The 69,295-nt window shown below is 48.2% G+C and overlaps 5 protein-coding genes, 1 long non-coding RNA gene and 1 other non-coding gene across 8 annotated transcripts; 4 read left to right on the forward strand and 3 right to left on the reverse strand.

Annotated features, from left to right (window-relative positions):
• Positions 1-11,279: 11,279 nt before the first annotated feature.
• LOC100192351 (asparagine synthetase 4) lies at positions 11,280-14,869 on the forward strand. Its single transcript, XM_008659820.3, has 11 exons — positions 11,280-11,448; positions 11,724-11,862; positions 11,997-12,095; positions 12,232-12,373; positions 12,511-12,701; positions 12,807-12,968; positions 13,068-13,148; positions 13,246-13,602; positions 13,723-13,803; positions 13,898-14,149; positions 14,278-14,869. Exons 1-10 carry the CDS (start codon positions 11,369-11,371, stop codon positions 14,006-14,008), a joined length of 1,443 nt encoding a protein of 480 aa, XP_008658042.1. The 5' UTR covers positions 11,280-11,368; the 3' UTR covers positions 14,009-14,149; positions 14,278-14,869.
• Positions 14,692-17,686, reverse strand: LOC100276738 (uncharacterized). The gene is made up of 6 exons (NM_001371576.1): positions 17,513-17,686; positions 17,082-17,379; positions 15,908-16,079; positions 15,618-15,817; positions 15,366-15,518; positions 14,692-15,276 (listed from the first exon to the last, which is right to left on the reverse strand). Exons 1-6 carry the CDS (start codon positions 17,640-17,642, stop codon positions 14,943-14,945), a joined length of 1,287 nt encoding a protein of 428 aa, NP_001358505.1. The 5' UTR covers positions 17,643-17,686; the 3' UTR covers positions 14,692-14,942.
• A 4,755-nt stretch (positions 17,687-22,441) lies between these two features.
• On the reverse strand, positions 22,442-22,580 carry LOC111590199 (small nucleolar RNA Z247). Its single transcript, XR_004852910.1, has one exon. It is a non-coding gene; the product is annotated as a small nucleolar RNA Z247 (small nucleolar RNA).
• Positions 22,581-26,101: 3,521 nt separating this feature from the next.
• On the reverse strand, positions 26,102-28,131 carry LOC100274457 (putative DUF231 domain containing family protein). The gene is made up of 5 exons (NM_001148816.1): positions 27,607-28,131; positions 27,325-27,496; positions 27,050-27,228; positions 26,810-26,968; positions 26,102-26,634 (listed from the first exon to the last, which is right to left on the reverse strand). Exons 1-5 carry the CDS (start codon positions 27,942-27,944, stop codon positions 26,307-26,309), a joined length of 1,176 nt encoding a protein of 391 aa, NP_001142288.1. The 5' UTR covers positions 27,945-28,131; the 3' UTR covers positions 26,102-26,306.
• Positions 26,898-28,314, forward strand: LOC111590132 (uncharacterized). Its single transcript, XR_002749214.2, has 2 exons — positions 26,898-27,189; positions 27,328-28,314. It is a non-coding gene; the product is annotated as an uncharacterized lncRNA (long non-coding RNA).
• A 5,468-nt stretch (positions 28,315-33,782) lies between these two features.
• On the forward strand, positions 33,783-53,623 carry LOC100217037 (uncharacterized). 2 transcript variants are annotated; one of them, XM_035962095.1, is made up of 21 exons: positions 33,783-34,054; positions 34,217-34,291; positions 38,929-39,041; positions 40,114-40,241; positions 40,364-40,455; positions 41,032-41,089; positions 47,474-47,530; positions 47,618-47,651; positions 47,855-47,935; positions 48,038-48,144; positions 48,634-48,720; positions 48,794-48,871; positions 50,496-50,560; positions 50,699-50,797; positions 50,932-51,031; positions 51,875-51,983; positions 52,071-52,143; positions 52,242-52,335; positions 52,772-52,855; positions 53,019-53,085; positions 53,224-53,623. In XM_035962095.1, exons 3-21 carry the CDS (start codon positions 39,023-39,025, stop codon positions 53,349-53,351), a joined length of 1,560 nt encoding a protein of 519 aa, XP_035817988.1. In that variant the 5' UTR covers positions 33,783-34,054; positions 34,217-34,291; positions 38,929-39,022; the 3' UTR covers positions 53,352-53,623. The 2 variants fall into 2 exon arrangements, with proteins under 2 accessions (XP_035817988.1, NP_001354687.1); NM_001367758.1 differs by lacking the exon at positions 38,929-39,041 and having other exon boundaries at positions 33,817-34,054; positions 53,224-53,596.
• A 1,209-nt stretch (positions 53,624-54,832) lies between these two features.
• On the forward strand, positions 54,833-56,195 carry LOC103639270 (uncharacterized). Its single transcript, XM_008662029.3, has 5 exons — positions 54,833-55,113; positions 55,213-55,269; positions 55,367-55,473; positions 55,596-55,658; positions 55,778-56,195. Exons 1-5 carry the CDS (start codon positions 55,071-55,073, stop codon positions 55,880-55,882), a joined length of 375 nt encoding a protein of 124 aa, XP_008660251.1. The 5' UTR covers positions 54,833-55,070; the 3' UTR covers positions 55,883-56,195.
• The last annotated feature ends 13,100 nt before the right edge of the window (positions 56,196-69,295 follow it).

Consider the following 69,295-nt stretch of genomic DNA (forward strand, 5'->3'; position numbering starts at 1 on the left):
AGGTCATCCTTTTCATGAATAGCACTAATCAATTCATTTAATTTTTCTTTTTGTTCCATGTTAAGATTGGCAAAAAGGGTAAGCAAGTTATCCTCCTCATCACTAGAATTGTCATCACTAGAGGATTCATATTTTGTGGAGGATTTAGATTTAACCTTCTTCTTTTTGCCGTCCTTTGCCATGAGGCACTTGTGGCCGACGTTGGGGAAGAGGAGTCCCTTGGTGACAGCGATGTTGGCGGCGTCCTCGTCGTCGGAGGAGGAGTCGGTGGAGCTCTCGTCGGAGTTCCATTCGCGGCACACGTGGGCATCGCCGCCTTTCTTCTTGTGGTACCACTTCTTGTCTCTCCTCTTGCCCTTCTTGTCGTTGTCCCTGTCACTGTCACTTGATAATGGACATTTAGCAATAAAGTGACCGGGCTTACCACACTTGTAGCAAACCTTCTTGGAGCGGGGTTTATAGTCCTTCCCCCTCCGTTGCTTGAGGATTTGGCGAAAGCTTTTGATGATTAAAGCCATCTCCTCATTGTCGAGCTTGGAGGCGTCAATTGGTTGTCTACTCGGTGTAGACTCCTCCTTCTTCTCTTCCGTTGCCTTGAAGGCCACCGGTTGTGCCTCGGACGTGGAGGGTTCGTCAAGCTCGTTGATCTTCTTTGATCCTTTAATCATACATTCAAAGCTTACAAAATTCCCGATAACTTCCTCGGGGGTCATTTGAGTATATCTTGGGTTGCCACGAATTAATTGAACTTGAGTGGGGTTAAGAAAAATAAGAGATCTTAGGATAACCTTAACCACCTCGTGGTCGTCCCACTTCTTGCTCCCGAGGTTGCACACTTGGTTCACCAAAGTTTTGAGCCGGTTGTACATATCTTGAGGCTCCTCCCCTTGGCGAAGACGGAAGCGACCGAGCTCCCCCTCGATCGTTTCCCGTTTGGTGATTTTGGTGAGTTCATCACCCTCGTGCGCGGTCTTGAGAAGGTCCCAAATCTCCTTTGCGCTCTTCAACCCTTGCACCTTGTTATATTCCTCCTTACTTAGAGAAGCAAGGAGTATGGTTGTAGCTTGAGAGTTGAAGTGCTCGATTTGGGCCACCTCGTCCTCATCATAGTCTTCATCCCCTACGGATGGTACCTGTACACCATACTCAACAACATCCCATATACTTTTGTGGAGTGAGGTTAGATGAAATCGCATTAAATCACTCCACATAGCATAGTCTTCACCATCAAACATTGGTGGTTTGCCTAATGGGACGGAAAGTAAAGGTGTATGTTTAGGAATGCGAGGGTAGCGTAGGGGGATCTTACTATACTTCTTACGCTCTTGGCGCTTAGAAGTGACGGATGCCGCGTCGGAGCCGGAGGTGGATGTTGATGAAGAATCGGTCTCGTAGTAGACCACCTTCCTCATCCTTTTCTTCTTATCCCCACTTTGATGCGGCTTGTGGGAAGAGGATTTTTCCTTCTTCTCTTTGTGATGTGAAGAAGACATTTTCTCCTTCCCTTTGGAGGAGTCCTTCTTCTTCTCTTCGTGGTGTGAAGAAGATCTTTTCTCCTTCCGTTTGGAGGAGTCCTTCTTCTTTTCCTTCCTCTTGGTGCGGGACTCTTCCGATGAAGTGCTCCCTTGGCTCGTAGTGGGCTTGTCGCCGGTCTCCATCTCCCTCTTGGTGTGATCTCCCGACATCACTTCGAGCGGTTAGGCTCTAATGAAGCACCGGGCTCTGATACCAATTGAAAGTCGCCTAGAGGGGGGGTGAATAGGGCGAAACTGAAATTCTCAAAAATAATCACAACTACAAGCCGGGTTAGCGTTAGAAATATAATCAAGTCCGCGAGAGAGGGCGCAAAACAAATCGCAAGCGAATAATGAAGTGAGACACGCGGATTTGTTTTACCGAGGTTCGGTTCTCTCAAACCTACTCCCCGTTGAGGAGGCCACAAAGGCCGGGTCTCTTTCAACCCTTCCCTCTCTCAAACGGTCCCTCGGACCGAGTGAGCTTCTCTTTCTCAAATCACTTGGGAAACAAACTTCCCGCAAGGACCACCACACGATTGGTGTCTCTTGCCTCAATTACAAGTGAGTGTTTGACCACAAGAAAGAATCCCAAAGAAAAAGAAGTGATCCAAGCGCAAGAGCTCAAATGAACACTACAAATCACTCTCTCTAGTCACTAGGGCTTTGTGAGGAGTTGGGAGAGGATTTGATCTCTTTTTGGTGTGCTTTGCAATGAATGCTAGCTCTTGTATAGTGGTTGGAAGCTGGAAAACTTGGATGCAATGAATGGTGGGGTGGTTGGGGTATTTATAGCCCCAACCACCAAACTAGCCGTTTGGTGGAGCTGTCTGTTCGATGGCGCACCGGACAGTCCGGTGCACACCGGACATGTCCGGTGCGACAGCCACGTCACCAAAAAGCCGTTGGATCGACCGTTGGAGTTCTGACCCTGGGCCCGCCTTGATGTCCGGTGGCGCACCGGACATGCACTGTAGAGTGTCCGGTGCGCCTGCTCCCGCGTGCCTGACGACTGCGCGCTTCTGACGCGCATTAAATGCACCCGCAGGTGACCGTTGGCGCGAAGTAGCCGTTGCCCCGAGGTTGCACCGGACAGTCCGGTGCACACCGGACATGTCCGGTGAATTATAGCGGAGCAGCCTTCGCGAATTCCCGAGACTGGCGAGTTCCTGAGCCGCGTCTCAAATGAGCACCGGACACTGTCCGGTGTACACCGGACAGTCCGGTGAATTCTAGAGCGCGGGCTCTGGAAATTTCCCGATGGCGACGAGTTTGAGCTGAAGTCCTCTGGTGCACCGGACACTGTCCGGTGGCACACCGGACAGTCCGGTGCGCCAGACCAGAGGAGCCTTTGGTTGCCCCTTTGCCCTTTTGTTGAACCCAACACATGGTCATTTTATTGGCTAATTGTGAACCTTTTGCACCTGTATAACTTATACACTAGAGCAAACTAGTTAGTCCAAAGATTTGTGTTGGGCAATTCAACCACCAAAATTATTAGGAACTAGGTGTAAGCCTAATTCCCTTCCAGACACAATTGGCAAAAAAAGGCCCAAAAAGTTGGGAAACGGAAAAAGGTTCACAGTGACCAAGTAGACAAGTAAGATGTTCAAGTATCATATGCAAACGAAACTACATAACCTCACACATCTAAATTCCTTTTAGGGCCAAAAATAAATAAATGAATACCAAATATTGTCAAAAAGTGAACCATTAGTTCATCTAATCATTAATGACTTATTTAATGTAAATAATCCACTTTTTTATTATTTATTGGTTTATATGGTTTAAATGCCTTTTAGGGCCAAAAATAAATAAATAAATACCAAATATTGTCAAAAAATAGTGAAACTTGGCAGGGAGTCATAATTTGGACCTAGTTGCTTGAGATAAAAAGACCATGAGGTTTTGCAAAAGTGTAATAATAGGTGCTTCACAAATGGACACGTCTCTCCCTAAGTTTCATAACATTCAATTACAACGTCACTCTTTGAGCTATATTTCTTACTTTTTTCTTTGTTTTTGCTTCAAAAGTGAACCATTAGTTCATCTAATCATTAATGACTTACTTCATGTAAAGAATCCACTTTTTTTATTATTTATTGGTTTATATGGTTTAAATGCCTTTTAGGGCCAAAAATAAATAAATAAATACCAAATATTGTCAAAAAATAGTGAAACTTGGCAGAGAGTCATAATTTGAACCTAGTTGATTGAGATAAAAAGACCATGAGATTTTGCAAAAGTGTAATAATAGGTGCTTCACAAATGGACACGTCTCTCCCTAAGTTTCATAACATTCAATTACAACGTCACTCTTTGAGCTATATTTCTTACTCTCCACATCTTTTACATTTCCGCCTCCTAGGGCCAAATCCAGTGCCCTCTGCACTTGATCTTATTCTAGTCTTCCTTGGCCTCCCTGGTGCTCTACTCTGTACTGGAGCGTGGAGCACAAATCCTGGATCGACTATGTCCCACTGATATTGTGACTCAATACAAGGCACATTATCAGCGTATGTTGCATTAAACTTGGTGACAGAGAAGTAATCATCCACATATTGGTCGATTTCAGCAGCTGGACCACGAAGAGAGGTAATGAAGAAGAGGGCATGGATACATGGCAACCCAGTAATCTCCCATTGCCTACAACTACATGTCCTCTTCTCTAAGTTCACTGGGTACCTCCATTCCCTCTTTTCTCTGTCGTATGCTGTCACCTCTGCCTCAAATGGCGTACGCTTTATCATTTTCATCTTCAAACCCCTAGTTTTCGTAAGCAATTTCTTCATCACAGAAGGGATTATTTTGTGGCCAACAAACTTTGCAGCTGAAATTCTCTGACGTAACTCAAACTTTCCCATAAGCATCTGCCTAATCTTGTCCAACATTTCCACCAAATGAAGCCCTTTGATTTTTCTAACTTTTGCATTGAAAGACTTTGCAAGGTTGTTATTCACATATTCTACCTTACATACTTCATTGAATTTGCTTCGCATCCATAACTTTGAATGACTCTTTTTGAACCAATCCTTCACCTTTGGGTTCACTGCGTGCAATTGGCTCAAGTGATAATTATGCTTCTTGAGGCTGTAGGTTAGTGATGCAGGCCACAGGTTGTCATCGTACACCTTTCCTTTAAAGATCTTGCCAAAATTAGCTGCAAGGTGACGCATGCATTCCCTATGCTCCACTCCAGGGAACACCTCCTCAACTGCAGTTTCTAGACCCTTACATGCATCTGTGTGTATCACCAATCCATGTGGAATACCTATAACCAGTCGCAAATTCTGTAGAAACCATTTCCAGCTCTCTTCTAATTCAGCCTCTAGCACCCCATATGCAACTGGAAAGAGACAATTGTGTGCATCAATGGCACAAGCAGCTACTAATTGTCCTCTAAATCTTCCATTCAAAGCAGTTGCATCCACTGCTAAATATGGTCTACAACCATCTAAAAAGCCCTTCCAACAAGCCTTAAATGAAACAAAAGCCCTTCTAAATCATTCCTTCTCCATAATCATCTTCCTCACTTTGTACTGCACAGTGTGCTTGTCAATCTCTACAACACTTCCTGGACATGCTTTCTCCACTTCGGCTTTGAAAGTGTACATCAACTTAAAACTATCCTTCCATGGACCATAAATCTTGTCTAGAGCCATTTCCTTACCATAAAACACTCTCATGTAAGGCACCTTCATTCTATACTTATGTATCTTCTTTATCAATGCAGTTGGACCAATACATGGGTCGTCTCTCACCCAATCCAACATTACATCAGCGCACCACCTGCTCTTAGCTATCTTCAAAGTCTCTTTTCTTTCAACACTTGGACATGTGTGAGGAAAAGGGTTCACTTTGACCTGAATGAGTGTGCTATCTCGCATCTTAGAGGCATGCATCCTCCATCTACACCTCTCATATGTGCAGTGCACTCTCAACCTACTTGGCTCACTTTTGTCAATTTCAAAGTCATATTCACCCTTAATGCAATAAGTAGCGAGTGCATTTCGACAATCAACCATCGATGGAAATATGGTGCCTTCTGCTAGGGAAGGATTGTCCTTGTCATAATCGATCACTGGTCTGTCCTCATCATCTTCATGCCCAGACATCCCCATGTCAATGTTCTCCTCTTCCTCTTCTTGGTCAGTGTCCACAAATTGTGCAGGTCTGTTATCTAGTAATAATGTTGGATGGATTTTAACCAAATCTGGATACAACCTCTCATCCTCATTATCATAAACAACCTCATCAGGTACATCATAGTCCAGTGTCAACACTGGATGGCTTTGGCTAAAAGATGGTTCATAGTGTATTGACTGATTAGCCCTTCCTCCAATAACCACATCATTTTGGACAACAACATACCTTTCTCCAAGATGCATAGCAAACATCAGAGATAAATCCAAATCACTCTTAATTTTCATAGATTTATTCTCAAACTTGTCAAAGTAACTGAATTGTACCTCATCATCAACATTCCAAGCATACCGATCACATATAGCCTTGCTAAACTGTTCCAAAGTCCAGGTAACATCCGCACCCACGTGAAATTCATAACCACCAACATATGCTTTTTTACCACTGTCATCCAACCTTCTGCTTGTTTTTCTTCTCACATTCAACACAAAAGATGTATTTAAATCCATCCTAGTTGACAACAAAATTATTCTAGTCGTTAAACTAGCACCAACATCAAGTAACAGGGGGTCTGAAAAGGGGGTCTGAAAATTGCTACATACCTCTAGATTGGGATGGTGGTCGAGTGAAAATTGCTACTAGTGGAAGGAGAACTGATATTGAGGGAGCGGTGCTGATTGGAGAACCTCACCCCACACTAAGTGTCGGCCGACGTTGAAAATTGCTGATTGGAGACCTGCAAACGCGCGCCCAAGGAAGATGCAGGTGCTCGCGAAGTCGTCAGAAGGTGCTCGAGGAGGTGGAGGGGTGCTGCTTGGGGAAGATTACTAGCGAGCGACGGCTTCTCCGGGCCACAACGATGACGGGTGGTCGGGGACGAGCTGTGCCCGACGGTCGGTGTTCGAGGGGGGTGTCGTTGCTGCTCGGGGAAGAAGGTCGATCGTCGAGTGACAGTGCGCAGTAGCTCCGGGCCATCAGCGTGGTGGGGGTGGAGGATCAACGGCGAGCGCGCACGCCGGAGATCTAGTCGTGTGCGCCCAGGGAAGATGCAGCAGCCGCGTGCGCCATCGCAGATACAGCTTGCTGCGCGCGCCAAGGGAGATGCAGCGAGCAGGGCGCCAACGAGGATGGCCACGACCGAGCGTCGTCTTCTCACGGCCGGGCGTCGTCCTTGGCAGTGGGAGTGTCGATTTGGGATGGAGTTTGGAGAGTGGGGAATAGCTCACGAAGGGGAAAGGTACCGGTCCCACTTGTAAGCTGCCACTGTCAGGAACGAGCGGTCCCACTTGTAAGGTGAGCTGTCCCACTTGTAAGGACGGTAATGGACGGAATAGGTCCGTAAGGTCAATGCTAAGCACTGTGTATAGGTGGGAGGGTAAAACTAAGTAGAGAAATGAGGGAGGGGTAGATCTGAGCAAAGTGTACAGACTAATGGGAGAAGTGTAAAAATCCCATAATCTAACGCTTTTCTGGCTAACCTTTCCTTTTTTTACAAGTGGGAGATCGAACGAAAAGTTTCCGTTTTTATCTTGTTAGATTCTTACTTCTTCTGATACTACGGCTTGTTGAAAGATTTGCATAATCCCTATACAAACGCGTAACCCCTTAGTTCACAATTGGACACATCTATCTACTCCGCGCGCCGGGAAGGAATGATAATGCAATGCAATTGGTTCGCAACGTACGAAAGTACGAACAACGACGGGAGGCTAAAAAAAAAGATGGATGCATTGCATACTCGATATATAGCAGAGCAAAATCAATAGCGGTCTCTAAATTTGGTAGCCGATGTCATTCACATTCAGTTCCCCGGACTTTGCTTGGCCAGCCCCTCCCTCCCCTCCAGCGCAACCGCCCATGCACGCCCTTGTCCCTGGCCAGATCAGGACAACGTATATGCATGGCTGGCGCGCGGCACGAGCGAGAAGTCGCCGTCGATGCTGACCGAGAGTGCACATGACCGGCCGGCATCGACCGCACCACCGTGAAACTGAACAAGTACAGACACCAGCAGTTCACGCCTAATGCCATCGAGATCGTCGATCGTTTCATCGTTTGGACCATCTCCTCCTCCCGACGAGAGTTCATCGTCTATCGATCGCAGGCATGCGTGTGGGGCGGCCAAAGAGTTAGCTGTTCATGCGGTGCAAGCAATCGGCGACGGCGATGGCCGGGCCTAAAATAATGCGGTACAGTAGCTACATGTTTTAAAATTTTGGTGAGGACCAGGCTACGCGGGAGCAGACGTTACCATTGGCGTTGGCCCGGCTGTATGTTATCGCCGCGTACGGGCGTTTTTGGATGCTGGATGGTTGTCGAAGTCCTAAGCTTCGCATTGCCCCCCTGCTGCAACTGCAATGATTGGACTTGCAAGAACGTCAGCGGATGGGTTGGTTAATGTCAAATTGGATGAGGTAAATTGGACGGTATACTGTATAGTTTAATTCATTGCTGACGATCGGTGTATAGGTTTGTATAAACAACCAATGATGATACGACGGGACAACTTCATATATATTTCTTCAATACCCACTATCAATATCGGGCTTCTTTTTGGCATCGATGACTTGTATGGGAAAAGTATCACTAAACAAATTAGGGATTTTGAAAAAAAAGGTAATTAATATAATGAAAATATATTATTGCTATTTTTCAATTGTTTGTGTCGGTTATCGTAATTAGAGGTATCTGGATTACGTTCCTAAACACGATTAACCCCGAGTTTGCCGTCACACACATTCCCCGAGGACAATAAGGTATAAACCACGATTCGCCCGAGACCCCTCTCGGCGGTCACTCATAACTCTGCCTCGCTCGAGCCTGCCCTTGGATAAGGTACGAACTCGAGAAATTCCTCGTCCCGACCGAGGTCCCCTCTCCACATAACCACCGTTCCCGTCTCGCCCGAGCCCGTCTCGGGCAAAGAAGACAACCCCGAGCCGGACCTCAGCCGAAGGCCGTAGGGGACATGAGCGTTCAATGTGCGTACCTACCCCACGCAACGTCGCAGGCGAACAAGAGCGAGATGACCGCGGTCCCATTGGTTTTCACCAACTACGATGACGTATGACTAGGTACAACGACTACTGTCCCCCATGTCGTTTGCCAACTCCTGATGGGACACACATACGACAAAGCGCGAGTTGGACCTCGGGAGGAAACTACGCCTCGCCTGAAGCCGACCTCAGCCTCGGAACAAAGTCCGCCTCGCCCGAGCCCGGCCTCCGCTAGCTGCTCCCCGCGAATCCCGAGGCCACTCCTTCAACTGTATCATGCACGTCTACGAATCCCGAAGCAGGCTCGGTCATGCCCTCGGGCAGACTTCCACCTCGCCCGATCACAGCTTCGACCTCGTTATTATCAACGAAGGGCACCCAACGTCACCAGAAACAGCGAAGCTCACGTATTACCTAGGGGCTTTTACCATACTCGGTACTGCTCCAACCACCACGGCATTGGTAGCTTCCCCATCAGGTAGGCTCGGGTACGTGACCGAGCCCTCAGGCGTGACCTTGGCTCTTTGCGTAGTCAAAGATGCAAATACAGGAACCGAACGTCTTCATCGAGCACAAGTCAACAATAGGTACAAAGGCCATACCATTTAAAGGGGCTCGGTTACGCCCAAGCACAAGTCAAAAATAAGGTAACAAAATGAAAAGTACAATATTGCTATTTTCAATTGTTTGAAACCAATTTATGGGGACATGATTAAACATATTAACCTGAACATATAAAGGTTCTACTTTCTATGATCCATAAGCACAAGGATATTGTGGCTAGTTTGTTTTGTAGGGTTGACGAAAACATGTTAGTCACAATGAACCATTTATTATATTGGGCCTTGGAGATTGGATTCGGAGTATGGGTCAAGGATATTTATGAAGACTAAAGACATGGCAATGTCTAAGCGCCAACTTATGTTGGGACATGGGAGCACTTAGACATAGCGTTAGGTTTATTACCTTTGGTTGTACTATTAAGGGGCCAAAAGACTAGTACCTTGATCAAAGTTGGAGTTGACACTTCAATGTACACATGAGAGAAACCCCAAGCAACTCAAATAGATAGAGAATTAGTTATGATCCCATTGGACAAGATCAAACATCAAGTGAAATCAGAATTGAAGTTTAAGTGTCACTAGGTCAGTTGATCTTCAAGGGCAACATATCATCAAATAACATTGTGCTATATTCTGTGTTACAAAGTTATCCACCGGATGATATGTTGAAGTGCCTATTTGGACCGATAGATTATGGCCCCAAGGACTTCTTAGGTGAAGTAGTTTTAGTTAAGGTATGAATATCATTTTCTATTTTTAATCCTCAATCCATCTCCCTCTTGAGGCCATTCGATCCTTATAGCGTAGACACCATCTAGTTAATTAGCATGTGATATAGATAGAAGATGATAAAGTTACTTGTATGCCATCAAAGGCTATATATATCCCTTAATACACATATGTCATCCAAAATTATACATCACTATATTGATATTAGTTTCAGAACACACTGAGATATAAATGACGCCACACATAACACAATACACTGGATCTTTTTTCTAAGTGAAAGAGCTCACTATCAACCATACATTTCTTGCCATAATCTTCACATATTTTTATTGGGGGGGGGGTGTTTTGTGCATATGCATGAGACCACATGTATCATCATGGTCATTCATTCTGATCCCTTCTGGTACACAAATATTGATATATGATTTTGTCTGCTCTTGTGATTCTTTCGATCTACTGCCTCTTGCCACATGAATCTTACTGTGTATTGTTTGTTCAAGAAATAACTTAACAATTGATGGTTGGAGTAGATCAGCAGATTGGGGGTAGGCTCCTGGCGTGTCCGCCTTTGTTTTTGGTTTACGGTGTGTGGGGTCTCTAACGGGTGTCCATTAGGGCTTGTTCGTTTCACGGTTAATCCGTATGGATTGTGAGGTATTAAGTCGGTTGAAGTCCATCGTAAATCAAAATCCATCACAATCTATTTAAATACACTCCAATCCACATAGAATTAGAATAAACGAACAAAGACTTGCGTTGCTTAGCCGGAATCCAATTGCCGTCGTTGAAATTCCCCCCACGATATTATTTTTAAGATTATTGGAGATTTAAAAATTGCAAGGCGGATTCATCCAATCTTTCCTACCATCTGAACTGACGTTTTTGAATACATTAGTCGTATAATGCAAGGCGCAGCTCAGAATAATGGGCGTCGTTTGCATCACCATCGCCCGCGACAGAAACACACTCCGCCGAACGGTTGTGTGCATCGTCGCATCTCGCGGCAAAGCGCACGGGCCGGCCATTGGTGGATCCGGTGGGGGGGCCGCCAGCAGCCTTGCTCCACCAGCCGCGATCATGGCGGGCCTACTCCCAGAACCTCGCCCAGCCGTGGAAGGTAGATCCGATGGCCAGGACCCCGGCTGACGCGGGCTCGGGGCCCCACGCTGACTCGGCCCCGCTGCATCCCGAACGGATAAGCTCCTGCCGCGCACGGAGCTCGCCGAACCGACACCCGCCGCGTGTCCAGGGAGCGCTCCCGGCGGGGGTCGCTCGCAGACGCGAGGTCCCGGAGCCGCGCGCGCCCCCGCCTATAAAACTGCAGCCATTCTCCCCTGGTTCCCGCATCCCACTCGCAGCACGAGCGCTCAGCGTCTCGTCTCCTCCTCCCCACAAAAAGCCGCTGAATTGCTCCGTCGGCGTCATGTGTGGCATCTTAGCCGTGCTCGGATGCTCCGACTGCTCCCAGGCCAGGAGGGCTCGCATCCTCGCCTGCTCCAGAAGGCAAGCATCCGTCCATTGCACTGGGACCGAGCTCTTCTCATATAGGAACCATAAAGAATCGAACGGTAGAGAGACTAGGATGGGCCGATCTGAAAAGGAGCATGGGAATCTTACTCGCTCGTTCAAGCAACCCTGTGTGTGTGTGCGCGCGCGCGCTCGCTTCTGTGTCACTGGTTACAGTATTGTCGGGTGGGCGCGATTAGTTGTTGGTTAGTGTTTAAATTTTGACGACTGGCGGACCTGATGATGGTCGGTCACTCCCACGTGGTGTGCAGGCTGAAGCACAGGGGCCCCGACTGGTCGGGCCTCTACCAGCACGAGGGCAACTTCCTGGCGCAGCAGCGGCTCGCCATCGTCTCCCCGCTGTCCGGCGACCAGCCGCTGTTCAACGAGGACCGCACCGTCGTGGTGGTGGTAAGCTAATAAGATCCAAATATGCACGCGCGCAGCATGCATGCTCAAGCGTCGTCTAGCTAGTTTTGACGGGCCCTATCTATGCTGTAGTTCCTCAGCATGCATGCGCTTTGTTTGCTTTTTTTACTTCACAGGCCAATGGAGAGATCTACAACCACAAGAACGTCCGGAAGCAGTTCACCGGCGCGCACAGCTTCAGCACCGGCAGTGACTGCGAGGTCATCATCCCCCTGGTGAGCCTTACACTGATCGTTTCAGTTCTGAAAACCAAACTTGTTCTTCGCTTACACACTAAAGAACAAAAACTTCTCCTCTACTGATGCTGCCTTTGTTATTGCTGCTGCCGTCGTCGGCGTCATCGATCTCCAGTACGAGAAGTACGGCGAGAACTTCGTGGACATGCTGGACGGAGTCTTCGCGTTCGTGCTCTACGACACGCGAGACAGGACCTACGTGGCGGCACGCGACGCCATCGGCGTCAACCCGCTCTACATCGGCTGGGGCAGCGACGGTCAGACTCAGACACAGCGTGGCGTGGCATTTTCGCAGTGCGGTCGCGCCAAGCAGAGCACCCCAGCTAGGTGGGTCAAGCTGAAGCTGAAGCTGACCGATCGATTTTCTCGCCTCGCCTTCCCTCCACTACTGCAGGTTCCGTCTGGATGTCGTCCGAGATGAAGGCGCTGAACGAGGACTGCGTGCGCTTCGAGATCTTCCCGCCGGGGCACCTCTACTCCAGCGCCGCCGGCGGGTTCCGCCGGTGGTACACCCCGCACTGGTTCCAGGAGCAGGTGCCCCGGACGCCGTACCAGCCGCTCGTCCTTAGAGAGGCCTTCGAGAAGGTGAGTGACCTTGCACTTGTTGGGTCGTCGGTGGTATTTAAGCAATAAAGATGGCCGTTACTGACACTGACCTCTGGCCATGGGCCATGGGCCCGTGCGCTGCAGGCGGTTATCAAGAGGCTCATGACCGACGTCCCGTTCGGGGTCCTCCTCTCCGGCGGCCTCGACTCCTCCCTCGTCGCCTCCGTCACCAAGCGCCACCTCGTCAAGACCGACGCCGCCGGAAAGTTCGGCACAGAGCTCCACTCCTTCGTCGTCGGCCTCGAGGTTTTGTTTCGTTTTTTTTGGCACTGGTGGTGCGCGTGTCTTATTTGTCTCGGATAGAATCGCGCGCGGGACGGGACGCTGACGGCACGTACGTTTCAGGGCTCCCCTGACCTGAAGGCCGCACGAGAGGTCGCTGACTACCTCGGAACCACCCATCACGAGTTCCATTTCACCGTACAGGCAAGTAAATCATTCGCGCGCGCGCTCGCTTTTGGCGAGATCGTGACGTAGGCTGACGAGTGGCAAACAAATTACAAAAATGGGCCATCATCCATAGGACGGCATCGACGCGATCGAGGAGGTGATCTACCACGACGAGACGTACGACGTGACGACGATCCGGGCCAGCACGCCCATGTTCCTGATGGCTCGCAAGATCAAGTCGCTGGGCGTGAAGATGGTGCTGTCCGGGGAGGGCTCCGACGAGCTCCTGGGCGGCTACCTCTACTTCCACTTCGCCCCCAACAGGGAGGAGCTCCACAGGGAGACCTGCCGCAAGGTGAAGGCCCTGCACCAGTACGACTGCCTGCGCGCCAACAAGGCGACGTCGGCGTGGGGCCTGGAGGTCCGCGTGCCGTTCCTCGACAAGGAGTTCGTCGACGTCGCGATGGGCATGGACCCCGAATGGAAAATGGTACTGAAGCGGGCCTTTTTCGACCCGGCCCGGCCCGGTGTGTTCTGTTGTTTTTGGCCGGTTCTATGTATGATGATGAGTTGATGACGCCTTCTTCTCTTCTACTTGGTGAATGCGCAGTACGACAAGAACCTGGGTCGCATCGAGAAGTGGGTCCTGAGGAAGGCGTTCGACGACGAGGAGCACCCTTACCTGCCCGAGGTAAGGACATCTTCAGAGAAGGCTGGTCGTTTACCTCTGTGTCTGTGTGTTTTCAAGCCTGAACTGACGCCTCTGTGCCATGCATCCTCCGCAGCATATTCTGTACAGGCAGAAAGAACAGTTCAGTGACGGAGTGGGCTACAACTGGATCGATGGACTCAAAGCCTTCACCGAACAGCAGGTTGATGGTCGTCGTCGAAGTTAGCTAACCAGCGCTGACGTTCCCCCCCATGTCCAGGTGACGGATGAGATGATGAACAGCGCCGCCCAGATGTTCCCGTACAACACGCCCGTCAACAAGGAGGCCTACTACTACCGGATGATATTCGAGAGGCTCTTCCCTCAGGTGATTGATTCAGCTTCCAGCCAGCCTACAACGATGCGTGTGTTGTTGCACTGCACCCGTGGTAGCCAATTATTCAGTACGCGCGGCGTGCTGCTGAGTCCGTGAACACGGTGGTACCCTGCATGCAGGACTCGGCGAGGGAGACGGTGCCGTGGGGCCCGAGCATCGCCTGCAGCACGCCCGCGGCCATCGAGTGGGTGGAGCAGTGGAAGGCCTCCAACGACCCCTCCGGCCGCTTCATCTCCTCCCACGACTCCGCCGCCACCGACCGCACCGGAGACAAGCTGGCGGTGGTCAACGGCGACGGGCACGGCGCGGCGAACGGCACGGTCAACGGCAACGACGTCGCTGTCGCCATCGCGGTGTAACAGTAATGAACTGGAGGATAGGGACGAACGAACGACTGGTAGGTGTGGCGTACCTGCCGCGTGCCCACCGGCCGGCCATATATATCGAATCCCGGCCCGGCGCGGCAGCACGTGCTATTGTTACGTGTCACCAGCGTACGTGTCTGTGTAGTGCCTCGATCGTATCTGTACGTCTTTAGGAAAAGGTGTGTCCGTGTGTATTGTATGTGTGTGAGCAAGCGTGCGTGACGCGCTCTGCCTGTGTGACAAAGCAGAGCAGTACAAGCTCAGGCATTTTCTGTCCGAGCGATGATTTGAACTGGATCTATCATCTCTGAATTGAACTCGGCCGGACGACGACCTACCGCTAAAATTATTCCCAGCTGGATTTCGGTACGTGTCCCCGTTGTTCGTTCTCGCGGCTGTGACTGTGACCGAACCTGCTGCTACAAGTGCGCGTAGAGGATCTGGTTCCACGTGTCCGGCACGCCGGGCACGCACCAGTGGATGCAGTCCGTGTACGTCTGCGGGTCGGCCCTCTGCGCGTCGGTGAGCAGCTCGCCGCCGGTCTCGGTGTACACGGAGACGTGGGCGTCGACGCGGTGCTCCGTCAGCTGCGTGACGTTGAGCAGCGTCACGGGCACCCGCATCCGGCCCACCACGTCGGACATCACCTCCATCATCCGCCGGTCCGCGCCGCTGCCCCAGTACCCCTTCCGCGTGACGGGCAACGTCTCGTTGTAGCACCGGATGCCGCCCTCCCGGCCCCAGTCCTCGCTCCTGAAAGTGTGGGCATGATGGCGGCTAGTTGTATCGGTTGCTGCTGGAGAGCTAGCTAGCTGCTGCGTGCATTGCTAGACTGCTGCTACCTCATGTGCGTGGTGGAGATCGACATGAAGAAGACCCTTGTGGCGTTGGGATCGATGTTGGCGTCCACCCAGTTGGCCCATGTCTTGAGTCCAAGCCGGAACGCGACCCAGGCGTCCAGCTCCTCGTACCCGTCGTCCCCGAACGACCCCCACCTGAAAGGCGCGCATCGCATTGCATCGGACATCAGAGGGCGGAGGCAAACGGTGAGTGATGACATTGACCAGGCCTGCTGCGCCTCATCTATCACTCACACTGATTTGATCCTGCTGCCGGTCATCCACCACACGTAGCTGTCGAAGACGAGGATGTCCACGCCCTTCCAGTGCCTAGCGTGCAGCTCGACGGCGTCGACGTGGAGCACGCGGCCGTCGGCCCCCAGCCGGATGTTGCGGTCGGAGTTGGCCTCCACCAGGTACGGCGCCCAGTAGAACTCGATCGTCGCGTTGTACTCCTGCACCAGCAAACGCCAAGCGGCCGGGTCGTCCCGCGTTAAGCTTAATTACTGCGCGCAACCGCCGGTGTCCGCTGCGTGCGTGCTTACCGTGGCGGTGAAGACGGACAGGGTGGTGCTGCGCTCCATGGACCGCGCGGTGTAGGGCACGGCGGAGTTGACGAGGCAGACCATGGAGAGCCACTGCCCCATCTGCAGCGAGTCGCCAACGAACATCATCCGCTTCCCCCGCAGCGTCTCCAGCAACGCCACCGGGTCGAACCTGCGGATACGACGAACGCATACTTTCGGCCCATGGACTAGCGGTCGCAGAGAAGTGCAAAACAGGCCGCTAGATTCGGCCCGGTAAAGTGCTGGCTCACGTATATGTTCCTTTGTATGGAGAAAGATGAATTCGGACTAGGGATGAAAACGGATGGAAACGGACGGAAAAACCACTCTTCCATTTCCGTATCCGCATTTTATCATCGGAAACGGGATCGGGTCCGGAATAGTCGGGAACGGAAACGGGAGCGGGATAAACGGAATTACGAAAACGAACGGAAACAGAAATACTAACGGAAACTCATAATTTAATACAAATAGAAATGTTATTGATGTTTGACTAGTGATTGATTGACAGAACAATAGCATAAAACAAATAAATATAGAGAGGCAACATTCTATTGTTGTTTGGTTGCTAAATATGTACATTTATCTACATTCGATGTTGTTTAATATTTTAGATCACTTGTCATTTGAAAAGAGTCGGTGGTTACAATGACAAATTGTGCTATAATTTGTCACCTAAATACACTAGGATTTAGTTTATATACTAATGCATATTATGATCGTCTCATGTTTGTCAAATACGGAATAAATACGGGTTCTATCCGGAAAAAAAACGGGATCCCGCAAAAAACGGACGGAATAAGTCATCTCTCGTTTCCGTCCCGTTTCCATATTTTTCCGTAAATACGGAAACGGTCGGGTCAAATGTAGAAAACGGTACGGGTCGGGACGAGAATTTTTCCGTCCGTTTTCAACCCTAATTCGGACCACTTTTCAGTCAGCAATAGAGAGGTGAGGTGATACACTGATATAGTATCGCTTTCATTTTTCTTTTCTGACTCGAGCATACTACCACCGTTTTAAAATAAATAAGATTTAAAATTTACTCGAGAAAATAAAATTCCACAAAAACAGAGGAAGAATAATATGGGGATGGATGAGCCACCTCATTCCTTCAAATGACGGAAAGCTGAGTACACGAGCGGTAGCTGACCTTGGGAGACTGCAGTCGTCTAGGTGCCAATCCCAGCGCAGGTAGTCGCTGTCCGGCCTGCCGTTCCTCTGGCAAGAGACCTGCCTGTCGATGAACGGGCATGTTTGGTCCGTGTAAAGCAGCTCCTTGGACCTGTTGTACGCCCAGTACCCCTCCGTCACGCTGCACCGGCTCGGGTCGAACGCTGCCTTCGCCGGCTGCGGCGGCGGCGTTAGCGGCATCTTCCTCGTCGTCGTCCCGGCATGTAGAGACGTCGTCCTCTTGTGCTCCTTCGCTTTCCCCTTCTTCTCCATGATCTCTGAAGATGGGCACATGCGGCACACCGCACACGGAGATCGGTTACCCTAAAGCTAGCATGCGCATTGTGCATGCGTTCTGTGCAGTGGAATGGAGCTCGATCGGTAGGTGCAGCGCTAGAAGCATGCATGTACCAGTGAGTGAGCGGAGGTCGTCGGTGAAGATGACGCCCGCTAGAGCCAGCCCGCCGATGATTGCCACCACCACTGACAGCGGGGCCCGCCCCTTCATCCGCTTCACCGCTGCTATCTGAATCTGAACCATGAAGCTCAGATGCTACGTGGATGCTGGCATGCAGCAATGCTAGCTTGTTGCAGGCTCAAGGTGTGAGACGGCTTATCGATTTATTTGCAGCTGCTCTTTGTTTTCAGTATCGGTGGTGGTAGTGGTTGCGGCGAGCATATAATTAAGGCGGGAATCATAGGACTGCGTTGCGGGGCCATGGTTAGATGCATTTGGCACTTGAAATTAACTGTTTGCTGTACTAGGTCGAGTAGGAGTGAAGCAAGGGCAACGTGTAGGCGTTGCTTTGCGCTGCCTGAGACGACCAACCTGGGCATCTTCCTTCACTTTGCATTGTCAAAAGGTATATGTAGGCTTATATATAGGCCATGGTCCAGGTTCCATGTCATCGAGAAGAAATTGGTGCTAGCTGCTCGCTAAAGGTAGACACTGTTCCAACTGATTGTGTGTTCCACTCTTCCATCAGAAACAGCCCTTTTGGCGGTCTTCTGGTTCTAGGTGTGTGTCTGTCCTTTTACTGTGTGCAGCAGCATCATTATTCAGTGGGGAATGCTGCGAAAGCTGCGGCTCAGCTCACCAAATCATGCACTCTGGTCTGGAGCAGAGTTGGGCCGATCCTTCTTATCATTGTTCGACTTGATACAGAACGGCAAATGGTACTGCCCGTATTTTGGTAGCATCTGCCTGTCTAGGTCTAGTCAGGCAGGAACAAGACACTGATGCAGTGTTTGGTTCTATACATAAGGTGTTAAATATTGCCATACTTGACTAAGGTCAGGTGTGTAAATATTCAGAGGGCAGGTGAAGCGTCTTACCCTGTTAGGGGCCGCGTGCGTGTTTATATAGGCGCCCGGTGTGCAAGGCTATACAACAGATATACTTGAATAACAACCTTCATCTATTCCTAAGCAAGCATATCTAGCCAATAAAGTAGCGGTAGGTTGTTACTCGAGTACAGGATATACATGGATATAGAATACATTGCATATCTATTCTAATAGCCTCCCTCAATCATAACCGTTTTAGGTTGAGATTGACTTTGAAGTTTTCCAGTAGTCTGACCGATAATGCTTTGGTGAAGCCATCTGCGACTTGATCTTGGGAGGAGACAAAATCTATTTCTAATAACTTTTGTAAAACTCTCTCTCTTACAAAATGATAATCCACCTCAATATGCTTGGTTCTAGCATGAAAGACAGGATTAGCTGATAAATATTTTGCTCCCAGGTTATCACACCAAAGTTTAGCTATTCTCGGACTGTTAATATTTAGCTCTTTAAGTAAGATTTGTACCCACATAATTTCAGCTGTTGCATTGGCAATAGCCTTATATTCTGACTCAGTGCTGGATCTAGACACTGTGGGTTGTTTGCAAGCACTCCAAGAAATGAGATTTGAACCTAGAAACACTGCAAAGCCTCCCGTTGATTTTCTGTCATCAATACTACCAGCCCAGTCTGCATCCGAAAAGGCACTTACCAAGGTTGAGGGTGACTTATGTATATGCAGCCCTAACTTTGTGCATTGTTTGATATATCTGAGAATTCTTTTTACTGCAGCCCAGTGAACAGTTGTAGGAGCATGTAGAAACTGACATACCTTATTAACTGAGAAGGCAATGTCAGGCCTAGTGAGAGTTAAATATTGTAGGGCCCCAACTATGCTCCTATACTGAGTTGCATCATTGTTGCCTAGTAAAGATCCATCATGCAAGGATAGCTTCTCACTGGTGGATAGTGGCGAGCTGACTGGTTTGCAATCTGACATCCCTACCTTTTTCAATAAATCTGAAGCATACTTGTCTTGGGTGAGAATAACTCCATCACGTACCTTGTTTACCTCTATTCCCAAGAAATAGTGAAGGTCACCAAGATCTTTAAGTGCAAATTCTTCCTCTAGGTCTTTCAACAATGTTGCAGTGGCTGCTTCTGTAGAACTTGCAACAATTATATCATCAACATAAACAAGCACAAAAATTATAGTGTTACCCTTGTTATAGAAGAATAAGGATGAATCAGCCTTTGATGGTGAGAAGCCAAGACTTATTAATTTTGAGCTAAGACGAGAGTACCATGCTCTTGGTGCTTGTTTAAGCCCATAAAGAGCCTTGTCAAGCTTACACACATAATCTTTCTTGGATGGATCCTCAAAACCTGGTGGCTGCTGCATATAAACTTCTTCTTCGAGAAAGCCATGAAGGAAGGCATTCTGAACATCAAGTTGTCTAAGACTCCATCCTCGAGAAATGGCAACAGACAAAATAATGCGTATTGTAGTAGGTTTAATGACTGGACTGAATGTGTCTTCATAATCTATACCATAGCGTTGTTTAAAACCTTTTGCAACTAGTCGGGCTTTATATCTATCTAAGCTTCCATCCGCTTTTCTTTTAATTTTATACACCCATTTACATCCTATTACATTCGTGCCTTTTGTTGGTGGAACTAGCCGCCATGTCTTATTATTTATGAGAGCAGTGTATTCCAGATCCATAGCATTTTTCCAGTTGGAATTACTAAGTGCTTCCTCAAGACACTGGGGTTCACCAGAGGACGTAAAGCAGCCATACCTGATCGTGCCATCAGTGTATACTTTTTCCTTCCGAATGCCACTCCTCAGTCTTGTACAGGGACGCGGAGCAGCCACTTGAACAGGTTCAGCAGCTGCTTCCCCGGACACCTCTTGTATGGTCAAATCAGGTGCACGCGCCTCAGTAGATGTTGTAGGCTGCTCAGGAGATGGTGCATGGAATCCGTCAGGTAACTGTTCATCTGTCATAGTAGCATGAATAGTGGTGGCAGGCTCCCTATGCTGATCGGCTACTGTAGCAGGTACTATAGCTACTTGGCGCCCATGCCCATGCGAGTGGTCATCATGAGATTCTCCATGCGATTCTCCCTCTGTAGCTACTTGGCACCCATGCCCATGCGAGTGGTTATCACGTGATTCTCCCTCCCCTGGTGGCAGGCTTGCAACAGTTGGTAGAGAGTTGTCATTTCGGTGAATAGTACCTCCTGCATAATGATGTTGTACTGCAATATTCTTATTAGGCATGTTAGTATCAACATGGAGAAAATCAGGGACATCAGGATCACATCTATCAGCACCTTTTTTAGTCGTAAAAGATGGCAACAAAAGAACTTCAGATCGTAATCTAGCCCCAGCATTAGAATAGAGTGTAGAGAAGGGAAAAACAGTCTCATCAAATATGACATCTCTAGAGATGTAAACACGTCCAGTAGAGATATCGAGACATTTAAAACCCTTGTGAAGAGGACTATAGCCAAGAAAAGCACACTGCTTTGATCTGAATTGGAGTTTGTGAGTATTATAGGGGCGCAGATTAGGCCAACAAGCACAGCCAAAAATTCGTAAGGAAGAATAATCTGGCTTTTGGTGAAAAAGACGTTCTATAGGAGTTTGATTATTAATAACCGGGCTAGGTAGTCTATTAATAAGATATGTGGCCGATAGAAAAGCTTCATCCCAAAATTTTAGCGGCATAGAAGCATGAGATAGTAAGGAGAGGCCAACTTCGACAATGTGTCGATGCTTTCGTTCAGCGGCCCCATTTTGCTGGTGCGTATGAGGGCAGGAGACCAAATGAGATATGCCAATTTTAGTAAAAAATGGATTTAACTTTTGATATTCTCCTCCCCAGTCTGTTTGAATGGCGCGGATTTTTCTATCAAACTGCCTTTCAATAAGTTGTTGAAATTCAATAAATTTTTGGAACACCTCAGATTTCAGTTTGATAAGGTAAATCCAGGTAAATTTGCTGTAATCATCAATGAAGCTAACATAATATTGTTTTCTGCCTACAGACTCAATTGCAGGACCCCAGACATCAGAAAATATGAGCTCTAAAGGAGAGCTGGACTTACTAGATGAAACAGGATATGGCAGCTGGTGTGCTTTTGCTTGCTGACAAGCATTGCATACAGACTCATTATTAGACTCATCTAAACAAGGGAGTTTATTACTTCTAACAATACGTTGAACTGTAGTGGATGAAGGATGTCCAAGACGATCATGCCACCGAGAGATCGATGGACGACTGACTCCATAGGCATGACGCTTTATTGATGGTGATGGAGGAAGAGGGTACAGTCCATGGCGACATGGCCCTCTAAGGAGAGTGCGTCTAGTTGCCTGATCCTTAATCAAAAAAAAATCTGGGTGAAATTCTATGAAGGCAGAATTATCTGTGGTTAATCGATGGACAGAAACAAGATTTTTCTTGGCTTCAGGAACATATAAAATATTTTTCAAATGAAGATTACGACTAGAGGTGCTAACAGAGGAATCACCAATGTGGCTGATTTTCATACCTTTGCCGTTGGCGGTGTGGATCTGATCTTCCCCGTTGTATTTATCTCGGATGGATAGTTTCTCTAGCTCACTGGTAATATGATCAGTAGCTCCGCTGTCAGTATACCAGTTTGTGTCTATTGTGTAAGAGCTTGTCGCAGCAGCAGCAGCGTGGCGTTCTTCAGGGACGTAATTTTCATCATATCGATGCCAACAGTTGACAGCTGTGTGTCCTTTCTTGAAGCAGACTTGACATGGTTCACTGCTTGGGTTGGAGCGCCGGTTACTGTAGCCACGTTGTCTCCCTGTTCCTGTGTTGTTGTCATGTCCGCCTGGTACACCATTGTGGCTACGGTCAGAGGAGCTGCTCCCACCTGCAGCGTTGCTGTGGCCGCGAGCAGGTGGCCGAGCACGCCCACGACCACGGCTTGGTCCTCGAGAACGCCCCCAACGTCCTGCAATGTTAGCAGATCCAAACTGCTTTCCTTCTTGGATTAAATCCATTCTTGTTTCATAGCTTAGCATCTGAGAATATAATTCTTCAACAGATATTGGCTCCACCCTTGCAACAAGGGCAGAAACAAGCGAAGTAAACTCACGGTCCAACCCAGTAATGATGTATTCGACGAGTTCGTCGTCTTCGAGAGGACGTCCTGCTGCTGCCATATCATCAGCATACCCCTTCATTTTTGCAAAATATTCAGCAACATTCATGTTACCCTTCTTGGTCGTCGAGAGAGCGATGCGGAGATTCACAGCCCGGGCTCGGGTCTGCGAGGCAAACACTGCCTGAATTTTTCTCCACGCATCGGCTGCTATCTCAGATCTTGAGACGTGGACTAGAATTTCCTTGGAGATAGACGAAAGCAGGTAGCTGAGGACCTGTTGGTCCTGAGCATCCCACTCCTCGAACGCCGGATTTGGTGTCGTCTTGCCTCCAGCGTCCGCGATCTCTTTCTCCGGTACTGGTGTGGTACCAGTAAGATGGCCTATGAGGCGACATCCACGCATGGCTGCACGAACATGAGCTTCCCATGTAGCATGATTTGCTCGGGTAAGCTTCTCAGATACTGGATGGGCAATGAGAGGATTGGAGGAGGAATTCGACATGATTGCTGTAGGGGGTTTATGTGGCTCTGATACCATGTAAATATTCAGAGGGCAGGTGAAGCGTCTTACCCTGTTAGGGGCCGCGTGTGTGTTTATATAGGCGCCCGGTGTGCAAGGCTATACAACAGATATACTTGAATAACAACCTTCATCTATTCCTAAGCAAGCATATCTAGCCAATAAAGTAGCGGTAGGTTGTTACTCGAGTACAGGATATACATGGATATAGAATACATTGCATATCTATTCTAATAAGGTGTTCAAATCATGCGCTACAGTTTAGCACGTCTAAAAGAATCTTGTCACTTTTTTACTAGTCAATGATGAGGGAGACCTACATAGTAGAAGAAAAATTTTATCACAATTGTTTTTAGACTGTCACCGGGGGGAGAGGATCCCCACCTGATTTTCATTCCGGTCTTTTTGCCCAAAGCGGCTAGAGTTTACAGCAAGCTAGCAGCATTGTAGCTAGCATAGTTACAGGGGGGGGCGAAGCAATGATGAGATTACATAATAGGATTAGAAAACACCAACAACCAAGCACCTAATACTTGTGCCTCTTTCCTGTTGTGCCTGTACGCCCAAGCTTTTGCTTCAGAAGCGCATTTTATCACAATTGTGGCTACAAATCAAACACATGCTAACTTAGTCAAATTTGTCCAATTTTAGGCGTGACAAACTATGATAAGCGAGACAACATATACACTCGCGACATGATACTCAGGGTACGAAGTTTTGAGTCATAGCAGTGAACGCAGGGGCGAAGCCAGAATTTGAGTTTGAGGGGGGTAAATCAGATTGAGGAGGCTGTTAAAAGGTATTTTATATTATTTACATGGTGATTAGCTAAAAAAGTAGTAGTTCCTATGAAATTTGGGGAGGATTAGGGGGGACGTTGCCCCCCTCTGCCCCTCCCTGGAATCGCCCCTGAGTGAACGAGTTTTCATGTATGCTTTTCACACGAAATCGAAGAATTTTTGGTGGTAATAAAGAGACCACCGAAAGTTAACTGTTACAGATCCGTTAAAATGTTAAGTTATTTGATAATGTCATAATAGTGAGTAAACATCTATGTTAAAATGGTTTCATGACAAATTATAAAATGTGGTTGTTTCGCTGTGAGAAATACACCAGCATAGATTAGGGGTTGCGTCTTCGATAATCCACGCCATGGGATACATTATTCATCTTAGGATTTTGCACCTGCTTAGTTGAGCTTATTACTTGCTGTAATTACATTTTTGCTTGTGCTTTATTAGTGTGGCTGTACTATTCCTAAAGTAGCTTAGATTAGTTGATAAGGTTTGTCTCCAGGTCGCAAAAAGCTCTATGGATTTGGATAGTAATTAGAGAACAACTTAAATGGACACATGCTATTAGTTGTTTTAATTTATCTAGTGTAGTTTTTAAGTAAAATCATTTATTAAGCTTTTAGCGCACGATCCATTTTACCTCTCTAATAGCTTGTTCGGTTAAAATAAATTAAAGGAGATTAAATATCTTGCCAGTCAAAATTAAATAAAAACATATTTGATCCCTCTTAATACTCTTCGATCACTATGCAACCGAAGAGAATCTAATATATAGGGTTCAAGACCCCATTTTCCACGATTCAAGAATAGGTGATGATGGGAATGATAAAATTCGTGCTAGGTCGTTGTATTGGGCATTCATTCTTAGATTAGATGTGCTTTGAGTAAGAACTAAAGCAAATGTTGGTTGTTGTACGAGTTCAGCCAGACTCCATGTGTTCTGCATCTGGCCAACCTATATGACGGGAGATGCTCCCTAGCTGCGTTCTAACAGAGCCTGGTTGAGGTGTGCCTTTTGCATGCCGTGAAATGATATACTAACTAAACATAGGATGCTTTAAGACTCCACGGATGCAGCTGCATGAGAATAGCATGGAATCAAACACACGGTTAGTAAATAGATTGTTGCAGCCCCACTTTTGGGTTAAACAAAGTAACACTCTTTTCAATTCAGTTGCAAAGCTAATACTACATCACAAAACATAGTATCAAATATGCATTCTGTATATTTGCAAAAAAAAACACTATTTATGTAGAAGCTCTACTTTGGCGCCCTGAAACAAAGAGAAGTTAAAATGCACGGCGTGAGCAAGTATGAGACTTGTTTTTCTTTAAAAGCACGACAAGAGAATTATCGTGGCTGAAATATATTATATAGGGAAAAAACCACCTACAAAAAAGGACAAGAAAAAAAAGGGGAGGAGGAGGACAACCAAAGCCACCCACCCCAAAAACAAAACGACACACAGACAAAAAAAAAATACACACACTAGCACTCAAACACTGCAGCAGACCGTTGATAGAAAATGATCTATTTGATGAGGTGTGGAACTGCCGGAACTTACTTCTCCAAATTCTGGAAAGTTTTTCTATTTCTGTCTTTCCAAATCTTCCACCAGACATAGATCATGGGGCCGTCAGAACCTACACTCATGCTTCACAACTTTTAGCCGAATATTTCCCCACCATTTATACAATCCTTGTCGGTCCACGCTATGGAGAGCATTAAGATCGAACCAAGGGAGTAAAAGGTTCAAAACATCCTTGGTGAACACAAAGTCTTTGAACAGATGGTCAATATTTTCGGGCTTTTGCCCACATAGCTTGCAAATTGGGGCATGCAACCAACCCCGGCGCAACAAATTGTTTGGCACGAGAATTTTCTAATGCAGCAAAGTCCATAAGAAACGATATTTAAGTTCTGTTTTTGCCCTCCAAATTGGCAGGAGCCTAAGCCTAGACAGATTGCTCTGGGCAAGGTAAGCGCTTTTAATAGTATACACGTCGTCATCCGGACTCCGGAGTCCACCTCCAACTTATATGGGAAGTATGACGTATGGAAGGTTACGAAACTTGCCCCAACTTATATGTCAGTGCGTGCATTCCTTTAATCCTTTTGTGTATAACCCTTAGATTCGTAAGTAGCCAAGGGTACGTAGCTTGTTGCATGCAAAGCAGAAGATCTACTATCTATTGCGAAAAATGGGGCGTCCAGTACAATTGTGCAAATGCCATGTACGTTCAATTGATGCCGAGATTGTACGTTCTTCACTTTTATTTAAACGTTATCGACGCATTTCTCCCGCCAACTAATTGTGTATACTCCTGTGATGCAACGACGTCACAATAGTTTTACACACAAACACAACGAAAAAAAACGAATGGCTGGCGAGCTGCTAGGTGTACAGTTGGATTTGGATGACTTTCTTCTGTGTCGATCGCGGTGTCACTGCTATTTGTAGAAGAGGAGTGTGTAGAAGAGCTGGTTCCAGGTGTCCGGGAGGCCGGGAAGGCACCAGTGGCTGCAGTCAACGGAGCCGGCGCCGGGGTTGGCGCGCTGCGCCGGCGAGAAGTCGCCGCTGTATGCCGACGGGTGCGCGTCCTTCCGCATCGCCGACAGCGCCGTGATGTCGAGGAGACGGACGGGGCTCTTCATGCCCCGCAGCACGGCCTGGATCACCTGGTCCTGGCCCGAGGCCTGGCCGGTCGAGTTGAGCCCGGTCGCCGGTGCCGTCTCGCCGTAGCAGTTCTTCGACACCGGGTTGGGCCATTCCTTCGAGCTGGTACAGCGCACAGTCGCACACACAGCACAAAATGGCCGAAATAAAAGGCGATGAACGAACTGATCGAATAAAAAAAAAAGACACGACAGGACACGTGCCTGAACATGCGTATGCGCGTCCGGACAAGGACGCCGCTGGGCTCGTGGAGTCACGGGTGAGATGAGAATAGTACCTGTAGTGCGTGGGCGACATGGACTGGAAGAAGACACGGGTCTTGGCTTGATCGAGGTTGAGGTCCACCCAGCTGGCCCAGGTGGTGAGGCCGCGCTGGAACGCCACCGTGCGGTCCATGTCCTCGTAGTATCGCCCAGACTCGCCCATGTAGTCCCACCTGCATCCACCGACCACCAAGCACACTCTCACTACAGACCGGAGGGGATTGCCATGTGCAGTTCTACTCTACCGTCCGTACCCCTGCATCGAGCCGGTGTGCGTCCACCAGTGGCCGGAGTTGAAGGAGAGCACGTCGGCGTCGCGCCACGACTCGGCGTTCTCGGAGATGTCGTCCAGCATCAGCACCCGCTTCCCCTGGACCACGTCGATGTCCACCAGGTACGGCGCGCGGTAGAAGGATACCGTCACCTGGTACTCCTGCTCGATCGAGCAACGTGTTTAGATTAGATTAGATTAGGCCCCATCTCTTCGGCCAAGCAGCCTAGCTGGTACATGTGTTTACACATGACATACCAGGAACTTGTAGGTGTACAAAGGGTCCGCGGAGACGAGCTGCGCCGGCGACTGCGGCGCGGCGGCGTGCAGCAGGCAGACGAGCGACTCCCACTGGTTGCGCCCCAGCGAGTCGCCCACGAACATCACCGTCTTCCCCTTCATCCGCGTCAGGAAGTCCGCGCCATCGAACCTGCAGGTGCACGCAGACACAGTACAAGCTAAGTAATCAGGGCGGCGCTCACTGCCACTGGTTGCCGTGGGTTCATGAGGCATGGCTGGCGCTCACGGCCACGTACGTACCTCGGTAGCTCGCAGCCGGCCGGCTTCCAGAGGTACCGGAGGTAGTCGGAGTCCGGGCGGCCGTAGAGCTGGCAGTTGAACTCCGCGTCGATGAGCGGGCAGTTGTACCCGGTGTACGCCGCCGAGGCCGAGCTACCGCCGTCGAGGACCCAGCTGCCGCTGAAGACGTCGCAGCCGCCGGCGGCCAGCCCGGGCGTGGCATCGTGCCTGTGGCGCCGCGCCAGGCCGACGGAGAGCGCAGAGGCTGCCGGGAGAGAGAAGGCGTGGAGCAGGATGAGGACGGAGGAGGACAACGCGACGACGCCGAGGACGGCACTCTTCCTGCGGGACGGCAGCATCGTGGCAAACAAAAGAGAAGAGAACGGAAGCAAAGCCGTCTTTCTGATGGCCCCTTTATGCTGCTGCTCGGTTCATCGTGTAACCACGAGTCCAGAATCCAGATAGCCGCGAGTAATCTATCTAGCTGCGCTAATTCTCAGGAGTTCGATTGAAGAGGAGGTGTGCATGTGAGGGTAAGAATTGCCGCTAGACCCCGACTGGAGTTCACGTGAGCGTGTTCGAGATCTCGTAAGTAGTTTGCACCCGTATGGAATCCGTGGATTCGTTGCCTTGCCCGGTTTGCCCTTCGGCGTACGTCGGTGTAGGAACATCCAAAGATTCGCAGCCATGGAATTCGTGCTTTCTTGGAAATGGAACATACTTTGCATATCTCGTTTTCAAAGGGCCAACTAGATAGATGGCCATATGTTATTACGGTTTCCATTTATATCTGAGTATATAGAGTATATACCACGAAAACACATGTGTTTTGTTGGTTTATTCTTATCCCATGTTCAGTTATTCCTATCTCATTTGGATTGCATGATATTAGAAAAAATTTTATAAAAGTTTTTGACTTGTTCGGAACTGAAACTCATTCAATCTCATCCAATTCATATGAATTGAGACCAAAACAATTAAGCCCTTAGGTGGGTGTGAATGCTGATTTGAAGCCAATAACCACGGTTCGAATTCTTATTTGTGCATAGTTTTAGCTTTTTAAATGTGGAGGTGTTGAATTTATGATCCAAATTCTGAAGAAGGCTGCAGGAGATCGTCACCTCATTGTAAATCTCTTGTGATATGTAATCACCCAAAAAATAGTGATATTGTTACTGGCCGGCGACCGTGGTTTTTTTTTCTTCGCTTTGGAGGAGTTTTCCACGTTAAATCTGTGTCTTCTCTGTTTTTGATCTACTTTGCGTCGTATTGATTCATAACAGGAGGAGCACGAAAAAGTTAACATAATAGAAGAGGATGTTACTACGGTTTCCATTTATATTTAACTATATAGTATAAAACATAAAGACATATGTGTTTTATTGGCTAGATGGGTTTAGAGTAAACAATCATGGTTCAAATCACAATTGATGCATCATCTATAACATATGGTCCAACCGAATCAGCCAGCTGACCATCCAGTTTAACCAGCTCACTATACCGTAAAAGGGGACGTATCTGGTGCAAACCAACCCCTCCGTGCAACCGTGCAAACTTTCAATCTAAACCACATGATGTTGATCCAAGGGCACGTGCGGGGGAGTGGGAGGGGGGATTTGAAAAAGTGTGATTAGCAGCGGGTGGTTAAGTGTAAAATTATCCACGCCCCTGTGTTCCTTGGATCAATAGCCCAGATTAGAAGTTTGACAGTTGCACGAATGAGTTGGTTTGCACCAGATACGTTCCCACCGTAAAAACGGGTCCACAATTAGTTTATACGCCGATTCAGTTGAACGACAATTTCCTTTTACATCTCTTATTAGGTGGGTTCCACATTTTCGACCGCAATACTTGTTTGTAATCATTCTCCAATATCACGCTCTCATCTCTCTAAGACTTTCTCGGCTGCTTCCATTCGACATAAGAGAAACACCAAATATAACATCGATTGGAACATTCGGTTATTTCATTTTCCAAAAGATATCTAGAAAAAAGATGAAACATGTTATCTAGAATTATAATAGGCTTAAGTCATTTACTCTTCTGTTTAGATATTCTACACACAACCATTAAGTAATTTAACAGATTCCAAACACTAGAATCATTACAATGTTGACATAAAACTTCACAAAGGTGCAATACTAAATCGTCATACTATTGTTTTGGAAACATAATTTCAACATTAAATCATCATTTGATAGCATGCACACATCACCAATACATTTAAAAAACACATATAAGTCACTCAAACAGTTCAAAAATACACCATTAAGTTATTCCACTATTATCAAGTTAGAAATTCTATATTAAACCTTTCCAATTGTTCCAATCAAAACACTTTATTTATTTACAACCCAACATTAAGTAATTAGACAAACATTTCAATATTAAATCATTTCAACATACATCCAACATTAAGACATTGTAGTATCATGAAAATATAACATATTATCAACATTAATTTATTCCATATTGCTCTGCCCTGAGAAAACAAAAAATGAACATTAAGTAATTTAGGATTTCCTACCAACAATATTAAGGGTGTGTTTGGTTCCTTTAGTCTAGGGACTAAAGTACCATGTTTGGTTCTAAGGACTAAAAGTATTCAGAACGCATTAAATTAATCATAAGAAGACCAAATACCCCTTAGCATTCTTCCGTCATCAGTGCAACTACGAGGGGCAAAAAGTAAAATTAATATATTTTAGTCATTTTTAGTCACCTCTCAAGGGACTAGAGACTAAAATAATTTAGTTCTTTTTTTAGTTCCACCGTTTGATAATTTAAGGATTAAATGAGATTAAAATTGAGGTACTAATCTTTAGTCCTCAAACCAAACGGGGTCTAAGATATTTCAATAATATTACAAAAACATCCAAGTCATTTATTCACCTAACCTAGAAACGAATTTAAGTTATTTCTTCAATTTTTAGAAGTTAAACGATCAAATTTAAATATTTAATCATTATATTATTAAATCATTCAGAAACTGACATGAATACATGAGTTATACGATGATTTAAGATATTTTATATGTTGTCTTGAACTGAAATCGAGAGTCTGGAGCAGATGGTTCATCAATCAAGTCCCACCTCATAAAAAAATAAAAAAATCACCGGAGCGTGTGCTCGCATCGTATCCTTTAGCTCTTCTCCAAGAAAAAGTATATATAACTCTCACCTTTGAAGTGTAGTCTACTTTATCTCCTTACAATCATTTGTTTGACCTCCCTAATCCTTACAAAACCAGACAAAAAGTTTCCTTGGACAATTTTAGCGAGCCGTTTTGATGACGTGGCATTGCCACTCGATTTTATCTATTCTAGTCTTGAGAGTAAAATATTTAGTCTCAAAATATAAAAAAATCTAGGACAAAAAGATTAAGTTGTTTTCATGCAGTTTTTTATTTTTAGTAGTTAAATTGTTACTCCTAAAATTCTAGAAAAATCAAGATAGATATAATATCTGATTGACAACATGTATATAAGATTATATAAATTTTGGGTACGGCTAGACCACATAACTGAAACAGATAAAATTGGTGCCATAGTAGCACAGGCACGTCAATCACCAATGCAGCCACGTTGGCAATGCCACATCAGCAAAACCACTCACTAGAACTGTCCAAGGGATTATTTGCCCATTTTTGTAAAGTTGAGGAGTTAAACAACCGTTGTAGAGGTTATGAATAAAGTAGATTAACTTCTAAGGTCTTGTTTGGATACTCTTATATTCACTTATTCCACATATATTGAGGTGTATTGGGGTGAAATTTAGGCCTTCTTTGGTATAGAGCTCTTGTATCAACAATTCCAACTCTGGTTTTGGCTCATCTGATAAAATAACTCCCTCAATTTTAGGAAGAGACCATGGTGAAGCATCCCATTTGGTTGGGAAAATAGCTCATATTTTCACGGTAGAGAGACATAGAAGCCTTTTGAAAGTCGCCTAGAGGGGGGTGAATAGGGCGAAACTGAAATTTACAAAATTAATCACAACTACAAGCCGGGTTAGCGTTAGAAAAATAATAATGAGTCCGAGAGAGAGAGGGCGCAAAACAAATCGCAAGCAAATGAAGAGTGTGACACGTGGATTTGTTTTACCGAGGTTCGGTTCTCGAAAACCTACTCCCCGTTGAGGAGGCCACAAAGGTCGGGTCTTTTTCAACCCTTTCCCTCTCTCAAACGGTCCCTCGGACCGAGTGAGCTTCTCTTCTCAAATCAAAACCGGGAACAAAACTTCCCCGCAAGGACCACCACACAATTGGTGTCTCTTGCCTCGGTTACAATGGAGTTTTGATCACAAGAACAAGTGAGAAAGAAAAGAAGCAATCCAAGCGCAAGAGCTCAAAAGAACATGACAAATCTCTCTCGCTAATCACTAAAGCCTTGTGTGGAATTGGAGAGGATTTGATCACTTGAGTGTGTCTAGAATTGAATGTCTAGCTCTTGTAAGTGGTTGAGAAGTGAAAAACTTGGATGACTTGAATGTGGGGGTGGTTGGGGGTATTTATAGCCCCAACCACCAAACTAGCCGTTTGGGTGGAGACTGTCTGTCGTATGGTGCACCGGACAGTCCGGTGCACACCGGACATGTCCGGTGCGACAGCCACGTCACCAGGTCGTTAGGGTTCCGACCGTTGGAGCTCTGACGCTGGGCCCGCCTTGATGTCCTGTGGCGCACCGGACATGTTCTGTAGAGTGTCTGGTGCGCCTGTTCGCGCGTGCCTGACTTCTGCGTGCTCTGGCGCGCATTAAATGCCGCAGCAGGTAGCCGTTGGCGCCTGAAGTAGCCGTTGCCCCGCAGTTACACCGGAAAGTCCGGTGTATACCGGACATGTCCGGTGAATTATAGCGGAGCAGCCGATGCGAATTCCTGAGGCTGGCGAGTTCAGAGCCGCGTCTTCTTGGAGCACCGGACACTGTCCGGTGTACACCGGACAGTCCGGTGAATTATAGCGTGACGACTCTGAGAATTCCCGAAGGTAGCGAGTTCAGCGTCGAGTTCCCTGGTGCACCGGACACTGTCCGGTGGCACACCGGACAGTCCGGTGCGCCAGACCAGGGTGCCTTCGGTTATCCCTTTGCTCCTTTATTTGAACCCTTTTTCTTGGTCTTTTTATTGGCTTACTGTAAACCTTTGGTACCTATAGATCTTATAGACTTGGGCAAACTAGTTAGTCCAATTATTTGTGTCGGACAATTCAACCACCAAAATTAGTTTAGGAAATAGGTGTAAGCCTAATTCCCTTTCACCTTTTTTTGGATTCCCAACTTCACTTGGTTTTGGAGACAACTCCTCCACATTTTTACGGCTAGCGAAAGAACCCCCTTTGGTAGATTTTTTAAAGATATTAGAGGAGCCTTTGAAAGATCCCAAAGAGAGCCTTAAACCCTGTTTAGGGTGTGTTTGGTTTGACTTTTGGCTTTGACTTTTACCCCCTAAAAGCTAAAAGCCAAACCAAAGGGCTGGATCTAGGAAGCAGTTTTTTCTAAAAGCCGACTTTCTTGCGTGCAAAACTGAAAGCACCTCTGGACCTGCTTTTAGCGGCTTTTGGATAAAACCGTGAAAATATATGTGGAATAACTTTTAGCGACTTTTAGTGGTTTCCACAAAACACTTTTTAGCTTTTTAACAGCTCACAGCCGACAACAGCTTTTCTCACAGCTCACAGACCACAGCAGCTTTTTTCATCGCCACAGTCTAACTAAACAGACCCTTAGTAGGGCTCTTGTATCAGCAGCTCTAGTTATGGCTCTCACTCATATGGTAAAATAGCTTTTCCCTTATTTTTAGGAGGAGCACCTGAAGCAGCACCCCATTTGGTTAAAACAAAACTCCTATTTTTACGTGAGATGGAATTTGAGAGAGCTAGACAAACCTATTTTTGAGCTCTTGGTTTCGCTCGATTTTTGAGCTTACACACCCATTGCTGGATAGATTTTTTGAAAGAACTGTTGAAAGAGTTTGTGAAAGGAGTCTTTTAAATGGGCTTACTAAAGGGTAAAGTAATTTATACTATAATCTTTCTTAATCCACATAGATTGAAGTGATTTTAAGAATATTCAAACAAGGCCCGTGGGAGTATATATATTTTCCCTTACTCTAACTACACACGGGCCCACGGGATAAATAAAGAGCTGGCCCACATGTGATACCATACCAGCAACACGTTACACACAGTTCCTTTCAGGCTTCACCCGTTTTGCTCTCGAGTCTCTCCCGGTTCGGATCCAAATTCAGCAATCCGACCTGAGACCAAGACCGCGCACCACGCGGCTCGCCGCCGATGGCGAACGCCGACGCCGACGAAGCGCCGCTGCTCTCTGTGGAACACCTCCGTCCAGGATCCTGCAGCCGCGAGCTCGAGCTGCGGGAGTTCCGCGACCGCTACGTGATCCGTTCGCTCGACGGCGCCGCCGCTTTCGCCGTCCTTCGCTCCGGCGGCTCCATCCGCCCTCTCTCCCCAGGTGAAGCCGTGTAGTGACGCGAAGGGTTGTGGCGTGCTTCCGGATTTGTGTTGTATTGATTGATTGGTGTTCTCCCGGATTTGTGCTGTTTTGATTGATGTTATGGCTCGTCAATCGGCGTGGTGTTCTGGACGTGGTTTACCATCGTCTTTTCGTGGGCAGAGGAAGCCGTAGCTGAGAGCGACTGCAAGGTTTCCAGAATATACGGCGTGGTCGGCACCATAAGATTGCTCGCTGGTGAGTCACCTAATTTCACGAATTGCGAACTACTTCGTACCTTTTTTTTGTATTTTGCTTTTTTTTGCCTGCATTAGTGTTCTGCTCTGATGTAAGATAATTAAATGTCTCTTTTGCGACGCATTAAGTGCCATGTGATCCTACTTACTAACCATGACCATGTTTAGAGTATTTACACTGGCTAGACGAGTAATCAGTATAATAACTAATAAGGTAAGGTTACAAGAGGACATATCCTGTGCAATCACTCATTTTGGTGCAAGCGTGCAATCAAACTATCCAGAGCATACAATCTAGATCCAACGGTTTCATATGAAAGGGGTTAAAAGTAAAATAGGTACTATGTTTTAGGTGGAAGGGGTTAAATATAAAATAACAGTCATCATTAGATCTAAATTAGATGCACCAAACCGCTTGATTGCACGCTTGCACCAATATAAGTGATTGCATAAGATATTTTCCCAGGTTACAAAGTAAAACTGTAAAAAAATTGACCCCCCCCAAAAAAAAGAAAAAAACAAGAGAAATTTGGATCCATACCATTAAAAGATCACCACTTTGGATCCATACCATTACTATCTCACTTACATGTGGGTCCACATGAGTCAATGACATGTGGGGTCCATGGTATATATCTAAAGTTTGGATCTTTTAATGGTATAGATCCAATTGTTCCAAAAAACAAAGAGTAACATAAAAAAAACTCTATGCTTCCAAATCCACCAAGTTACCAAAACTGGCAGAGAATTGAGAGAATTGTAGCCCTTGCAATGGTGTCTATCAACTCGGCAGTCAGTAAATAGCTTAGCATGACCGCTCCATGAATTTGGAGTCATCTGGCTGTGGAGTTTGCTTCTCAGACTAACCAAAGACAGGGCCCAGTGCCAAACTTCTCTTGGGATCACACATGTAATGAGCAAATGTTGCACACTGTCCTCTTCCTGGTCACCACTGATAAAATTTGGAGGGTGTTCCTGATTCCTGTGGAGGGGCAGGGAACACGTCAATGGTGGACATTGCTTGAATACTTGCCGGAAGGTCACTAGACCACCTGAACTCAGAGGACTAGTTTTAACTAACTGCAGCTCTTGGGTTGGGAACTTCTGACCATTGGTTCTGGTTGCAAAAAACGGAGCCGAGCCGTCCATGGGCACCGTTTTCATTCAGGCACATCCTTTGGTTCAATATTTCTTCTCTATGTCTGTCAATACAGTAGGTGATGGCAAGATACCTTATTTTGGAGGTACAAATGCCCATGGTCAAAGCATAACTCAGGTTGCTCCTTGACTGTTCAAATTGGTGTGCTAAATGCCTGTGTCTTTGATGGTGCCTCTCCAACAACAACAACAACAACAACAACAACAAAGCCTTTTGTCCCAAGCACGTTGGGGTAGGCTAGAGATGAAACCCCGTATGAAAACCTCAGAGCTCAACCCCCAAAGAAAACAGGGGAAACAAAGGCAAAGGAGAACCGAAAACGACGAAACGGGGGAACACATAAAAGAGATAAAACCCACAAGAACCAGCAAGGTCTAAATGGGCACAAGAAAAGGTCAAACGATTAAGGAGGAAAAGCGGAACTATAAATCAAGGTTCTGGCACGTGAATTGCACACTTCCACCCCTTCCTATCCACGGCGAGCTCTTTATCAATATTCCACTCCTTCAGGTCCCTCTTCACTGCCTCTGTCCACGTCAAGGTTGGTCGACCTCTACCTCTCTTCACATTCTCGGGACGCCTAATTATTCCGATATGCACTGGTGCCTCTTCAAGTCTTCGTTGGATATGTCCAAACCATCTCAAACGATGTTGCATAAGCTTCTCCTCAATTGGCGCCACTCCTACTCTCTCTCGTATGTCATCATTCCGGACTCGGTCTCTCCTTGTGTGGCCACATATCCAGCGCAACATACGCATCTCTGCCACACACAGTTGTTGGACATGTCGTCTTTTAGTGGGCCAACATTCTGCTCCATACAACATAGCCGGCCGGATTGCTGTCCTGTAGAATTTGCCTTTTAGTTTGTGTGGCACCCGGGGGTCGCATAAGACACCCGCCGCTTGCCGCCACTTCAACCATCCAGCTTTAATTCTATGACTGACATCCTCATCGATGTCTCCATCCTTCTGAAGCATTGATCCTAAGTAACGAAAAGTGTCTTTCTTGGGTACCACTTGCCCATCAAGACTAACATCGCCATCTTCATACCCCATGGCACTGAAATCACACTTCATATACTCCGTTTTAGACCTACTAAGCCTAAAACCTTTTGCTTCCAGCGTCTGCCTCCACAATTCCAACTTTTGCGAAACACCACTCCTACTCTCCTCAATAAGTACCACATCATCGGCAAAAAGCATACACCACGGTATATCTCCTTGTATGTCCCTTGTGACCTCATCTATCACCAAAGCGAAAAGATAAGGGCCTCTCCAAGTGTCTCTCATATACTCCAAAACATAAAGGAAGACATTGCTGTTTGGCGCCAGGCCGGTGCTGCGGATTTAAGTTTGTTTTGGCCACCTTGGTTCATAGTTGTGGTGGTCGTATTTATCCTGCCCCTACTAGGGTGTTTTTTTGTACTCCGTCTATTCTGGACTTTTTCCTTCTTAATATAATGACGCGCAGCTCTCCTGCGCGTTCGAGAAAAAAAATTGGTGTGCAAAAGAGTTGCAAATAGAAGGACGATTGCTGATGTCTTAGGTTTCTGATATTCATGGTGCCTTGTCTTTTGGTGCATTGGATGGGTATCTACAGCTCTAGGTCCTCCTTTCATGTGGTCCTACAGGCTACAGCCCCTTATTGCCGATTCTCACTCCTTCCGGAAATTACTCAACCAAATGAACTTATGAAGGCTTGTTTCAAGGGGCTGTGAGTTCAGGCCTTAGGTAAGAATTTGGAAGATCTGAGCACCTGGGAAGCATTGGTTTTTTATGTGGCTGGTTGCCCACAAGAGATGTTAGACTTCAGATCACCTTGCTCGCCCTGGTCTGCCCGATCCCGAGAATTGTCCCTTGTTGTGATCAAGCTGATGAAACTCTGTAGCATTTACTTGTCTCATGCGTCTTTGATCGACAAGTATGGTTCATAGTCACAAGAAATGGGTACAGTGGTAGCCACCCTCGATCCAAAAACGTCGTCCCCAATCCGGGTACGTAGAGTCATTTTTGTTTCCACCATGTAAAAATCTCTCATAGGCAGCGTACCACATTCCTCGACCTCGTTCCTTGACCCTATCGATCTGGGAACTTTGTGACTATGGTATGGTTCTTTCTCCTCCAGAGTGTTGGTCTGGAAGCCTTGTCCCTTCAGCTTGGTGCCGCTTACTTTGATGACTGATGGGCTCAAACCAATCAAAGATTTGATGGGCAGGTTCTGAGAGGTTTGAATTTGGTCATCATCTTGGGGGCTTGGGCTATCTGGACTCACCACAGTCTTCTCGCCGTTGTGCTCTTAAGTTGTCTTCTTCTTAATATAATGATACTCAGCTCTCCTACGTGTTCGAGAAAAAAATAATGAGGCAAATGATCAGCAGTCCATTGATTTAGTGAAGCCAACCAAACAAAAAAACCGATAGATGGTGTGAGCTCAGATAAATTTTTTCCGTGTAACCATTTCTCACACCAAAGTAATGTCTTGCTGCCGTCACCTAAATAGTAGTGACCGGGATGGAGAACATTGTCTGTGTCTGCCATCACATATGGACTTCCATTTTTTTATACATTGACATTTCAGTGTGTTCCAAATTAGGACTTGGTTACTGTGTGATCTATGAACTACTACATGTGTGTTGCTGGCTTGCTGTCTTTGCAGCTAGACAGACATTAAACTCTATTGATAATTTGGTTTTAGTAGATTTTGCACCTGCTGCAGAGTGCCACGTGAACACATTTAATGGTCAACTGAACGTGTAACTTCTGCAATCAATTAATAGAAAATCTTAAAAGTGTGCTCCACTGCTAGCGCCATGCAACCAAAAAGACTAGGAGGCAAACGTGAGTGATGATTTTGGTCACTGGATGTGTTTTTGGTTAGTTTTTCGTTTCACTGTGAGATTCCTTCACTGTGTAGAGAGTACTTGTGTTAATGGTTAACATAGGATCTGATTCTGCTACTATAAGTAGTTGCAATGTGCTGATGTGCAAGGTATAGTCAGTGTTTTTAAGGCGTCGCCTAGGCGTCCAGGTGCTCATATAATTCTAGGCGCCTTGCTCACCTTGCCCGCCTAGGCGTCGCCTTGGCGTTAAGGCGGTGGTCTAGCTCCTCACCTCGCCTTACCGCCTTAAGAACACTAGGTATAGTTGCGATTTCAAGGGAAGTTCCATCAAATTCATACTGCTCTTGCACATAGGATTCCATTTTTGGCAATAAAGTGGTAGCATATTCCAAGCCAGAAATTTGCCATAGTATGAACTGTTGTGCTATCCTTGTCATATTCTCTCAGCTATGTCCATTTATAATTTATTACGAAATTTTATTTGAATGTGGTTTTATATTTTTTCACATGAAGCTCAGTGCCATAGCAGCAGAAGCTGGAAACAAGCCGTGATCAACTCAAACGGAAATCTCCAGCATTTCTGTGGATTAATTGTACTATCTGTCTCTGATGTATAGTTTTTTTCCTCGGAAAACGCAGGAGAGCTGCATTTCATTCCATTAAGAAGAAAAACAGAGATAATACAAAACAGCCACCTCGCGGGGGCCAAGTACAAGCATATTGATACTCATCCATGAATAAAACACCCAAAGGTACAAACTCTAACACAAAGCCTACAGACCCGGGATGCGATTAGTTAGCAAGGATAGCTTTCTTGCTCCAGCGAGCTCCCACTTCTCTCGCTCTTGATCAGCCATCCTAACAGCAAGATTCACATTAGGTCTGTTTCTGTCGAAGACACAACTATTCTGATGTTTCCACAGAGTCCATGCTCCTAAAATTACCAGGGAGTTTACTGCTTCCCCTGCCACTCCATGAATCTGATTGCCCAGCCAACTCCACAAGTCCATAAAAGATGCATCAACAAGCTAAGAGGCCATGCTTTGGAGATTAACTTGAGATAGTAGTTTAAATCAGAAATCCCGGGCGAACACACACCCAATCAGCAGATGGTCAAGTGTTTCCTGCTCCTGATCACACAAAGGGCAGCTCGTAGGGTGATCCATGCCTCTCTTTTGCAACCTGTCAGCTGTCCAAAGCCTTCGTTGAGCGACCAGCCACATGAAGAACTTGGTCTTTGGAGGAGCCCAGGTTTTCCAAATTCTGTGGTACGGCTCAAAAGTCGTCGACCCAAGGAAAAGACCCTCATAGGCTGCCTTGGCTAAGTACTTCCCATTGGCGGCGAGACGAAAAAAATGAGTGTTATTCACTTCAGGTCTAAGCTGAACCAAGGTGACAATATCCCATAGAGCAAGGTATTCAGATATAACCCCAACAGTAAGAGCTCCTTGTATGTTTGAAATCCAAGTCTGGTTAGAGAGAGTATCCAAGACAGTCCTCTTATTAATCCTCCTTTTAGGGATATTCTGGAGTAATCTTGGGGCAATGTCCACGACCCTGTGCCCCACCAACCAGTGATCAGACCAAAAAAGAGTAGAGGCCCCATTACCAATTTCAGTTTGCATAGCCACTGAGAAATAATCCCACTCGTTCTAGAATTTGACATCCATGCGCTGCTCAGAACCATGAAATAATCAAACTTGTATCTTGTGTCTTGATTATGTTTTTTCCCACTGTAGAACTGCTAATTTATCTGTCATATGTAAATTAAATTTAAATTTTATGGTATGGGTCTTTCACTCTGCAAATCTTTGTTTTCATCAGGAAGCTATGTACTCGTTATCACTTCTCAGAAAGATGCTGGCTCTTATCTGGGCTCCCCTGTGTACCAAGTGAACTCAATGAAATTCTTATGCTGCAACGAGGCTATCAAGCACTTGACTCCACAGGAAGTAAGTAAACATTATCACAGTGTGCAATTTAATCCACATTGCTTGGTCACAACTAAGCACTGATTGCATTTCTCTGGTGCTTGGTCGCTGCATTTAAGTTTTCTACTTCTATGTGCTTGCAGAGAAGGGATGAGGCATACTTCATGTCTCTCCTGAGAATTGCAGAAACTACTTGTGGATTGTATTATTCATATGACAGGGATTTGACACTAAAGTAAGTGCTTTGTCATGCATGTATCTGAATAAGGCAACCAAAAGACATTGGCTTAATATTCAGAAAAGGCCAACAACCTTTGTGTAGTGATTATGCACATCCTTAAGATATTTTTTTTTCTCAAACAACACATGAGAACTGTGTGCATTTCATTAAGTAGAGAAAAAAAACCAAAGGAGAAGCAGTGTGTGGCGCTGTTAGCCTTGTACTAGGTGGCCTAGGGAAGTTGGCCTCCTGGAAAAAAGCCGAAACAGTCAGAGCACCCTGAATGTCCTGGATCCAGAGATTCTGATCTAAATCCTCCTGTACCGTTCATCTCCTCGTCGACATTTGTAACTAATCGATTGCCTGTTAGTTCCATTGTTCCTTGCAGATGTGTAGTAGGTTCTTGAAGTATGGATCTATTGAGCACTTCTTAAGAGGTTCTAGTTGTATGACTGTTATCATGTACTGAATGCCTCTGTGGTGCATTTATTTTTCTTTTGTTATACTGGATTGTATCTAACTGATGAGATAGAAATAATGCGATGATGGAATGCTCCTCAATGTAAAGCTATAAACACTATGATTATGTAGCTTGCAGAGGGCATCCAAGTTGGCTGCTGGGAGGGTACATAAACCACTATGGAAGCAGGTTCGTGATTATTTGTCATTTGATATGTCCCACGGTACTCAAATCTTTGTGGCTTAGTTAGTTTTTTAGCCTGTTGGCAGTTAGATACACACTTCTACATTGAAATGTGGTCGAATTAGGAGTGACTAAAATGCATTTGCAATTTCAAAGACGTGTATTTGTAACTTGAGGAAGGAAAGCTTGAATATAAGCCCTGGACGGTTTAACGATTTGTGGAATATAAATATAACAGGTAACGTATCACATACTATTAGATATTGTGCAGTATTTGTCATCCGCCTTGTTTACTCACCACTAGTTATTTTTGATTGAGCTTATCGGAGCATGAGTTGGAATGAGTGAAACCCTATTCCTAATCCTACAAAATACAACATGTGCTGATGGTGTCTATCCTTTCTACCATGTGTGTTTAATCCTAGAAAAGGATAGGTTGAACTTGATTGGGACACGAACCTTGCTTGTAATATATTTATATTTGAATGCAATTTTTTTGTGCTTACCCTTCAAAGTTTGATGTGCCAAGTCAAGATGTTGGAAGACATGCTAAAAAACTTCCAAAACAAAACACATATTTTCCTTGTAGTTGTGCACAAATTTCGATCTTTTTTCTTTCCAGATAAGGGATCATGATATTACCCCCTATTAAGATCTAGTTGCATACCATGGAGAATCTCGATGGGCACGTGATTGTAGATGGTGGAGGCGGGGCGCCTATTGAGGAGGCAGGTGGCGGTTGCTATGGCTTCAACCTAATAAGGGGATGACGTGGAGGCATGGAGCAGTGTGCAGATGGAGTTGTTAAGTGTATGGAGGATACATTCAGTTTTGCCATTGTAAGCGGAGGTGTAAGGGTAGAATAGGCATAACAGGGTGCTATGAGAAACAAGGAGTTGGTGGCATTATAACAAATTATTTACCATTATCAACCTGAAACACTTGATGAGCGAGTTGAATTGGGTACGCGCAACTGAAAGAAATGGGTGATTAACCAGTGCACTTCAGACTTGCGTTGCATGGGAAACGTCCAACAAACACGACTAAAATCATCGAAAAAAACTCGGACGGGGAGGGAAAGACCGCCCTCCCGGTAGTGTATTAAGAAGAGATCGAAACATGGTCCCGACCGAGAAAACCCCCGAACCCTGGCCCTCCATCACTAACGGGTGCCCACTCTGCAACGGCCCAGTCGGAGGGTGGCGCATAGGATATCGATCCCCGAGAGCAGACGAGACACATCGAGGGGATTTTTTAACCAAGCCCAAAATTCGCTCTTAAATGGGGGGGGGGGGGTCGAACTCGAGACCTGGAGGTGCTACTTGGAAGCCTTAACCATTACGCTAGAGGCCCTTTCACGACTAAAATCATTGAGAATGACAAGATAGTAAAGACAACCCAAAATACTAGGAACCAGAGAAGTTTAGACATCACAATGAAACTCAACCTGCTGGGGGTAAGACAACCCCCGAGTATTGTATTAAGAAAACCTTTTCACACAGGTCGAGAAAACCCCCAAACCTCTACCCCACCCATACACAGTGGCATCGAAGCCCATGTGAGAACGGTCGCGATCGAGGCTGAGCCTTAGACCTGTGCTTTGACGTGGGACAGAGACGAGGGGATTTTTTAACCACAACCTGAAATTCGCTCCCACGGGGAGTTGAGCCCAGGACCTGAGGAGTGCTACTCAGACCACCTAACCAACTTGGCTAGAGGCCCTTTCGCAGACATCACAATGAAGAAGCTCGAAAGGAGCAGAAGTGCATGAAATCGAACTAGCAAAACTGCAAAAGGTAGCTACGAATGTTTGCCAAGGAGTGTCAAATAGAGCGATCTATTTTATTACAGGAGATGACTTTGGTGAGCAAGACACTGGTGTCCTGGACTCCTGGTGCCACACGACGAAGGGGACGACGAGGTGGGCATGAGCAGCAACAACATCGGGCAAGGTGTAGAGGTTGTCGTCATTAGCGCAGCGAACATCTCTCGTATGGTCTGAAGATCCTTAATAGAGAAACCAAAGGGTCAAATTTAATGGAGCAAAGGTTGTCGCGATTAAACTGATGTACGAACAACAAATTACGAACGAGAGAGGGGACAACAAGAACATTACCAAGATGAAAAGTAGAGGATGAAGTTGGAAGAAGGGAGTGTCCTTGGGCAAGAACAATAAAGGAATTGCTATTGCCAACAATAATGGAAGAGTGGAAGGGAGTAAAGTTGGAGTATACCATCCGATGATGACATGTGGGAGGTGGTGCCGGTGTTGAGGACCCAGGGGTTGGATCCCTGGAGTTGTAGCTGTTGTAGGGCAGCCATCATCATCCCAGATGGGTTCCAGCTGGGGAGGCGCTTGATACTGCCACCTAGGGGCAGGTTGAGACCAGCCCCCAACTTATTGCGGTCATGGCTAGGTGATTGAAGGCGCTTAGGAGCCAACAAAGGTGTTGTTGTCTTGAGGATAAGGCCCAGGCAGACTTGTAGATGGTGCGCACCAAGTATGACAAGTAGGCGGCATGCTCCACGAGTTGAAATAGACCCATGGGCCAAAAGGATAGGGCCCTGCTTGCTCCTCGTCCCCGTGACCTTTGCACCGGTTGCGGCCACCACCTACAGGTGCAGCGCCCGCACTTGCTTTTGTCAGGGAAGCAGGGCCCTTGCAGTCGCTAGAACAACCTCCACCACTGTCGGTGCCACTGGTGAGGAGGGCGGTAGCTTAGGCATTTTTCGCGTAATCGGTGAGGCACGGTTCTTTGAGGACCAATATGTTGTGTGCTTAGATGAAGGATGACAAGGGTTTGGCATTGGCTATGTTGTTGGCGGTGTTGGTGTAGCAGGCGTTGAGGCCGCGGAGGAAGTTTAGGACGAGCTGGGGATCGTCGATGACGATGCAAACATCACGTAGGGCGTGAACAAGGGTCTTTATCCGTTTGCGATACTCGTTGATGGACAGATCGCCCTAGGTCATGGAGTGAAACACATGACTTAGAAAGATTGCCTGTGGAGCTTTGTTTTTTTTACGGCGCAAGGAAGCCCCTACAACACGATTTTATTAAAACAAAGGAAAACAGATTTTACAAAGGTGACAAACAAACATGGAAAAAGAAAAAAGCTAGCGAGAGTTCAGCCATAATGAAATTCTGAACTTGAGAATGAGGCTAAATCTAAGCATTTGAAGCTTCAACATGTCGTTGAAGCAGCTCCGCCAAGAGGAAAACGAGGGTGCCAAATTCCTGAAGATCAAATCATTTCTCTGTTTCCAAATGCCCAAGCAACTAAAGCCATTATTTCCATGAAAATTTCGTGGCCGAAGGCATTCTTAGCAGCTTCGATCATCTTAAAGAAATTCAAATCATGATTCCACTGAATACCCACATAATTCTAGCAGTTTGAGCTAAAAAGGCAGTCAAACAATAAGTGGTAGGTTGACTCTTCACAATTAAGATCACAGAGGATGCACTTGAAATCACTGTCAACAGTCAGAGAACCTTTCCTTCTGAGAAGGTTCTTCGAATTAATTCTATCTCTGAAGACAAGCCATACAAAGATTTTGATTTTCTTACAGACTTTGGATTGCCAGATCCAATTGAAAGGAGAGGGCGGTTGAATGGATTTGAAGCTTAACTTGTAAAATTTGGAGGAACTGAAATTGCCATTACCCTAAGGGTATATCCAGCTGTCTTTACCTTCCCTAGAAGATTGAATTTGGCCAATATTCTCACAGGAAGCCTGATATTCTTTAGTGGCTTGAAAAGAGAGAGGAGTATGAAAATTATCTTCCAGATTTATATTGTCAAAGAATTCCTGAAGAGAGCACTCTTTCTTTTTGGTGAAAGAAAAGAGACAGGGGAAGGTATGCTTGGGAGAGAGATTATTCCAACCATCCTGCCAAAGAAGGATGAATTTGGCCAATATTCTCACAGAAAGCCTGATATTCTTTAGTGGCTTGAAAAGGGAGAGGAAGAGGAGTATGAAAATTATCTTCCAAATTTATATTGTCGAAGAATTCCTGAAGAGAGCACTCTTTCTTTTTGGCGAAAGAAAAGAGACAGGGGAAGGCATGCTTGGGAGAGAGATTATTCCAAACATCCTGCCAAAGAAGGATGGTCCTTCCATCTCCAATCCGAGGCAATAGCATGACCTCTAAAGTAATCCACCAATCTGAGAACATCCTTCCACCAAAAGGAGCCTTTTTCAGGGGAGAAGTGAGGGACCCGACTGGAAGCATAATAAGAGTTCCAAACAAGATTCACCCAAGTAATATCCAGTCTGCTATAGAATTTGTGCTAGAATTTCACCAGAAGGGCCATATTCTGGATTTTCAGATTAAGAACTCCCAGACCTCTTTTATTCTTAGGATAGGTAACTTTATCTCAAGAGATGAGGGGATTGTGATGGGCATTCTCGTTGCATCCTCTCCAAAGACAATCCCTTCTCACTCGATCAATGGCACCAATAACTGTTGCAGGCAGTTTTAACGTGCACAAGACAAAGATAGGCATGACAGAGAAAGTTGAGTTAACTAGGGTAAGCCTCCCCACCATTGAGAGCCAAAAGCTGGTGGAGTTCAATCTTCTTTCAATTTTGTTGATGAGAGGTAGGTAATCCTTGATTCTTGGTTTTAAAATTCCCATCGGCAGATCTAGGTACGTGAAAGGAAATGACCCAATTTGACAACCGAAAACCGCCGTGAACTGAGCGGTTTTAGAGGCATCCAGGTTGATAGGCAGAAGACAAGATTTGTTAAAGTTGATTTTGAGCCCAGTTGAAGTTGAGAAAGAGTGTAGAATTCCTTTTAAATAGAGCATGTGGAGCTTTGTTGGTGGTGAAGAGGTTGTCGATAGCAAACCCAAAGTTGGTGTGCGGTCTGATCGGTGGTCCTGGCGAGATCAAGGACCTCATCGGAGACGAATCCGTAGAGCCATCTGCGGATGCAGCAGCCCGCCTGCAACCAAGATGGATCTGTAGGTCGGGTGGCCTTGGTGCCATCGATGTGCCCCATGAGACCGAATTTGCCGCACATGGCTGTGAAAAGTTGGATCAGCTTTCGGCCGCTTCTTGGGATATTTGGAAGAAAAGAAATAACTTCATTTTTCAGGCAACCCCTCCGTCGTTTCTAGGCTGGAAGCGTGATTATATTCAGACCATGGAGCAGCAGATGCTTAGAATGCCACCAGACTTTAAGAGTCTTGTGAGCCGTTGGCTCTCCTCTTTGTAGTTCTCTTCCTGTGGAGGTTGTTCGGTTAGGACTTTGTTGGTTTGTTTCTCCTTTTGCTTTCTTTCTTTCTTTCTTCTCCTTCTCCTTCTAGGTAAGTCAGGTTTGGTTACGCCTTTCTCTTCTCTCTCCCCATAGTTTGTACAGTCCTCCTGTACCTTCTCTGTTAGGGCCTAAGGAGGCCCATGGAGGGGCTGCGACAGCAGCAGCCATGGGCCCTCTATAGGGGATTAGATAAGGATAGTTAGAGATAAGATTAGTTAAGATTATTTAGGAGATTCGTTGAGATTATCTAGTAAGGTTATCAGTTAGTTTGTTGAGAGTTTTTAGGAGAGTTTTAAGGAGATAAGGATATCTAGCTAGATAGGGGCGGTCAGCCGGCCTATTTATGTAATCAATGGATGAGAAATAAAGGAGGTAAGAATTAGAAGGGAGAAACCCTCCTCTTGCTCGGCCGTGGGTAGAGACCCCCGGCCGATGTTCCTGCCCATCGATACCCCTCTCCAATCCCTCACCGATCTAGCGACCATAACATTCTCTCTCTTTTTTATAATATTTATAAAATTTGCGGCGCTGTAGGGGATTCCCTTACAGTTTTCTCGATCAAAAAAAGTTGGATCAGCGAATGTAGTTAGGGTTATGGAGTTCTAGGACGACAGGGACATGTGATTTGATGCAGATAGTGGCATAGGGCTAGAGAGCAGGAAGGTTGTCGCTGGTCTGTGATGGACTGGTTGACGAGGTGTTGAAGATGGACGACATGATGCAGTTCGACGATCAGGGCTCGAGAGAAGTGCCGACTTGTTTGGGCCAGAGGAGGAGGCACCTGAGGCAAGGGAGGGTCGGCGCATAGGGGAGGTGGCGCCAGAGAAGGCAATTAGATGAGATGGCGTCAGAGTTGGTGACTGCTGGGCTAGGGCAGCAGGAAGAAAACCTAGACTGTTGATACCATATAGAAAGATAGATGAAAAACACCACACACCCTTAGGTGAGAGGTGGCCTTCATATATATACAAAAATCGCAAATAACTTTACAATTAATGAAGATTTGTTAAGTCATTCTAGGGTGGGTGATAATCACCTAGGGTGACGAATAGCGCTTATTATTAACTATCTCCTAACATTAAGAAATCGTTGTGCCTATCGTTCTTTATTCTTTCTTTTTTGGTCAGGCTGATCCACGTTTTGTTTGGAACAAAAATTTGTTAGAGGAACTTATTGAAGCTAAGGTAAACATTTATGAAGGATTTGACTTATGTATTTTATCTATCTGTATTCTTTTTTATGTTCTAATTTTTCTGGATAATTTTCCGCAGCTTGATGAGTTCATCATCCCACTGATACAAGGAAATATCCAAAAAATGATAGTTCCATGTCACTGTTTATGTATATATTTGGTTTGCATGCATAATGTGGGGCCTATACCTTGCCATCATCCAACCATATTAGAAGGATATATTTCAAAAAGTTGCAATGCATTCCCATTGTTTTCTATACTTGGAGGACGAACATGATCAGGAAGCTGGTGTCCTTTAACTCCTATAGACCCATACGTTTTCAGTCAGCACAATTTACCTTGAAGGATAGACCAGTGAGGATAACATTGTTCTCAAGGAGATGCAACAGGCGTTTAGGTTTCTTTTCTTTTTCTTTTTTTCCTTTTTCCTTTTTTCCTTTTCTTGAAACATTAGTATAGAACACAATGATACTTCTAAATTGTAATGCGCTCATTGCAGGAACAAGAATGTGGAGAAGGGGTGCGAATCTTGAAGGCGCCACAGCAAATTTTGTAGAAACAGAACAGTTGGTTGAGTATGAAGATCTCACATCCTCATTTATACAGGTGGCTTCATGACACAATAAATGTAAAATTTTGGTGCTGGTTGATGGTTGATGTTCACAATATATGGCTTTGTTAACCAATGCTATGCATGCAAAGCGAGTCCAATGCCAAGATGCAAATGGCATTAGAACCCATCATCTAAATGACCATAGTTATTTGAACTAATTAGCAATGAAAGGTGGTCACAAGCTTTTCTTAATCGTTAGGGCCATGAAAAGACCATTTCTGATTTCTCTCTTAATCAGTATGACATAATAGTTTTTCCAATTTATGTTAAAATGATATGGTACCTTTAGAAATCTTTGTGGATGTTATTATTCATCAGGTTTGACTATGATGATTAGCCTTTGTTTCTTTGATATTACGCATAACATGTAAAACATATGATGGATACACATTTAATTGTCCTTGAATGTTTTAGAATGTTGTTTACTTGTGTCCCATTTTCAATGCTTTACAAGCTTACTCGTTCCCTTGCTATTTTGTTAGCTTCGAGGTTCAATTCCACTTCTCTGGGAGCAAATAGTGGATTTAAGCTACAAACCACGGCTTAGCATTATTGAACATGAAGAAACTGTAAGAATTTGTTACATTTTACGCTCCATACTTAATATAGCCTGATGACTTCTCTTAAACTGATTCCATACAGCATAAGGTTGTTCAACGCCACTTTCATGATCTTTCACAACGATATGGCAAGATAATTGTTGCTGACTTGACTGATAAAGTAAGTTTTATATACATTGATGTAACATACCTTTTTTATTAAGCAGATGGTTGTTACACACATATTTGGTGTTTTTCTTTCTTTTTTGATAAAGGCAAAGGGGGATTGGACAAAAATTGGAGGAAGAGGCTTAATCCCTTGTTTCTTGCCTCTAATAATTCTAACTTATATAGGTAGGATACATGACTTGATTCCTAGCCCTAAGGAACCTATTGAAAGACTCTGGACTCTACATAATCTAATTCTGTTAAACATAATGGGCAAGTGACCACGCTCTATGAGGGTAGGCCACTGCTACAGAACCCTCATGTGCTACAGTTTGCGTGGGCAGTACTGCAGGCCTTAATGGACCCAGCAGTTGGGCTTACCTGCTCCAGGACCGTGACATGGGTATTATGGGTTTTACAAAGCAAAGCATTATTTACAGCATGTTTACTAGTGCCAACTTTGCAGTTTGTTTGAGTGGAAGAACTTAGTTTACAGTTGTGCAGTAATACTATGGCATTCAACTCTTTGTTTGCTTGATTACAGGTAGGGATGAAAACGGGTATCCAAATGGTTAGGAGAAATTTAATATTTTAAAATAGATTTGTATGAAATTTAATGTTAATCTTTTCCTATGTTATCAAGAACATTATTATAAATAAGAACAAAATTTTGCATAATTTTTTTATACATTATTTGCTCCCTAAAACAAAAAAGGTGAAGAAATATTCGTATCCGAATAGTATCCGAAATTTATATCTATCATTTGAAAAGATATATGATAAATTTGAGGGTTACCTTTTATGGATCTTTATAAGCTCAAGGCTGAAAACAAGAATATAAATTCGCATAGCACATTCTATATCCTATTTATTCACAAACAAAGAAAAAAGACAAAAAGAAAACTGGTATTCGAATAAGTATTCGTTTTTGTTAGAATAATATAAGTGAATTGTCCACCTCCTCCTATCAGCTTAAGCTTTTGGGTTGAATTGGTTGGTGCATGCAACTTAATATGGTATCAGAGCCAGAAGTCTCGAGTTCAAATCCTGGTTAGCACAATTAAATAAAATAATTGTTGCCCGCTCCTATATTCCACGTCAGAGACCCAAAAGAGGCTCGACGTGAGGGGGAGTGTTAGAATAATATAAGTGAATTGTCCACCTCCTCCTATCAGCTTAAGCTTTTGGGTTGAATTGGTTGGTGCATGCAACTTAATAGTTTTCATCCATAATTCCAGGCGTAGTAAAATGGTAATTGAAAGAAAAGGCAATATGCTTGAAGTAGGATCATGCCTTCGTGGAAAAAGCACATAAGTCGTATATGTGATCTTTTTTCTATGATGAAAAAAGTACGGCAGACCAGTTCCATTAATTGCCAAATATAGGGAAGTTTTGTAGTCCTAGTGCACTTAAGTTTGAGGTTTAGTCACTCTCATACCTTGTAGCTGCTAGTTGGCATACTAACTTGGAGACCCATAAACAGTTCTTTTTTTTTTCTCGAACTAGGCAGGAGAGCTGCATTCTCATTTCATTAAGAGGAGAAAAAAACAAGGGAGAGGCTGAACCATCTCGTTTTAACAGTTGTTCTATTTGTCCATCGAGCGACAACGGTTCATCTAATCTGTTGTTACTTGCAGCGAGGTGATGAAGGAGATTTGAGCAATGCATTTGCTGCTGAAATGGACAGAATTCCTGGTGTCAGGTTATTAGTTTCTTGGAAATGCTTACTTCTATTAGTTTCTGATCTTATAAGTAATCAAATGATTACCTTACCCCAAGGATTAAACATTTACATAAATTTTATTAGTTATCTGCTGGATGTGGTCCTTCCACCTTACAGGTATATACATTTTGATTTCCATCATGTTTGTCGTGGAGGTAACTTTGACAATTTGCAAGCTCTCTACAATCAAATTGAGGAAGCTATTCATAAGCAAGGGTAATTTTTAAATATCTAACATTTCATGCTTACTTTTTTTCCTAAGCACACTGCTTTAAGATTTATATTCATAACTAAAGGTTTAACTGTGGCAAGTAATTTGCTTTTGCTTATTTTCTGGGCCAGCTGAGCAGATATTTTCTTATGAACACTAAAGGAGAGATTTTGCTGGAGCAAAGTGGTGTAGTTAGGTCCAATTGCATTGATTGCCTGGACCGTACAAATGTGACACAGGTTTGTACGTCATCTTATTCTGTGATTCAATATAAGTTATGTACTAATTTTCAAAATGAATTTAACAAGGTACATCTTTGTACCAGTTTGCACACATCTGTCATAGACCCCCCCCTCGGGTCGCATTAATTTGCAGACCTCGTTTGTCAGCAGGCCATGTCATCTGAAATGGCAAATTGTATATCAGTTAGTGTGCCCTCCCCCCATCCACCCAACAACCACCACCACCACCTGTGTGGTGTGGCCCCACCTACACAGCAGCTGTTTGTGGCACAAAAGGTGATCAGAGCCACTAATATACACTTCGACAATCCTCCAACATTGGAAAGCCTATCTTAATTTGTTTTGTTGACTTACATGTTAGTTAGAAATTAGAATAGAAGGGCAGGCGTGGCGCAGTGGTGAGAGTTGTCTCACTGAGTCACCATGTCACGGGTTCGAAGCATTCTCTCCATATTTGCAGAAAAAAAAGCTTGCCTCAGTTTATCCATTTTCTAGACCCATTTGATGGGAGCCTCCACCACTAGATCTGCCCTTTTTATTTACATATTAGTTAGTTAGAACTTGGTACTATGCACCTGTCTTTACGTAACTAGTTCTTGCTAATGAGCATCTGTACATGAAAATACCTTGTTAAACATGGTAACAAGCAAGGGATTGATGTAAGCTGTGCTCAATATTCCCTCAGTTCTATGCAGAGCATGGAATTGGCTGCAATACTAATGGTTAAAATAACAAAATACCAGGACCGTGGAACTAAAACTGTTTTTTAAACGTATTAATGAACTATGGTTTTTATCATTTCATTAACTCCTTTGGTACATCCTTTCTCCTCCTTAACAGAGTTTCCTTGCAAGAAAATCATTGGATTCTCAATTGCAGCTGATGGGAGCATTATTGTCATCTGAAAGCATTTCTCTCTCTGATAACATTCATGATACATTCAAAAAATGTAAGGTATCTTTTATGGTGAAATATTTATTGCCAATAATTAGACTGCTATCTAAATGTCTTATGGTCATGATTGCATGCCTAGCAGTATGGGTTGAGCACGGTGATGAGCTGAGCCTGGAGTATGCTGGCTCTTATGCTTTGAAAGGGGATCTAGTGAGGTACTCTAGCATTTCCTGCCTCAGTAATTCATTAATAATAAACTGTGATATGTAGTGTTACTTGGCTAACTTACATGGGAACTATTGAGGTAACACAGATATGGAAGGCAGACATTGCCTGGACTAATTAAAGATGGAATGAGTGCTCTTTCAAGATATTATTTGAATAATTTTCATGACGGAGTGCGGCAAGTAAGTTCTTATGTTATGCTCATTGCTCTAGTCCTATTAGCGATCGCTCCTCTTAGGCATTTTTCTTGTACAACCTTCACTTCAGTTTCCAGAGCACTTAGCTAAACTGCACATGATGTAGCAAGAGTGCATTGCATCATTTCTCTTTTCAATGTTTAGGGCTTGTTCGGTTCTACCCCAATCCATATGGATTGAGGGGTTTCAATCCCTAGTAAGTCAAAATCTCCTCCAATCCGTATCAATCCCCTCCAATCCATATGGATTGAAAATAACCGAACAAGCCCTTAAGGAGGTGCCATAAGATACATTGATTCAGATGCAACTTTACAGTCATGTAATGATACTACTATATTATTTCCCAGTGCTTCTTGCTAGATTATCCCTGTCTACACCCTTGTGTTGACCACGCTGTGCCTCTTTCATTATTTGTCTCCAGGATGCTCTTGACCTTATTAGCGGTTATTATACAGTCAGCCAAGGCAGCTCTTCTCCTTTTCATAATGGTGTTGATTCTTCTTCGGTAATTAACTAATAATTTGCCTGTCTTAGTAGTGTGGCCTTTTCATTTATCTGATGGGAATTGCTACCCTTGTATAGTTAAACAACATCCTCTACAAAAAAGTTAAATAACTCTGCTGTTGGTTGGTCTCACCTTTTGTGGCTGTTGCGAAAACATACTGCAGTATCTGCCGGTGGCTTCAGCAATCATAGTTGGTGGGATTACCGCGACAACTTTCACTCTCAGTCAAGGTCTGCCTGCCTTGCTAGTCTCCAGAGTTCTGAAGTTTTGATAGACTGTTCACATCAGTTGTGCTTATATTCTCTTTGAAAAAAACTGAATTGCACAGACAGCAAAATTTTATATCCATTGTCTCATCTCATCTGCAGTTGGACGGAACGCGCAGCACTTGATCTCCTCCATTATCTGTGCGGGCTTAACAGTCGGAGTAGTAGCCTTGGTGAAAGCCAATGGGAAACAGTTTTGCTCTAGGCCCCGTCTGTGTGGTCTAATCTAATCCTTGGTCTTTTCCCCCCTTCCCTTTCATATTGCCCTTTGTTAGAAATTGAATGTAAAAGGATTAGAATGTTGTTTTATTCGTTGCAAGAGTAAGGTTAAATAAGGAGGCAGGATGGCCTGCCGGTCCCGTAATCTGAAGCTGCTAATTTGTAAGCCTATAGTTTGGATTTGCACATTCTATTTGTTATACTTTTTATGTATCCATGAATAGAAAATTACGCCTCGAAATTCCAAATTTGTAATAAATCCGAGAGACCACATATTTTTTTAGTGTGACTGGTTGGTAGCGACGGTCTTGGCGTCTTGCATAGTTGCTGACACAGAAAAGACACCTCCGTCCCTCTGTCTGGTACAGTGAGGGTGGGGCATCAAAAACACAAAGATGCTGTTCTTATCAGGCACAGATGTTTGCCAAGTATAATTCCACGTTGCGCTATACAGTCGGGTTTGCTCGTATGCATTTATGATCTAGATACTTATGCTGTCTCCGATCCAAAAACTTAGGCTTCGTTTGTTTTCCTTTGCTAAAGTTTACCAAACATGTTAACTAAAAGTTGTTGTATCGTGTACTCACATTAATTAGAGGTGATGTGGTAAAATTTAGCATTTGTATCATACAACTCTTAAGTGCTAAAGTTTAGTAAAAATTTAGCACTATAGAAACAAACATGTCCTTAATTATGCATGCTCTAATAGATACACTCCTAGTTAGGGGTGATAATAGATTAGATCGTGATCCAAATACTTCACAAAATGGTAGGGACATAAATAAATTTTAGTTCAAAAATAAATAGAAATAGGGTCCAATCTTAATCTAATCTGATTTTAAATTTTATAATATAAAATTTAGAGCATATTATCACCCTACTTCTAGTATTTATTATTTTAGAACAAGTGCGCTTTTAGTTATGGGACCACCTAGTTCTAAGTAGACTTTACTACTTTCTCTATTCACAAAGTGCAATTATTACATGTGTGGATAGATTTTGCTAGGAGGCTATATATGTAATTTTCCTAGTACCGTTGATCTCAACAATAAATTGTACAAATGCATTTATTTTAGTAGGACGTAGAGAGAACGCCAAAACAGTGAGCGAACCTTTTGGCTTGCAATACTTGCAATTCTAAAAACAAACGAGCAGGCATTTCATCCAGTCTCAGCCTGCAATTTTTTTGGGGTCATATTTAAGGTTGTCTCCATTAGATAGTGAGTATGATGGTGTAAAATATTATTTTGCATCATAGACTACATAATTTATCGAATGGATTTGAAATAGAAGGTAGGATATGCAAGCTGTTGGAGACCGGCTAAGAGGCGAAGCCTAAGCGTGCAATTTCGTTGCCTGATTCGTGGCCTATAATCTATTTCAAAAGAAGGAACTGGAGATCGAGCTGTACTGCCCAAAAATAAGAAGCACCAAATTAACCCTCTGTGGCAAGCCACGTTTCGAGGTGTCTAAATGTGGTTAGCAGCAAAATAAACTGCCCGTCCAATCTCTTTCATCTGCTTGCTTGCTTGCTCTCCTGCATTAGTTTCCATCCTCGGTTGCAGGTAGTTAGTCGGTTCCGGATTCGCGCCGGCCTTTTTGCACGACGTGGATGTTGCAGCCGGAGTTCTTGACGACGGTGCCCAACGAGGAATAGAAAGGGGGAAAAAAAGAAACGCGTATCTGAATTCCACACGGCCGGCGAAGACACTTGAACAGTCTTGCTGGCAATGGGAAACAAGGGACCAGTGCCAACACAGGAATCGACGAATGGTTCTGTTCTGTCTCCCTCACTCTCTGATCTCTCTTGTCATCCCATCCCTGTTTACGCCCCTGGCGCATACTTGAGACGCAATCCATAATCCACCGCAGATGACGCCGAGGCACCGTCGTCTACGTCTGCTGCGAGCAATACTAAGAGCAAGACAGGTACGGGCAACAACAGGTTCCAGCATGTGCGTGAGCTCCCATTTCTAATCTAAAAATCAATGGGATAGTGATAATAGTGTCCGCTGCTACCCGCTAGACGTGGAGCGAGAGCAGCTGTTCGAAGGATCAAGCGACGACGACGCCGCCCACACGCCACGGAAGAGAAGCACCCAGGAGATCCTCACCAAATACAAGTTCAAAGGGGTCGCTTTTCTTCTTCTTTCTTTCTTTCTTTCTTTCTGCATCAGTCTCGCCGCCAACACACTGATCCATGTTTCGAAACCGCGCTCATCTTTGTGACGATGATGATTTACATACAATCGCAGGACGCCGCGGCTGCCGCGGCTCACGCGAAGCAGAAGCTCATGGAGCGGCAGGAGAAACTCGCGGTAGATTAGATAGACACATAGACCCACCGGTTCATGCATGAATGACTCCTTCTGTTATACATAAATGACCGACCGATCGATGGCCATCCGCGCGCCTCCCTGTGCTGTGCTGTGCCCAGAGAATCACGGAGCAGTCCGCGGAGCTGGAGAGCGAGGCCGAGAACTTCGCCGCGCTCGCGCAGCAGATCAGGAAGAACACGGAGACCTGGTGGTGGAAGCGGTGATCAACAACGTAAGCCATCGCCTGCTTACGTAGCTCATGCGTCGTCAGCAGACTGGCATGGGACGCCACGGGATCATATGCATGGCTGTAACCCGGCCACGCTGCTCGGTTCCTCTCTGCACAAGCGTCAGCAGACTGTGGCGCTAGTACGTGCCGCTCTCTCTGCATCTGCATCACATCACTACGAGCCCCAGCAAGCAGAACGAAAAGCAATGCGATTGTGACGGTTCAGCCAGCGTCGGCCCTGCTGCCCCTGCAGCAGCAGCAGCATGTCTGTTTTCCTACGGATCTTTGTTTTAAGGCTTCAACAATGAGAGAGATGTGACCTGCCCCCCAGCTGCCGGTGCATAAATTCAGCATGGCTCTCTGATGGATGGTAGAAAGACACCAGGACGTCACGCGTCTCCTACCTTTAATTTTTAATTAATTAAAGATTCACAATACGATCAGAAAGAAATCCGCTAGTAGCGCCGTAAGCTGATTACGGACCAAAAGGACCCGAACCAAACAGCAGCACCTTGCGGCTGATCGATGGCCAAAATAGTTGGTGTCGGATGGCCCGGCCACGAGGACCTCGTGTGCTGCTGCCGGCCACAAGTACCGGTGGCTCTGGCTTCCCCGAGCAACATCTCACTCGCTCACTTTGATTAGTGGATGTCGTAACGGGCTCCTGCCCCAGCTGGTCCCCCAACAACAGCAGCTTTTGCGGAGAAAGGACAAAGGCGTGATTAACCGAACAAAGCGCACAGCACCGACCATATGCGGCATGGTGAACGACTCATGGTGATGCCAACCCCGCCTCCCAACTAATCGAACCCCTCCTTTGCTGATGAAAAAAACTATAAGGGCTAGTTTAGAAACCATATTATCTCAAAGGATTTTCATTTTCCCAAGAAAAATTAGTTCATTTTCCCTTGGGAAAATAAGAATCCTTTAGAAAAATTGAGCTCCCAAACTAGCCCTAAAGAAGCTAGTATACCGTTGGGGAAAAATATTTTTGACAACAAAAATACAGATTAGGATCGTTTCATACGAAGACTGAATGACGTTTATTTTAACTGTTATGTAATTCGTGCTAATGCTACGATCACGCGGAGAGGAGGAAGAGGTCAACGACTCAACAACAGGCGATGCGAGTGAGGGGGAGGGGTCGGCGCGAGGAAGGGGGAGGGGGATAAGAGATGATCCAAATAATATTGATCATTAGATTTGAGTAAGTGAGAGTAAGTTATCCAATGACCTGAATTGTTGTTTTTGATGGTGTGTTAACTATGAGTGTAATTTGTTTGGTGAATTTAGTGGAGGTTATGGGTGTGAGGGGTGATTTTGGTTGGGTGAGTTTTGCAAAGTTTAAACTGATGAATTATATATTCGTATAGATAAGGATCGGCCAATACTCTTAGGTAGTGTTTGGTTCCGGAGCCAGTTAGGATGGAGCGACTCCATCCCAGGTAGTGGCTTCGTCCGGAAAATTTTGGGGAGCCAAATGATTCGACATTTGAGCATAATTTTTCGTTTTTAGAGCCATTCTATCTTACATGGAACCGATCCAAACAAACAACAAATTAGGAGTGGAATGACTCCATCCCACCATACTCCGGAACCAAATAATACCTTAACTAGAGATGACAGTGGGTAAGATTCCTAATGGGCACACATAGTCATACCCATACCCACTAGAGAAAAAATGCCCTATACTCATACCCACTACCTTTTATAAGGTACAAAATTATGTCATATCCATACCCATCATGGCTAGCAGGTACCATAGCCACTAACATTACAATACATTTGAATCATAAAGTAAGTACCAAATAGAAAATGTTTCATCAAAATTGAAAGATGCTAAAATAACATATTATCTTTGTGCCGACATTTCAAATTCAACGAACCCAACATAATTTTATTACAAGGTCAACAACATTCAACATTAAATTACAACATCATACTAAATCCATGTATGAGAGAGAACAAGCCCCTTAATCTAGATCCATATGTCATATGTTAGTAGGTTTCCCATCGGATAGCGGGTATGGTTAATAGAGAACATACCCACGCCTACCATACTCGATGGGTATAACAAATGACCCAATAAAATACCCATGAATATTAAAAATTGCCATACTCATACCCTAATAGGATTTTACCCATCAAATATCAGGTTTAGAGTACCATTGTCATCCCTAACCTTAACAACGCCTCAAGTGGTCGAGTCGAGCCGCAAGCCCCATCCAAAAAATCTGGCATCTCCATCTCATCCACCAATTAGATGGTCGCCAATAAAGATGGCAACGGGTGAAGACCCCACCGGTTTTGCTACCCTAGACCTAGCCCCGTTAGACTAAAAACTCCCCGCTCCAGTACTCGTACCCCGTGCGCGGGTACAATTCCACACTCATACCTGGACCCGTCGGGTATTCTATATCTGTCGGGGACCATAATTAGGGGTACCCTCAAGGCTCCTAATTCTCAGCTGGTAACCCCCATCAGCATAAAGCTGCGAAGGCCTGATGGGTGCGATTAAGTCAGGGATCAGTCCATTCGAGGGACTCGATCACGCCTCGCCCGAGCCTAGCCTCGGACAAGGGCAGCCGACCCCGGAGGGTTTCCGTCTCGCCCGAGGCCCCCCTCCAGCGGCGACATATTTCCGGCTCGCCCGAGGCCCTGTCTTCGCTAGGAAGCAACCCTGACCAAATCGCCGCACCGACCGACCAAATCGCAGGAGCATTTAATGCAAAGGTGGCCTGACACCTTTATCCTGACGCGCGCCCCCAGCCGGCAGAGCCGAAGTGACTGCTGTCACTTCGCCGCTCCACTGACCGGCCTGACAGAAGGACAGCGCCGCCTGCGCCACTCCGACTGCGGTGCCACTTGACAGAGTGAGGCTGACAGGCAGTCAGGCCCTGCCGAAGGCACCATAGGAAACTCCGCTCCGCCCGACCCAGGGCTCAGACTCGGGCTAAGTCCCGGAAGACGGCGAACTCCGCTTCGCCCGACCCAGGGCTCGGACACGGGCTAAATCCCGGAAGACGGCGAACTCCGCTCCGCCCGACCCAGGGCTCGGACTTGGGCTAAGCCCCAGAAGACGGCGAACTCCGCTCCGCCCGACCCAGGGCTCGGACTCGGGCTAAGTCCCGAAAGACGGCGAACTCCGCTCCGCCCGACCCAGGGCTCGGACTTGGGCTAAGCCCCAGAAGACGGCGAACTCCGCTCCGCCCGACCCCAGGGCTCGGACTCCGCCCTGGCCTCAGCCGGCGGCCTCCGCCTCGCCCGACCCAGGGGCTCGGACTCGACCTCAGCCATGGAAGACAGACTCGACCTCGGCTTCGGAGGAGCTTCCACATCGCCCAACCTAGGACGCAGACCGACCACGTCAACAGGAGGCGCCATCATCACCCTACCCCGAGCTGACTCGGGCCGCAAGAAACAAGACCGGCGTCCCATCTGGCTCGCTCCGCCAGACAGGCAATGATGGCGCCCCGCATACTCTGTGACGACGGTGGCTCTCAGCCCCCTTACGGAAGCAAGAGGACGTCAGCAAGGACTCAACCGCTCCGACAGCTGTCCCTCCGCCAGGCTCCATCGCTCCTCCGACGGCCACGACATCACACCAGCTGGGTGCCAAAATCCCTCCGGCTGCCACAACGGCATGTACTTAGGGCGCTAGCTCTCCTCCGCTAGACACGTAGCACTCTGCTACACCCCCCCATTGTACACCTGGATCCTCTCCTTACGCCTATAAAAGGAAGGACCAGGGCCCTCTTAGAGAGGGTTGGCCGCGCGGGGACGAGGACGAGACAGGCACTCGCCTGAGGCCGCTCGCTCCCTCTCCCGCGTGGGCGCTTGTAACCCCCTACTGCAAGCGCACCCGACCTGGGCGTGGGACGAACACGAAGGCCGCGGGATTCCCACCTCTCTCACGTCGGTCTCCGGCCGCCTCGCTTTTCCCCCCTTCGCGCTCGCCCTCGCGCTCGACCCATCTGGGCTGGGGCACGCGGCGACACTCACTCGTCGGCTCAGGGACCCCTCGGTCTCGGAACGCCGACAGTTGGCGCGCCAAGTAGGGACCTGCTGCATGTTGACGAACAGCTTCCCGTCAAGCTCCAGATGGGCAGTCTCCAGCAACCTCTCCAACCCGGGACGGTGCTCCTTTTCGAGAGTCTTGAGTTCATGTCCCTCGACGGCAGCTACGACATGATACTCCTTCCACCGCCGCGCGACAACGACAATGGCGGCTGACAGCCCGCCCGCCGGCGGCGGAATCGACGACGTCTTCCCCGCGTGGTGGAAGAACAACCTTCGAGCTCATCCCGTCCTCTTCCCCGCCGACGGAGGGGAAGGCAGGGCAGCCAAGGCCAAGCAGGAGGCAGCGCCTCGTCGGCTGTCGAGCGAGTCAACAGCGCCGGCACCCCAACGGGGGGCGCACCGGGTATTGACTTCGCGCTTGAGACGAAGACGAGCGCCGTCTCCCCGCGACACGCCAATCTCGAGCAAGCGGACGATGCCAGCACGCTCGCGAAAAGCTTGCTGGACATCACCCTCGTACCTGAGACGACGGTGCAGTCAGTACCCGGCGTGACTTTATCGCCGCTCGTCGACCAAGAGGTACCGACCGATTCCCATCCCACGTCATTTGGATTCAGCCTCAACCCGCCTAGCGACTTCGCTTTGGCGGGCGCTCTCGTAGAGGCAAGTCCAAACCCTCTAGGGTTTCGTATGCGGTCACCTTGGGACCGGCTGACGGACGTCTCGACCTACGGGCCCTCCGGGTCCGAGGAAGACGACGAGCCCAGCTTCTGTTGGGATTTCTCTGGACTTGGCAACCCCAGTGCCATGCGGGACTTCATGACCGCATGTGACTACTGCCTCTCCGACTGTTCCGACGGTAGCCGTAGCCTCGGCGACGAGGACTGCGGCCCAAGTCGCGAATGCTTCCACGTCGATCTAGGGGGTCCCTCCGAAGGCAACCATCTCGGCATGCCGGAGGATGGTGATCTCCCTAGGCCGGTGCCTCGCGTTGACATCCCACGGGAGCTAGCTGTGGTCCCCATTCAGGCGGGGGCTCATGACCCACACCTCGAGCAAATCCGCGGGGTGTAGGCCAGGCTCGACGAGGGAGCAGGAGCGCTTGGGCCGATCCACCGGGACGTCGGGCAGGCACGGGCGGGCCAACCCCCGGCCGGAGAAATACTTCATCTACCCCAGGGCTTCCAGCACCGCGTCGCCGACGACGTCAGGGTCAGGCCACCACCCGCATCTAGTGGGGTCGGCCAGAACCTGGCTGCAGCAGCGATGCTTCTCCGCGCGATGCCGGAGCCATCAACCACCGAGGGGCGGCGAATCCAGGGGGAGCTCAAGAATCTCCTGGAAGGCGCCGCGGTCCGACGGGCCGAGAGCTCTGCCTCCCGAAGGCAGGGGTACCCCTCGGAACCTCATGTCGCGACTTCCCGATTCATGCGGGAAGCCTCGGTCTACACCGGGCGCACGCGCAACACCGCGCCTGCGGCCCCGGGTCGCCTCGGCAACGAGCACCATCACCGCGACCGTCGGGCCCACCTCGACGAGAGGGTGCGCCGAGGCTATCACCGCAGGCGTGGGGGACGCTACGACAGCGGGGAGGATCGGAGTCCCTCGCCCGAACCACCCGGTCTGCAGGCCTTCAGCCGGGCCATCCGACGGGCGCCGTTCCCGACCCGGTTCCGACCCCCGACTACTATCACGAAGTACTCGGGGGAGACGAGACCGGAACTGTGGCTCGCGGACTACCGTCTGGCCTGCCAACTGGGTGGAACGGACGATGACAACCTCATCATCCGCAACCTCCCCCTGTTCCTCTCCGACACCGCTCGCGCCTGGTTGGAGCACCTGCCTCCGGGGCAGATCTCCAACTGGGACGACCTAGCCCAAGCTTTCGCCGGCAATTTCCAGGGCACGTACGTGCGCCCCGGGAATTCCTGGGACCTCCGAAGCTGCCGGCAGCAGCCGAGAGAGTCTCTCCGGGACTACATCTAGCGATTCTCGAAGCAGCGCACCGAGCTGCCCAACATCACCGACTCGGATGTCATCGGCGCGTTCCTCGCCGGCACCACCTGCCGCGACCTGGTGAGCAAGCTGGGTCGCAAGACCCCCACCAGGGCGAGCGAGCTGATGGACATCGCCACCAAGTTCGCCTCCGGCCAGGAGGCGGTCGAGGCTATCTTCCGAAAGGACAAGCAGCCCCAGGGCCGCCCATCGGAAGATGCTCCCGAGGCGTCAACTCAGCGCGGCGCCAAGAAGAAGGGCAAGAAGAAGTCGCAAGCGAAACGCGACACCGCCGACGCGGACCTTGTCGCCGCCGCCGAGTACAAGAACCCTCGGAAACCCCCCGGAGGTGCCAACCTCTTTGACAAGATGCTCAAGGAGTCGTGCCCCTATCACCAGGGGCCCGTCAAGCACACCCTTGAGGAGTGTGTCATGCTCCGGCGCCACTTCCACAGGGCCGGGCCACCCGCGGAGGGTGGCAGGGCCCGTGACGACGATAAGAAGGAAGATCACCAAGCAGGAGAGTTCCCCGAGGTCCGCGACTGCTTCATGATCTACGGTGGGCAAGCGGCGAACGCCTCGGCTCGGCACCACAAGCAAGAGCGTCGGGAGGTCTGCTCGGTGAAGGTGGCGGCGCCAGTCTACCTAGACTGGTCCGACAAGCCCATCACCTTCGACCAGGCCGACCACCCCGACCATGTGCCGAGTCCGGGGAAATACCCGCTCGTCGTCGACCCCGTCATCGGCGACGTCAGGCTCACCAAGGTCCTCATGGACGGAGGCAGCAGCCTCAACATCATCTACGCCGAGACCCTCGGACTCCTGCGTGTCGATCTGTCCTCCGTCCGAGCAGGCGCTGCGCCCTTCCATGGGATCATTCCCGGGAAGCGCGTCCAGCCCCTCGGACAACTCGAGCTTCCCGTCTGCTTCGGAACACCCTCCAACTTCCGAAGGGAGACCCTGACATTCGAGGTGGTCGGGTTCCAAGGAACCTACCACGCGGTACTGGGAAGACCATGCTACACGAAGTTCATGGTCGTCCCCAACTACACCTACCTGAAGCTCAAGATGCCGGGCCCCAATGGGGTCATCACCGTCGGCCCCACGTACAAACACGCGTTCGAATGCGACGTGGAGTGCATGGAGTACGCTGAGGCCCTCGCCGAGTCCGAGGCCCTCATCGCCGACCTGGAGGGCCTCTCGAAGGAGGTGCCAGACATGAAGCGTCATGCCGGCAACTTTGAGCAAGCCGAGACGGTTAAGTCCGTCCCCCTCGACCCCAGCGGCGACGCCTCCAAGCAGATCCGGATCGGCTCCGGGCTCGATCCCAAATAGGAAGCAGGGCTCGTCAACTTTCTCCGCGCGAACGCCGACGTCTTCGCGTGGAGTCCCTCGGACATGCCCGACATACCGAGGGATGTCGCCAAGCACTCGCTGGACATCCGAGTCGGGGCCCGACCCGTCAAGCAGCCTCTGAGCCGATTCGACGAGGAGAAGCGCAGAGCCATAGGCGAGGAGATCCACAAGCTAATGGAGACAGGGTTCATCAAAGAGGTATTCCATCCCGAATGGCTTGCCAACCCTGTGCTTGTGAGAAAGAAAGGGGGGAAATGGCGGATGTGTGTAGACTACACTGGTCTCAACAAAGCATGTCCGAAGGTTCCCTACCCTCTGCCTCGCATCGATCAAATCGTGGATTCCACTGCTGGGTGCGAAACCCTGTCTTTCCTCGATGCCTACTCAGGGTATCATCAAATCAGGATGAAAGAGTTCGACCAGCTCGCGACTTCTTTCATCACACCCTTCGGCATGTACTGCTATATCACCATGCCGTTCGGCTTGAGGAATGCGGGCGCGACGTACCAGCGGTGCATGAACCATGTGTTCGGCGAACACATTGGCCGCACGGTCGAGGCCTACGTCGATGACATCGTAGTCAAGACAAGGAAAGCTTTCGACCTCCTTTCCGACCTTGAAGTGACATTCCGATGTCTCAAGGCGAAAGGCGTCAAGCTCAATCCCGAGAAGTGTGTCTTCGGGGTGCCCCGAGGCATGCTCTTGGGGTTCATCGTCTCCGAGCGGGGCATCGAAGCCAACCCGGAGAAGATCGCAGCCATCACCAGCATGGGGCCCATCAAGGACTTGAAAGGCGTACAGAGGGTCATGGGATTTCTCGCGGCTCTGAGCCGCTTCATCTCACGCCTCGGCGAAAGAGGTCTACCTCTGTACCGCCTCTTGAGGAAGGCCGAGTGCTTCACTGGGACCCCTGAGGCCGAGGAAGCCCTCGGGAACCTGAAGGCGCTCCTCACAAAGGCGCCTATCTTGGTGCCCCCAGCTGCCAGAGAAGCCCTCTTGGTCTACGTCGCCGCGACCACTCAGGTGGTTAGCGCCGCGATTATGGTCGAGAGGCAAGAAGAGGGGCACGCACTGCCCGTTCAGAGGCCAGTTTACTTCGTCAGCGAGGTACTGTCCGAAACCAAGATCCGCTACCCACAAGTTCAGAAGCTGCTGTATGCGGTGATCCTAACACGGCGGAAGTTGTGACACTACTTCGAGTCTCATCCGGTAACCGTGGTGTCATCCTTCCCCCTGGGGGAGATCATCCAGTGCCGAGAGGCCTCGGGTAGGATTACAAAGTGGGCGGTGGAAATCATGGGCGAGACAATCTCGTTCGCCCCTCGGAAGGCCATCAAGTCCCAGGTCTTGGCGGACTTCGTGGCCGAATGGGTCGACACCCAGCTACCGACGGCTCCGATCCAACCGGAGCTCTGGACCATGTTTTTCGATGGGTCGTTGATGAAGACAGGAGCCCGCGCAGGCCTACTCTTCATCTCGCCCCTCGGGAAACACATACGCTATGTGCCACGCCTCCATTTCCCGGCGTCCAACAATGTGGCTGAGTATGAGGCTCTGGTCAACGGGTTGCAGATCGCCATCGAGCTAGGGGTCCGACGCCTCGACGCCCGCGGTGACTCGCAGCTCGTCATCGACCAAGTCATGAAGAACTCCCACTGTCGCGACCCGAAGATGGAGGCCTACTGCGATGAGGTTCGGCGCCTGGAAGACAAATTCTACGGGCTCGAGCTCAACCACATCGCCCGGCGCTACAACGAGACTGCGGACGAGCTGGCTAAAATAGCCTCGAGGCGAACAACGGTTCCCCCGGACGTCTTCTCCCGAGACCTGCACCAACCCTCCATCAAGATCGACGACACGCCCGAGCCCGAGGCACCCTCGGCCCAGCCCGAGGTAACCTCGGCTCAGTCCGAGGTATCTTCGGCACGACCCGAGGCACCCTCAACCCGGCCCGAGCCACCCTCGGTTCAGCCCGAGGCGCCCTCGGCACTCGAGGGTGAGACGCTGCGCGTCGAGGAGGAGCGAAGCGGGGTCACGCCTAATCAAAACTGGCAGACCCCGTACCTGCAATATCTCCACCGAGGAGAGCTACCCCTCGACCGAGCCGAGGCTCGGCGGTTGGCGCGACGTGCCAAGTCGTTCGTCTTGCTGGGCGATGAGAAGGAGCTCTACCACCGCAGCCCCTCTGGCATCCTCCAGCGATGCATCTCCATCGCCGAAGGTCAGGAACTCCTGCGAGAGATACACTCGGGGGCTTGCGGCCATCACGCAGCGCCTCGAGCCCTTGTCGGGAATGCTTTCCGACAAGGTTTCTACTGGCCTACGGCGGTGGCCGACGCTACTAGAATTGTCCGCACCTGCGAAGGGTGTCAGTTCTACGCAAGGCAGACCCACCTGCCCGCTCAGGCTCTGCAGACGATACCCATCGCCTGGCCTTTCGCTGTGTGGGGTCTGGATCTCGTCGGCCCCTTGCAGAAGGCACCCGAGGGCTACACGCACCTGCTGGTCGCCATCGACAAATTCTCCAAGTGGATCGAGGTCCGACCCCTAAACAGCATCAGGTCCGAACAGGCGGTGGCGTTCTTCACCAATATCATCCATCGCTTCGGGGTCCCAAACTCCATCATCACCGACAACGACACCCAGTTCACCGGCAGAAAGTTCCTAGACTTCTGCGGGGATCACCACATCCGGGTGGACTGGGCCGCCGTAGTTCACCCCATGTCAAATGGGCAAGTAGAGCGTGGCAACGGCATGATTCTGCAAGGGCTCAAGCCTCGGATCTACAACGACCTCAACAAGTTCGACAAGCGATGGATGAAGGAACTCCCCTCGGTGGTCTGGAGTCTGAGGACAACGCCGAGCCAAGCCACGAGCTTCACGCCGTTCTTCCTAGTCTACGGGGCCGATGCCGTCTTGCCTACAGACCTGGAATACGGCTCCCCGTGGACGAGGGCCTACACCGACCAAAGCAACCAAGTTAGCCGAGAAGACTCGCTGGACCAGCTGGAGGAGGCCCGGGACAAGGCCTTGCTACACTCGGCGCGGTACCTGCAGTCCCTGCGACGCTACCACGCCCGAGTGGTCCGGTCCCGAGACCTCCAAGTGGGCGACCTGGTGCTTCGGCTGCGACAAGACACCCCTCCGCGGCGGGACAGGCGGCGCCTCTAGCAGGAGAAGCGGGCGACGCTTCGCCTTCGCCATAATGACCGCGTCAAAAAAGGTACGTCGCGACGTTCGATTTCATATCCTTTTCCTTTTTTCCTCTTTCTCTCTCTTGCAACAGGGACCAGGAAAGGGGGATACCCCGAAAAGGATCCTTCCCCCTGAAGGAACCAGGCTCCGAGCCTCCCTACTGATCAGAGGTTCGAAGGCTGGCCCCCCGGAAGGGTTCGACAGCCGCCTCAGATCGCGTGGGCCCTACACCCACTACTGGTCAGAGGTTCGAAGGCCGGCCCCTCGAAAGGGTTCCACGGCCGCCTCAGGCTACTCGGGCTCCGCGCCCATTACTGATCAGGGGTTCGAAGGCTGGCCCCCGAAGGGTTCACAGCCGCCTCAGACGCCGAGCGAGGGATGACCATGGGTACGTTCGATACATAACCAAGGCTCGGGCTGCGCTCCCGAGGTACCCTAGGACATTTCCGAGACCAGCGGGAACGATCTTGTAACGGAATCCCATCAGAGGGAGGCATCGAGCCCTCGGACCCCGTCGCCAGGGGACCGGGTCCGGCAGATCACCCGCAGGTACTTTTGGGCGTGCCTCTGGGCCCCTAGCCGACCCCTAACGAACAGGGCACGGACGTCCACTCGGATTACCCGCTTGCAGCTCACCGGAAACACCATGTTCGGCACCCATCGAGGGCAACATGGCGCTTTCCCCCCCTCCTCCTTGCGGAAAGGCGACACAGGGGCGTATGTAAAAAAGCCGAGTCTGTCCCTGATCGCCCTCTCGCCCTGTGCAGAGGCTCGGGGGCTGCTCTCGCAAACCCGGCTCTGGCCGAACCGTTGACAGCGTCAACATACCAGCCCGAGAACTTGGGACCCGACCGTACACCCGGGCTACGGCCAGCTCGCATGAGGGAACGGCCAGACCAGCCGAAGCATTACGCGAGGCATTAAGACCTCGAAGGAGTGAAACCACTCCTCCGAGGCCTCGGGGGCTACACCCGGCGGGTGCGCTCGCGCGCACCCACCGGAACAAAACGCAACCGAGAAAGGCTGGTCCCCTTGCAAAAAAGTGCGACGAAAGCCTCCAAGCGAGTGCTAACACTCCCTTCGAGGCTTGGGGGCTACTGTCGGGGACCATAATTAGGGGTACCCTCAAGGCTCCTAATTCTCAGCTGGTAACCCCCATCAGCACAAAGCTGCGAAGGCCTGATGGGTGCGATTAAGTCAGGGATCAGTCCATTCGAGGGACTCGATCACGCCTCGCCCGAGCCTAGCCTCGGACAAGGGCAGCCGACTCCAGAGGGTTTCCGTCTCGCCCGAGGCCCCCCTCCAGCAGCGACATATTTCCGGCTCGCTCGAGGCCCTGTCTTCGCTAGGAAGCAACCCTGACCAAATCGCCGCACCGACCGACCAAATCGCAGGAGCATTTAATGCAAAGGTGGCCTGACACCTTTATCCTGACGCGCGCCCCCCAGCCGGCAGAGCCGAAGTGACCGCCGTCACTTCGCCGCTCCACTGACCGGCCTGACAGAAGGACAGCGTCGCCTGCGCCACTCCGACTGCGGTGCCACTTGACAGAGTGAGGCTGACATGCAGTCAGGCTCTGCCGAAGGCACCATAGGAAACTCTGCTTCGCCCGACCCAGGGCTCGGACTCGGGCTAAGTCCCGGAAGACGGCGAACTCCGCTTCGCCCGACCCAGGGCTTGGACACGGGCTAAGTCCCGGAAGACGGCGAACTCCGCTCCGCCCGACCCAGGGCTCGGACTTGGGCTAAGCCCCAGAAGACGGCGAACTCCGCTCCGCCCGACCCAGGGCTCGGACTCGGGCTAAGTCCCGGAAGACGGCGAACTCCGCTCCGCCCGACCCAGGGCTCGGACTTGGGCTAAGCCCCAGAAGACGGCGAACTCCGCTCCGCCCGACCCCAGGGCTCGGACTCCGCCCTGGCCTCAGCCGGCGGCCTCCGCCTCGCCCGACCCAGGGGCTCGGACTCGACCTCAGCCATGGAAGACAGACTCGACCTCGGCTTCGGAGGAGCTTCCACATCGCCCAACCTAGGACGCAGACCGGCCACGTCAACAGGAGGCGCCATCATCACCCTACCCCGAGCTGACTCGGGCCGCAAGAAACAAGACCGGCGTCTCATCTGGCTCGCTCCGCCAGACAGACAATGATGGCGCCCCACATACTCTGTGACGACGGCGGCTCTCAGCCCCCTTACGGAAGCAAGAGGACGTCAGCAAGGACTCAACCGCTCCGACAGCTGTCCCTCCGCCAGGCTCTATCGCTCCTCCGACGGCCACGACATCACACCAGCTGGGTGCCAAAATCCCTCCGGCTGCCACAACGGCATTGTACTTAGGGCGCTAGCTCTCCTCCGCTAGACACGTAGCACTCTGCTACACCCCCCATTGTACACCTGGATCCTCTCCTTACGCCTATAAAAGGAAGGACCAGGGCCCTCTTAGAGAGGGTTGGCCGCGCGGGGACGAGGACGAGACAGGCGCTCGCCTGAGGCCGCTCGCTCCCTCTCCCGCGTGGGCGCTTGTAACCCCCTACTGCAAGCGCACCCGACCTGGGCGCGGGACGAACACGAAGGCCGCGGGATTCCCACCTCTCTCACGCCGGTCTCCGGCCGCCTCGCTTTTCCCCCCTTCGCGCTCGCCCTCGCGCTCGACCCATCTGGGCTGGGGCACGCGGCGACACTCACTCGTCGGCTCAGGGACCCCCCGGTCTCGGAACGCCGACAATATCAGACATGTACCCATACCCATCTGGAGTGGTGGAGTTGTGCCTGTCTATCTAACTTAGTTTAGGACGAATGGTGAGCGCCGGGCGGCAACGTTCGACCTTCCATCTTCCATCTTCCGG

This window comes from Zea mays, chromosome 9 (assembly GCF_902167145.1).
Source record: "Zea mays cultivar B73 chromosome 9, Zm-B73-REFERENCE-NAM-5.0, whole genome shotgun sequence".
NCBI classification, from domain to species: domain Eukaryota; kingdom Viridiplantae; phylum Streptophyta; class Magnoliopsida; order Poales; family Poaceae; genus Zea; species Zea mays.

Coding starts and splice junctions, on each gene's coding strand:
- LOC100192351 (XM_008659820.3), top strand. CDS start 11,369: ATGTGTGGCATCTTAGCCGTGCTCGGATGCTCCGACTGCTCCCAGGCC. Junction 11,863..11,996: donor ACCGCACCGTCGTGGTGGTG/GTAAGCTAATAA, acceptor TTTACTTCACAG/GCCAATGGAGAGATCTACAA. Junction 13,603..13,722: donor TGGACCCCGAATGGAAAATG/GTACTGAAGCGG, acceptor GTGAATGCGCAG/TACGACAAGAACCTGGGTCG.
- LOC100276738 (NM_001371576.1), bottom strand. CDS start 17,642: ATGGTTCAGATTCAGATAGCAGCGGTGAAGCGGATGAAGGGGCGGGCC. Junction 15,818..15,907: donor TGTCCGTCTTCACCGCCACG/GTAAGCACGCAC, acceptor TTGCTGGTGCAG/GAGTACAACGCGACGATCGA. Junction 15,519..15,617: donor GGCAGCAGGATCAAATCAGT/GTGAGTGATAGA, acceptor CGCGCCTTTCAG/GTGGGGGTCGTTCGGGGACG.
- LOC100274457 (NM_001148816.1), bottom strand. CDS start 27,944: ATGCTGCCGTCCCGCAGGAAGAGTGCCGTCCTCGGCGTCGTCGCGTTG. Junction 27,497..27,606: donor GCCGGCTGCGAGCTACCGAG/GTACGTACGTGG, acceptor GTGCACCTGCAG/GTTCGATGGCGCGGACTTCC. Junction 26,635..26,809: donor ATGTCGCCCACGCACTACAG/GTACTATTCTCA, acceptor GCGCTGTACCAG/CTCGAAGGAATGGCCCAACC.
- LOC100217037 (NM_001367758.1), top strand. CDS start 33,874: ATGGCGAACGCCGACGCCGACGAAGCGCCGCTGCTCTCTGTGGAACAC. Junction 41,090..47,473: donor ATAAACCACTATGGAAGCAG/GTTCGTGATTAT, acceptor TTTTTTGGTCAG/GCTGATCCACGTTTTGTTTG. Junction 47,936..48,037: donor GAGATGCAACAGGCGTTTAG/GTTTCTTTTCTT, acceptor CGCTCATTGCAG/GAACAAGAATGTGGAGAAGG.
- LOC103639270 (XM_008662029.3), top strand. CDS start 55,071: ATGGGAAACAAGGGACCAGTGCCAACACAGGAATCGACGAATG. Junction 55,114..55,212: donor AACACAGGAATCGACGAATG/GTTCTGTTCTGT, acceptor AATCCACCGCAG/ATGACGCCGAGGCACCGTCG. Junction 55,270..55,366: donor CAATACTAAGAGCAAGACAG/GTACGGGCAACA, acceptor GCTACCCGCTAG/ACGTGGAGCGAGAGCAGCTG.